This window comes from Oncorhynchus mykiss, chromosome 30, assembly GCF_013265735.2.
Source record: "Oncorhynchus mykiss isolate Arlee chromosome 30, USDA_OmykA_1.1, whole genome shotgun sequence".
NCBI classification, from domain to species: Eukaryota; Metazoa; Chordata; class Actinopteri; order Salmoniformes; family Salmonidae; genus Oncorhynchus; species Oncorhynchus mykiss.
Genome location: NC_050570.1, coordinates 14,557,623 through 14,629,711, shown reverse-complemented (window position 1 = coordinate 14,629,711; position 72,089 = coordinate 14,557,623). Strand labels below are relative to the sequence as shown.

At 43.3% G+C, this 72,089-nt stretch overlaps 1 protein-coding gene across 3 annotated transcripts; it reads left to right on the top strand.

Moving 5' to 3' along the window:
- Positions 1–12,200: 12,200 nt before the first annotated feature.
- Positions 12,201–67,815, top strand: LOC110517476 (protein Wnt-7b). 3 transcript variants are annotated; one of them, XM_036969229.1, is made up of 5 exons: positions 12,201–12,644; positions 12,757–12,858; positions 21,403–21,629; positions 55,486–55,757; positions 66,104–67,815. In XM_036969229.1, exons 2-5 carry the CDS (start codon positions 12,782–12,784, stop codon positions 66,581–66,583), a joined length of 1,056 nt encoding a protein of 351 aa, XP_036825124.1. In that variant the 5' UTR covers positions 12,201–12,644; positions 12,757–12,781; the 3' UTR covers positions 66,584–67,815. The 3 variants fall into 3 exon arrangements, with proteins under 3 accessions (XP_036825124.1, XP_036825123.1, XP_036825122.1); XM_036969228.1 differs by having other exon boundaries at positions 12,201–12,858; XM_036969227.1 differs by lacking the exons at positions 12,201–12,644; positions 12,757–12,858 and adding an exon at positions 14,353–14,852.
- Positions 67,816–72,089: the final 4,274 nt, after the last annotated feature.

Sequence of the window (72,089 nt, the reverse complement as noted above, 5' to 3'; positions counted from 1 at the left end):
TTACTGGGATTACGATTGATTTCACAATTAATTCATGCTCTTGTTTTTCAAGTGACTGTGCTTTGAGACCTCTCTCTCTCTCGCTCTCTCTGCGGTATTTGTTCGTAACAAAAGATAGGCTTTGAGTGTGGTAGAATGAGCTGGGGATGGATGGGGATGGACACATTGCCTGCCTGTTTCAAGCACAGGGTCATTGTGTGAGCAAGAGGAGTGGAAAATGGGTGACCCACTCACACAGCAAACACACCCAGCTGTTCAGAGGAAGAATAGCGTAGTGTGTGTGTGTGTGTGTGTGTGTGTGTGTGTGTGTGTGTGTGTGTGTGTGTGTGTGTGTGTGTGTGTGTGTGTAGATGGGTCTGTCCGTAACTGCGGTCTGGTACAAACGAGTCAAAGCAGTCTGTTAAGTTTTTACAGGTATGCAAACTCACGTGAACTCCCATTAATTTGCTGTTTCCGTAGCATTTGCCCAAGGAATGTTAGTACTGTGACCTACCTGGCAATATCCTCTGAAATAAATCAATAACAATTAAGCAATGCAGTAATATTCAAAACATAATACTAATATGCCACTTGGATGACAGTAGGTTTGTTGCATTAACATTACTTTACTGGAAAGCTTTATGACTTGCAATGGTGACACAACTACGCCAAAAAGCACAATCTATACTACGCCAAAAAGCACAATCTATACTACGCCAATAAGCACAATCTATACTACGTCAAAAAACACAATCTATACTACGTCAAAAAGCACAATCTATACTACGTCAAAAATCACAATCTATACTACGTCAAAAAGCACAATCTATACTACGCCAAAAAGCACAATCTATACTACACCAAAAAGCACAATCTATACTACACCAAAAAGCACAATCTATACTACACCAAAAAGCACAATCTATACTACACAAAAAAACACAATCTATACTATGTCAAAAAGCACAATCTATACTACGCCAAAAAGCACAATCTATACTACGTCAAAAAACACAATCTATACTACGTCAAAAAGCACAATCTATACTACGCCAAAAAGCACAATCTATACTACGCCAAAAAGCACAATCTATACTACACCAAAAAGCACAATCTATACTACACCAAAAAGCACAATCTATACTACACCAAAAAGCACAATCTATACTACACAAAAAAACACAATCTATACTATGTCAAAAAGCACAATCTATACTACGCCAAAAAGCACAATCTATACTACGCCAAAAAGCACAATCTATACTACGCCAAAAAACACAATCTATACTACGTCAAAAAACACAATCTATACTACGTCAAAAAACACAACCTATACTACGCCAAAAAACACAACCTATACTACGCCAAAAAGCACAATCTATACTACGTCAAAAAACACAATCTATACTACGCCAAAAAACACAATCTATACTAAGTCAAAAAACACAATCTATACTACGTCAAAAAACACAATCTATACTACGTCAAAAAACACAACCTATACTACGCCAAAAAACACAACCTATACTACGCCAAAAAGCACAACCTATACTACGTCAAAAAACACAATCTATACTACGCCAAAAAACACAACCTATACTACGCCAAAAAACACAACCTATACTACGTCAAAAAGCACAATCGGTACTACGCCAATAAGCACAATCTATACTACGCCAAAAAACACAATCTATACTACGCCAAAAAGCACAATCTATACTACGCCAAAAAGCACAACCTATACTACGCCAAAAAGCACAATCTATACTATGTCAAAAAACACAATCTATACTACGTCAAAAAACACAATCTATACTACGCCAAAAAACACAATCTATACTACGCCAAAAAACACAACCTATACTACGTCAAAAAGCACAATCGGTACTACGCCAATAAGCACAATCTATACTACGTCAAAAAACACAATCTATACTACGTCAAAAAACACAATCTATACTACGCCAAAAAGTACAATCTATACTACGCCAAAAAACACAACCTATACTACGCCAAAAAACACAATCTATACTACGCCAAAAAGCACAATCTATACTACGTCAAAAAACACAATCTATACTACGCCAAAAAACACAATCTATACTACGCCAAAAAACACAACCTATACTACGTCAAAAAGCACAATCGGTACTACGCCAATAAGCACAATCTATACTACGCCAAAAAACACAATCTATACTACGCCAAAAAGCACAACCTATACTACGCCAAAAAGCACAACCTATACTACGCCAAAAAGCACAATCTATACTACGTCAAAAAACACAATCTATACTACGTCAAAAAACACAATCTATACTACGCCAAAAAACACAATCTATACTACGCCAAAAAACACAACCTATACTACGCCAATAAGCACAATCTATACTACGTCAAAAAACACAATCTATACTACGTCAAAAAACACAATCTATACTACGCCAAAAAGTACAATCTATACTACGCCAAAAAACACAATCTATACTACGTCAAAAAACACAATCTATACTACGCCAAAAAACACAATCTATACTACGTCAAAAAGCACAATCTATACTACGCCAATAAGCACAATCTATACTACGTCAAAAAACACAATCTATACTACGTCAAAAAACACAATCTATACTACGCCAATAAGCACAACCTAATAAATGGAGGCTATTATTGTCTATCTCTATCATGCCGTCTATTTGAAAACAAAACTAAAATGTACTAGAGGACTAGTTTCCTCTGGATGTAAAGACAACTTTTATAATGCTAATATTACAGAAAAAATCATGTCCAAAAACTAACTTAGATTTCTTAGTCTGTTCTAAAAGTTTTTCTCATATCGTATGGTTTATTAACATAGAACAAACTGTCATTGGTCGGGCCATATACAAGCAATATGTCTGTCTGATTTTATTATCAATGCAAATCCTTCAGTTCCATTTGCAGACCAGAATGTTTTTATGTTTTTGGGGGTAACTACAATCATTTTTTCTTTTGTTTTTGAATGGTGAACTCAAATATGACTGTCTGCTAGTAGATTAACTGGACCCGGTCCTTGTCTGCTAGTAGATGAACTGGACCCGGTCCTTGTCTGCTAGTAGATGAACTGGACCCGGTCCTTGTCTGCTAGTAGATGAACTGGACCCGGTCCTTGTCTGCTAGTAGATGAACTGGACCCGGTCCTTGTCCGCTAGTAGATGAACTGGACCCGGTCCTTGTCTGCTAGTAGATGAACTGGACCCGGTCCTTGTCTGCTAGTAGATGAACTGGACCCGGTCCTTGTCTGCTAGTAGATGAACTGGACCCGGTCCTTGTCTGCTAGTAGATGAACTGGACCCGGTCCTTGTAACTAGTAGATGAACTGGACCCGGTCCTTGTCCGCTAGTAGATGAACTGGACCCGGTCCTTGTCCGCTAGTAGATGAACTGGACCCGGTCCTTGTCCGCTAGTAGATGAACTGGACCCGGTCCTTGTAACTAGTAGATGAACTGGACCCGGTCCTTGTCTGCTAGTAGATGAACTGGACCCGGTCCTTGTAACTAGTAGATGAACTGGACCCGGTCCTTGTCTGCTAGTAGATGAACTGGACCCGGTCCTTGTCTGCTAGTAGATGAACTGGACCCGGTCCTTGTCTGCTAGTAGATGAACTGGACCCGGTCCTTGTCTGCTAGTAGATGAACTGGACCCGGTCCTTGTCTGCTAGTAGATGAACTGGATCTTGTCTACAGACAGCATGTGAAAACACTAAAGCTTACTTCTCTAACTATTGCAACAGGTAACTACAATCATTTTTTCTTTTGTTTTTGAATGGTGAACTCAAATATGACTGTCTGCTAGTAGATTAACTGGACCCGGTCCTTGTCTGCTAGTAGATGAACTGGACCCGGTCCTTGTCTGCTAGTAGATGAACTGGACCCGGTCCTTGTCTGCTAGTAGATGAACTGGACCCGGTCCTTGTCTGCTAGTAGATGAACTGGACCCGGTCCTTGTCCGCTAGTAGATGAACTGGACCCGGTCCTTGTCTGCTAGTAGATGAACTGGACCCGGTCCTTGTCTGCTAGTAGATGAACTGGACCCGGTCCTTGTCTGCTAGTAGATGAACTGGACCCGGTCCTTGTCTGCTAGTAGATGAACTGGACCCGGTCCTTGTAACTAGTAGATGAACTGGACCCGGTCCTTGTCCGCTAGTAGATGAACTGGACCCGGTCCTTGTCCGCTAGTAGATGAACTGGACCCGGTCCTTGTCCGCTAGTAGATGAACTGGACCCGGTCCTTGTAACTAGTAGATGAACTGGACCCGGTCCTTGTCTGCTAGTAGATGAACTGGACCCGGTCCTTGTAACTAGTAGATGAACTGGACCCGGTCCTTGTCTGCTAGTAGATGAACTGGACCCGGTCCTTGTCTGCTAGTAGATGAACTGGACCCGGTCCTTGTCTGCTAGTAGATGAACTGGACCCGGTCCTTGTCTGCTAGTAGATGAACTGGACCCGGTCCTTGTCTGCTAGTAGATGAACTGGATCTTGTCTACAGACAGCATGTGAAAACACTAAAGCTTACTTCTCTAACTATTGCAACAGGCCTTCTATCTCTGGAATGAATTGGAGAGAGTATTGATACATAATGACGGGATCTAAGGGGCTTAGGAGAGGCATACTGTGTCCGGATGCGGCGGGCCCTCACATATTCGGCATTGGCCAGGAGACAATGATTAAGTGGAGGTCTGGTATGCTACAGTACTCTGCAGGGGAGTGGGATTCACTCAATATTACACATGGCCAAAATGTTTGTTGAGTCTATTGTCTCAGGGCTTTGGGGAGGACACGTCACACAATGAAGTCCCAGATGGGATCATAAGTCATCAACAGACTGTTGTCCCCTGTAATCACCATGACAGCTCAGTGTAATGTGGGATGTGATCAGTGCATCATTATAGAGTCGCCACTCTACATATGTGGCCTTCAGTTAATCATGGCATCATTCTGTTTAACAGGCTGTGTGTTGATTTGGGATACATTTCAGTTGGTGTACAATAGACAAATAAAGTGATCTTAAGCGGTTTAACAGAGTTGAGAAATCACTGGTCGCTCACGTCTGCAGATGGACTCTTCACTTGATTGGTGTATTCTGCTAATAAGGTAATTTGTGTGTGGAATTTGTTGTGGAAAAACTTCTGACCCTTACTCAAAACACACAGCTCACCATGACCCAGACAGAGTAGTGGCAGCACATCCTAATCTCTTCTCAGACAGAGGAAGCTCCTCTCCTGTTAGAAACTGAATGATTTTCTCTCTCTAAGCCACTAGACAATTTAGAAATGTACTCTTGACAAAAAGGGCTATAGCTTTGAGTCCAAAACTGTCAGATCTGGGTAAATCGATCTGGGGACTCTCTGCAATGTCTGAGTGATCAGACTGATCAGAAAACACACTTGACAGGTTGGCAAGAGGCCCAAGTGAGAAGTGCACTCTATTTAAAATAGCAACCTCGCAAATTAGCATTTGAAGGTTTAACATTAGCAAAACCCCCGCTCACTTTTGAGTTTTTTTATTAAATCTTTATTCAAGCAACCCTGATGTGGCATTTGGCTCTGGCAAGCAACAGTGAACCTCAGAAAACCTGCTTTCCATCTAGAGGGCATGGTGGAGCATTTCAGCTTGCTCTAATCAGCCAGTGGAGCGAGCCGGGCCACATGTGGACACAGTCTGGTGTATCTACACACACCCAGTCAAGCCTCTCCTCTCAGGCCCCAATATCAGTGGGCATGTTGGGGAATTAATCAGGCCTTGGTCCACTCCACACCCCCGTATGGTTATCCACAGCTGTGCCCGACCAGAAAATGAGGAGTTCAGTCGCATCCATCAGGTTAGGAAGTAGACGTTTTTTTTTATACCTTTAAATGGTTAGAATAACTAATTGTGTGATGTTTTCTGCACTGGTCATACAGGTCACGCCGTCTCTCTCTCTTTCAGCCTCTCTGTCCCTTTCTAATGCTCTCTTTCCTTCTCTCTCTCTTTCCCTCTCTCTCTCTACCTCTCTCTCTTACCCTTTCTCTTTTTCCCTCTCTCTCTCTTTCCCTCTCTCTCTCTTTCCCTCTCTCTCCCTCTCTCTCTTTCCCTCTCTCTCTTTCCCTCTCTCTCTCTCTCCCTCTCTTTCCCTCTCTCTCTTTCAGCCTCTCTCCCTCTATTTCCCTCTCTCTCTTTCAGTCTCTCTGTCCCTTTCTAACGCTCTCTTTCCCCATCTCTCTCTCTTTCCTCCTCTCTCTCTTTCCCTCTCTCTCTTTCAGCCTCTCTCCCTCTATTTCCCTCTCTCTCTTTCAGTCTCTCTGTCCCTTTCTAACGCTCTCTTTCCCCATCTCTCTCTCTTTCCTCCTCTCTCTCTTTCCATCTCTCTCTCTTTCCCTCTCTCTCTTACCTCCTCTCTCTCTTTCCCTCTCTCGCTTTCCCTCCCTCTCTCTTTCCCTCTCTCTCTCTTTCCCTCTCTCTCTCTTTCCCTCTCTCTCTCTTTCCCTCTCTCTCTCTCTTTCCCTCTCTCTCCCTCTCTCTCTTTCCCTCTCTTTCCCTCTCTCTTTCCCTCTCTCTCCCTCTCTCTTTCCCTCTCTCTCCCTCTCTCTTTCCCTCTCTCTCCCTCTCTCTCTTTCCCTCTCTCTCTCTTTCCCTCTCTCTCTCTCTTTCCCTCTCTCTCCCTATCTCTTTCCCTCTCTCACCCTCTCTCCCTCTCTCTCTTTCCCGCTCTCTCTTTCCCTCTCTGCTGTGATCCATATCCTGGTCTCAGTCTTTTCTCTCTCAGACAGACCGTGAGCTGGGGCCCCCTTTCAGGAATAGGAAGTCCTCTTTCATCCACACCATCTCCGTGCCAACCTAAATCTTCCCTGGGCTAATTGAGGGAAGTGTTAAAATCTGGAGAGAGAGTGTGGAGCTGATGGAGCCGGAGACACCAGGGAGCAGCATAACGCCCGGTTGGTTCCCCCTCTGAGCTGCATATGCCTGGGGCCTTGGTTTGGCATGCTGCTGCATTTATCCCTTTCACTGCACTGCTGCAGCCGCTTTCCAGCTGACAGAACTCCCACACAAACACATGGATGTCCGGTGGGTTTTCTTGGGTTTTCTTGTTTAGTTGTTGGTCAAGAGTACTTAATAATATTCAAGAAGACAGTACAACATATCATCTGACTTCTGCCAAAACACAGGCCGATCTTTTTTCAACTTTCCTTCTTCGCTCCTGCAGTTTGAAAAGATCACAAATGAAAAGCAGATACAATTGTGCAATCTTCCCCAAAAAAATCACTGACCGTTACAGAGGAGCATACTGTAGAGATCTCAGAAACTTTTAAGGGGACACTTTGAACTTTCGTAACACAATGTAAATGGGACAAAACTGCCAATACAATTTAGTGTAAGATTATAATACAGGTATTATATGTGTAACATAATGTTTATAATTGGGTCAAATAGTGACGGATCTAGCTACAGGAAATACAAAGTGATAATAGACCAAACTAAATAAAAACGTTTGGTCCAGGAGTTTTCCTGATCATGTCGTTGGGGCCCAAGGTTTTCAATCTCAAAAAAACATTTTTTCCCTATACAGCGCCTTCAGAGAGTATTCACATCCCTTGACTTTTTCCAAGTTTTGTTGCGTTACAGTCTGAATTTAAAATGGCATGAATTCCAATTTTTTGTCAATGGCCTACACACAATACCCCATAATATCAAAGTGGAATTATGTTTTTAGAAATGTTTACAAATTAATTAAAAATTAAAAGCTGAAATGTCTTGAGTCAATAAGAATTCAACCACTTTGTTATGGCAAGCCTAAATAAGTTCAGGAGTAAAATAGTTACATAATAAGTTGCATGGACTCATTCTGTGTGCAACAATAGTGTTTAACATGACTTTTTTAATGACTACTTCATATCTGTACACCACACATACAATTACAGTGGGGCAAAAAAGTATTTAGTCAGCCACCAATTGTGCAAGTTCTCCCACTTAAAAAGATGAGAGAGGCCTGTAATTATCATCATAGGTACACTTCAACTATGACAGACAAAATGAGAAAAGAAATCCAGAAAATCCCATTGTAGGATTTTTAATTAATTTATTTGCAAATTATGGTGGAAAATAAGTATTTGGTCAATAACAAAAGTTTATCTCAATATTTTGTTATATACCCTTTGTTGGCAATGACAGAGGTCAAACGTTTTCTGTAAGTCTTCACAAGGTTTTCACACACTGTTGCTGGTATTTTGGCCCATTCCTCCATGCAGATCTCCTCTAGGGCAGTGATGTTTTGGGGCTGTTGCTGGGCTACACGGACTTTCAACTCCCTCCAAAGATTTTCTATGGGGTTGAGATCTGGAGACTGGCTAGGCCACTCCAGGATCTTGGAATGCTTCTTATGAAGCCACTCCTTCGTTGCCCGGGCGGTGAGTTTGGGATCATTGTGATGCTGAAAGACCCAGCCACATTTAATCTTCAATGCCCTTGCTGATGGAAGGAGGTTTTCACTCAAAATCTCACGATACATGGCCCCATTCATACTTTCCTTTACACGGATCAGTCGTCCTGGTCCCTTTGCAGAAAAACAGCCCCAAAGCATGATGTTTCCACCCCCATGCTTCACAGTAGGTATGGTGTTCTTTGGATGCAACTCAGCATTCTTTGTCCTCCAAACACGACGAGTTGAGTTTTTACCAAAAAGTTATATTATGGTTTCATCTGACCATATGACATTCTTCCAATCTTCTTCTGGATCATCCAAATGCTCTCTAGCAAACTTCAGACGGGCCTGGACATGTACTGGCTTAAGCTCACCGTTCTTGTGATCATTTTGACCCCACAGGGTGAGATCTTGCGTGGAGCCCCAGATCGAGAGAGATTATTAGTGGTCTTGTATGTCTTCCATTTCCTTAATAATTGCTCCCACAGTTGATTTCTTCAAACCAAGCTGCTTACCTATTGCAGATTCAGTCTTCCCAGCCTGGTGCAGGTCTACAATTTTGTTTCTGGTGTCCTTTGACAGCTCTTTGGTCTTGGCCATAGTGGAGTTTGGAGTGTGACTTTTTGAGGTTGTGGACAGGTGTCTTTTATACTGATAACAAGTTCAAACAGGTGCCATTTATACAGTACATTAATACATCCTCCAATGAGTGGAGGATAGAGGAGCCTCTTAAAGAAGAAGTTACAGGTCTGTGAGAGACAGAAATCTTGGTTGTTTGTAGGTGACCAAATACTTATTTTCCACCATAATTTGCAAATAAATTCATTAAAAATCCTACAATGTGATTTTCTGGATTTTCTTTCTCATTTTGTCTGTCATAGTTGAAGTGTATCTATGATGACAATTACAGGCCTCTCTCATCTTTGTAAGTGGGAGAACTTGCACAATTGGTGGCTGACTAAATACTTTTTTGCCCCACTGTATCTGTAAGGTCTCTCAGTCGAGCAGGGAATTCCAAACACAGATTCAACCACAAAGACAAGAGAGGTTTTCCAATGCCTCGCAGAGAAGGGCAACTATTGGTAGATGGGTAAAAAAAAGCAGAAATTGAATATCCCTTTGAGCATGGTGAAGTTATTAGTTACACTTTGGATGCTGTATCAATACACCCAATCACTACAAAGATACAGCCATCCTTCTTACCTCAGTTGCCGGAGAGGAAGGAAACTGCTCAGGGATTTCACCATGAGGCCAATGGTGACTTTAAAACAGTTACAGGTGGCTGTGATAGGAGAAAACTGTGGATCAACAACTTTGTAGTTACTCCACAATAGTAACCTAAATAACAGAGTGTAAAGAAGGAAGCTTGTATGGAATAAAAAATAAAAAAAATAAAAAAACGCAGAGGGTCGCCCGAACAAGAATAATGTGCAAATATTGTACAATCCAGGTGTGCAAAGCTCTTAGAGAGAGACAACAACATGTGGAATAAGTAAAGGGGTATGACATCTTTCTGAAGGCACTGTATATGCTATTGTAACAGGATGTTTTCACTTGCCTTTGCAGAAATATGTAGTATAATGTTTATGTATTCCTATTGGCTGGTTGAATTTACATATTAATAAGGTGTTATGCCATTGGTCATGCTTGCAGATAGGGGATGATGGCGAATGTCAATTCTTCCCAGTCTACAATTACAAGCAAGTATTAGGTTACATTCTAAAGCATTCTCTAAACAGGGTGGTTCGAGCCCTGAATGCTGATTGGCTGAAAGCCAAGGTATATTAGACCGTATACCACGGGTATGTGAAAACATTTATTTTTACTGTTCTAATTAGGTTAGTAACCAGTTTATAATAGCAACATGGCACCTCAGGGTTTGTGGTATATGGCCAATATACTGTGGCTAAGGGCTGTATACAGGCACTCCGCGTTGCGTGATGCTTAAGAACAGCCCTTAGCATGGTATATCGGCCATATACCACAAACCCCCCCGGGCCTAATTGCTTTAGTAGTCTATTTATGTTATTTACTATTTCTACAAGTTATTTATGTACACTATGCACATTAAATATGTAACTAATTTGAACATCATCAATATCTAAATATTCTTCACTGTCTGCAACTGTCTTGACTGTCTTAATTAATCATCTAATTAATTACAATCACATGAGTATCACTAGAGTTTTCTGCTTGAAACAACTGACTGCATTGTGTGCTGTGGCATAGGACTTGGCTTGATTGATGAGTCCTCCCTGTCCCTAATGCTCTCATCTCTGCTCCTGTTCCCTAAGCTCTTTAAAGTAGAATAAACACTATAAACACTATGTCATAAGATGTTCCACATGCCAGCCACCACAGTGTCATGAGTGTGTGTGTGTGTGTGCGTGCGTGCGTGCGTGTGCGTGCGTGTGTGTGTGTGTGTGCGTGCGTGCGTGTGTGTGTAGGCCTATGTGTGTGACATGTCTGTCTGCAATGACAGTGGCGGGTGACAAATAGCGCTGACGTATTTTGTCCCTGGTCTTTGAGGATCGGGCCTAATAAAACATGGGAGCTCCTTTGAACGTTTTAATTAAACTAAACAGGACCATCCCCATCCAGCCTCTACCAAGAGTTATGTTTGAAGAGAGAGAAACAAATCCATCTTTTACAGGGACACATCAAATACGTGTATTTTTATGTCGCCCTGGGCCTTTATGTTGACGTTCATTATTTCAAAAAATCCATCTGGAATTTTGATGGACATGTTTTGAAGGAAAATGCCTGGAAACCACAAAGCAAGGATGTCTTGAAACAAAGGTTTCTGGTGTTTTGTCTGTTTCTCGTGGTTAACAATAACTCTCAGCAGCACAGAGATGGGTCATGTCTGTCATTTTTGTTTAAACTGTAATTATTATTCCAGTTTAGATGTTTTATTCAAATATGGTATGACTTACAGTTTATGTGCTGTTTTAACAAAGAGCATTAATGATTCATAAAATCTTATGGAATCTTGAATAATGGATTACATTTCTTTGTCATTTAAACAATTCAAATGCAACAAAAAAATACAGAAATGAACAAAACTCAATTTAAATACATTTGCATATTGATGGTGATTTACACTTTCTAATGAATACTCAGGCACACATCATATTAAAATATACATGAAATGAGCCACCAAACTGTCTGTAATGTCAAGTGTGATGGCATCTTGATGTGAAAAGTGTAGTGATATACCTAGAAGACCTAGCTTGACCCACAGTCAGAAGAAACACATTCAGAGGCACACCCACTCACATCATATAGGACAGTACAGTAACACAGAAGACTTCTGGCAGTAAGACAGCAGTTGTCTCCTTTAGCCACCAGGGGGAGTATTATACAGCAGGAAGGGACCCCAGGGGACAGACATTCAAGGAGGCATTTTTATGAATTGTTCTAAAACGCATTCATCATAGTAGGAAAATCTGTCGCGTATGTATTGAAAACGAGCCCTATGATTTGATCTATCGAAACAAAAAGAAATACATTTCCCTAATGAGCTTTACATATTGTCTATAATTCACAAAATGTGCCATAAAAGTTGTTTTTGTTGCTATACGAATTAAATGCAGAATACTCTTCTACTCACTAGTCACAATGTAAACTGGTGGACTAATCGCTACCATTGATTGGCTACTTGATGAGGAAAGTCTATCTCCTGGTGGGCAATACCCAAGGTTGCAACCTCAACTAGCCTACAGTATATAAGGCCGTTTCGGTTCGGCTATCTGTGTGTTACTGTACAACAACTGCACGTGTTCAGCTCAACCCCGAAGCCCGTCCCATGCCCTGCATATCCATACCAGTTCAAAGGAGGAGGCGTGGATAGAACTTTTCTTACCTGTATTAGAGTACCTGCAGCTACATGGAAAGAATTTAAGATGTCGTCAAGGGAGAGGAACTGCAACCGATGTGTCACGGCTTCAATTCAGACGAGATTCTATTGAAAAAGAGGACATTGCACCGGGTGTAAATGTACCTGGCGCTAGCAAGAACAAGTGAGAATACATAACTTGCCCTACTTTGATACAAAGGACGAAATATAAGAACGCTTCACTCGAGAACTCATCTTTCTCCTCGACCCCTCTCTCTCACTCTCATAAGTGTTTCGTTTTTTAACACGCACGTTTTGGATCAACATCACTCTGCGACTCTCACCTGTGACGCGTTGACAATGGATTTCAGACGGCTAAATATTTCAAAGGTGTTTAGATTTTACATTTTGGAAAACAGAAGTTACAGGCCTATCTGCATCTGGAAAGGTTAGGTATTGTAGTGTTGCCAATGTGAACATAAGCGTGACCATTTCATTCTAGTGAATGGCCAGTCCCAGAAGCGGTTATGATCGTGCACAGACCCCTCCGAAGGTGGAGTTTTTACGTCTTCTTGTGTTTTGGCATCATCTACTTAAGGCTTGGGTAAGTGTAAATGTACTTATTGCAACTGTCAATATGTTTATGTTGCTTTGTTGTGTGTATTATTATTTTAAATATAGCCTACAACACGCTGTACCACATACGGCTATGGATATTCTGAATGTATACAAATGCAGTGTAATTCGGGCAGTAATTCGACCCACCTGCCCTTTTGACCTAAATGACATATAACAAACTAACTAAAAAAACTCAGTGTGTTCCGTCCATGTCAGTGTTCAAATAAACCTGACACCCATAGCCATCAGGGACAACTGCTGGACGCGTGCGTAAAAGCTGTCCAATTATTTAGCGGTTTTCAAAACCCCCCAAAGAAGATGAATCCATATTCAATTTGAGTTTTTGTTCCTCTGCTCAGAGTCTGGTTGGTCTGACGCTCTATAGGGAGATAATTTGACCCGCTGTCTGTCTCCACCGCTCCGGCTCACTGCTGCATACCTTCATTAATAGCGGCAGCCTGGTTGAGTTGTATTTCCACATTCCACAGCCTAGACTGAGTTTTTACCTGTTTTGCAATAGCTCACCTTGATGCATAAAGAGAGATGATTTATACATGTTCTGTGTTTGCAAAAACAAGAAGAGATGCCATACCCCATAGAGAATAATTATATGCAACCAGTTCATAAAAAATAGTAATAAAACACATATATTTCAACAGAGGTAAGACTTTCAGACTAGTGTTGCTCCTCATACAAGAATCCATAGCCATGTCACAGTTATCAAAACAACAGGTGTCATTCCCCAGCTCGTTCCATTGCTGTGATCCTTGAGTGAAATTGGCCTAACGGATAACCTCCACAGGTATTCATATCTAAACAGTTCAAATAGGGAAAAATCACTCCAAGTGAAGCGTCACCAGATATCTCATGGTTTCATCAAGCCAAACCAGTTAGCTCATTCCCGCGCCTACTACTCCCTCCATCAGCCTGGGAAAGTCTTTCACGATGACCTCTTCACACACAATAAGTGGAGTCTGCAGGTGACGAGTGAAATCACGTTGGGCTGAAGCGATTGTGTAGACGGAGCCTTTCATTCACCGGGTTCAACGCAAAGATGCACCTTGCGGATCCTGAGTATTAAAACGTCTAATTCTGCAGTGAGACTGTGAGAGCTTGTTGGTATTAACACCTTAACCTGCAGTACTCTTTTATAGATAGACTGAAGCCATTAATAACACATCATATCAATTGATAATTTATATACAGTTAGTTATTAGGCTTTTCACAATGTATGTCTATTAATTAAATAACGATATGATTACATAAACTTTTTTAACAAGCTTTGGATAAAATGTTTGCAATACAATTTAATATATTTGCTTTACGCCATTACGCACGGCCGTTTTTTTTTCAAACTGATGATGTGTGTGTGAATCAGTAGGCCTAAAGATGAAACCGTCAGTGAGTGCGCCAGTGTTTGTTTACTTTGGAGTTTGATTTGATGAATGAAATACAGCTTTCCAGGGTTGCAGCGGATCACTATCACCCTATGGTCCTGTTGTGGCGCAGAAGTGGGCGGATAGCAGTGTCTCTCTGCCCAATGGCAGCCACGACTCTCATGAGAGTGAAGAAAGGCACTTTTCTGCCATCCAAAATCCCTAAAACCATCATCATTCCGACTCGGAAACCACACTCTGTAACAGCCTCTACCGCTGAGAGATGACAGAGCCAATCTCCGCGCCCGCTGCACACTCACGGCCCTGGAACTGGGAGCTAGGAGCTGCATAGCACCGCCACTCAAGCGAGCACCGCAAACGCTTCGCAGCAAACGGGGAGTCAGCTGTTTGATTTTGGAGCAAAGGGGAACTAAAACGAGCGACATCAAGGAATTAAAAAGGAGTTTATCACATTATTTCGTTTCACTCCATCAGAAAGCGGACATTTGTTCAATGTCATCATGATCATATTCTCGTCGCGCAGTGTACTGCTATCAGTCTACTATCCACAGATCTTCCTCATCCTTACGAGTGGGAGCTACCTGTAAGTTGACCCAATCAACGGGCCCCTTAGTTAGCTCACTTGTGTGCTTTTGTGTTCAAAGACATACTGAGTAGGCCTATATGAATTTAATTTTCGAGATACTTGTTGGATAATTCTGTTGTTAAATCTCTCTCTGAAAGATTGGCGCAGGTTGTTGGTTAAGGTATGGTTGTTTGCTTCCACAGTGTACGTCCTTACTAAAAACGGGTTGAACATAGAACATACAACATCGTTGAATATAGGACAACTAGGGTATATCAAAATGAAGATTCCAACATTATTTCGATGTCAGCGCTTTTCTGCTTGGGTGTGCATTTTACGCACCGACTTTGATTGAATATTGGGTATTTCCAGACATTCGATTGTGTTCTAAAGACGTTACCGTTTAAAATGACAAAATTATACTCAAAATCTATTCGTTATCAAAGCATACAAGTATGTTTCAGGTAGCTGGGGAATCCCTCCGGTCCACGTGGTAAATAACGGATCGAGTTTTACGTCGATGTCAATTACCCGAAGTCCTATTTTATGGGCAGGTTGTAACACAGGACTTGCTTCTGATGAGGTAATATAAATACTTTTTTTGTTAGGTCTATTTATTCTTCTTAAAGACCCAAATCCTCCTTACAACATTGTAATGACGGTTGGACACGGTTTCATTTGGCCACAGAGTGGCAGAGATGTTCAAGACAATTAAATGGAGAGAGAACATTATTTCATTTTTCCCCCAATGTTAGCAAACCCCGAAGGTATGAATAGCTTTTACGCATGCATTGGATTATTACCTGTCACAGATGTGGATATGGATTCGGATTTATGCATTACATCACCCATGGTTTTATGCAGATCTACCAAGGTATAATTTAAAGCCACATCTGGAAAAGTGGCTGTAAAACATCGGTCTCTGACATGTAAGCACGTGATTGACACTAGTCATAATACTTGCGTCATTGAATCAGTTGCTCTCGCAAGATAACGTTTTATTTACGGTTTAAAAATAATTACTGAACCATACTTTGAATCCATCCTGGAGACCCCAAACTTGATGTTAAAATATATGTGGTTCATGGTTGCAGTTAAAAGTGGCTATGCCTATGTTTAGTATGGATTTGCACATTATAAACTACATACCATTGTTTGAATTTATAATTTAAACATGCTTAATTACAGTACAGAAAATGAAATAGGTTTTAGGGATGAGGATGTTTTTAAAGTGGAAAAAGAAAAGAGAGGATTGTGATCCCCATCCTCCAAGGTACTCCTTTCTCTCTCGTTACATGTGCAAATAATGTTTATATGTGTTAAACTCACATTGACATTTGGTGAACTGCATGGGTGACAAATAAATCATCCACACACAGAGGGATTAGTCAGAGTACGCTATAATTCAATTAAATAATATTCAATTAAGGTCAATCACACATTTAAAGTTGCCTTTATTGCACCACGTCACCAAATAGGAACAGTATGTCGTTTTTAAAACGGGGAACTTTAGAACTACGTTTTTACCTTATTAAACCCTAATAAAATCAACGTGGAATAAGACATGAAAACGAGCTCCTTTGCTGTTCTACTTATTTATCTTGCCTTCAAATAGGCCTACATATATTACACAAGTTTTAAAAGCTTTTCATTAGAGAACTATTTGTTTTTACTTAAGGTAAATATTATTCATTTGATATCGTACATTTCCACAAAACAGGTTAATTTCGTTTCACAATTGATATTCCAGCAATTTGCCACTGGAGCACTTTGTGTCTGACATCTTAGTTCTCAGTAAGACATACCTGTGAGCTTAATGCTGTGTCATATCAAAGGCATTCTCTCTGAATAGGTGTGTGTGTGTTGGTGTGTGTGTAGCCCCATCCAACCCACCAGGTTGTGGGAAGGTTATTTTGCCTGGACAATAATACACTGTGGGAATCACTGGATTTGCTATAGTTAACATCCCTACATAGCCTACTGTACATTTCTGGTAGCAGAATTGTTTCTATAATGAGCAAAAATATGAACGCAACATGCAACAATTTCAACAATTTTACTGAGTTACAGTTCATATAAATAAATCAGTCAATTTAAATAAATGCATTAGGCCCTAATCTATGGATTTCACATGACAGGACATAGGCCCACCCACTAGGGAGCCAGGCCCAGCCAATCAGAAATAGTTTTTTTTGCCACAAAAGGGCTTTATTACATAAATACTCTTCAGTTTCATCAGCTGTCCGGGTGGCTGATCTCAGATGATGCAGAGGTCCAGGGGCGGCGTGGTTACACGTGGTCTGAGGTTGTGAGGCCGGTTGGACGTGCTGTAAATAATGATCTAAAATGACGTTGGATGTGCTTATGGTAAAGAAATTAACTTTAAATTCTCTGGCAACAGCTCTGGTGGACATTCCTGCAGTCAGCATGGCAATTTTTGAGTGGCCTTTTATTGTCCCCATGCAGCACAAGGTGCACCTGTGTAATTATCCTGCTGTTTAATCATCGTCTTGACATACCACACCTGTCAGCTGGATAGATTATCTTGGCAAAGGAAAAATGCTCACTAACAGGGATGTAAACAAATTTGTACACAAAATGTGAGACTAATAAGCTTTTGTGCTTTTGAAAAATTTCAGAGATCTTTTTTTCACTCATTAAACACGGGGCCAACACTTTACATGTTGCGTTTATACAGCATTTTTGTTTAGTATATATTGTAGATCTTTTTTTTTCTTTAAAAACATTTACCAAAAGTACTTACACTTTCAACATGAAGACCGGATAACACATTTTTGGTTAACACATTCTTTGGTTAACACATATTCACAATATCTAATTTGAGCAGGCAATGGGGCTCCTAGCTGTGTCTATTGCAGTGCTCCCTGTCGCAAACTGCTACTGTGCACACAGAGTTGTCACTAAGCAAACAGAATCGCATTTGTGCACTTTGATGATGCAGGGATTTAACAGCTTAACTGAGGAACGCTCTGTTTTGCATTGTCTGCTGCTTTTGCAAGCCCATGTTAGACAGTGATACTGGGAATTGGCAGCTGGAAATGGCAAGGATACTATTACCCAGGAGAATAATAGCAATATCATTAAGCTCCTCATAATCACTTTAATAGTCAGTGAGGTGCACAGTGACTCGTTGCTGACCGAGACGCGACACACAGGTATTACTGTTGTTATTGTTGTTATAGGATATTTGGGATCTATGTCTGCCAAACTCTTTTGTTCTCCTGACTGTGTCACGTGATGTAATCCAGAGCATCGGTTTACCTTGCTAGAGCTTCAGTTACAGTGCACCTGACCTCATAAACATTAGCATAATGCAGTATATGATTCCAGCATACATTTAAACCACAAACTCCATGGGGGTTGTTTTACAGTAGAGAAGGTTGGTGGAGCATTTGGATGGTTTTGTTTGGTAGACATCAAGGAACAACAGGTTTGAGAGGTATGCAGAGTTATTTTAGTGCTCTGTGCTTCACAAATTATTTGCATATATCTCAATTTCAGTATTGTATGGATATGAAGCTGAGATTTTGAATGACATTTGAGAGATTTCTAATGGCATTTGCCAGACTTTGATTATGCACCTGATTTCGTTACGCCTGCATGGTGATTATGTTATCTTTGCAAAGATCAAAGCATGGGTGAGGTTAATTTATCATATGGTTTTGGATATGAAAAACAGAGAGGTATATGTTGCTTAGGATGCACAGCAGTTTTGAAGCAAGCAGGGATGTCTGAATCATCTCTTTTGCACTAATGAAATCCTTTGCAGTTCATTTGAGTTCACTGGGCTTAAATGTTTGAATCTTTAAGAATTTTAAACAACTTTTGCAACTGAAGCTTACCCACAACACATCCATAGTACATCCTCTAGTGCAGATGAAGTACCAACGATCCTGAATTAGACAGAAGTATTTCTTGTTTCCAGAGATGACTGGTTGCCGTTCTGGTTTAATTTCAACATGTCATGTGGTTTTACATTCAAGGTTTATTTTTTATCTGGAGAGAGCCAAACAATTAAGATGAACATGGTTGGCCATAACCAATTTACAATCAATATTCTTTCACTCTTTGGGTTGTTTGAGTCAGAGGGGCAGTATGGTTTTGTTCCATAATCGTTTTGAAGGGGAATCCACAAAATGCAGTCGACCCCGCTCTCTCTTCTCTCCCTCTTTTCTTTGTCACACTCCCTTCTCCCCCACTCTCCTCTCCTCCCCTTTCTCTCTTCTCTCCCTCTCTCCTCTCTCTCCCGTTTCTCTCTTCTCCCCCTCTCTCTCCCCCTTTCTCTCTTCTCTCCCTCTCTCCTCTCTCCCCTTTCTCTCTTCTCTCTCCCCCCTTTCTCTCTTCTCTCCCTCTCTCCTCTCTCCCCTTTCTCTCTCCTCTCTCTCCCCTTTCTCTCTTCTCTCTCCCCCCTTTCTCTCTTCTCTCCCTCTCTCCTCTCTCCCCTTTCTCTCTCCTCTCTCTCCCCTTTCTCTCTTCTCTCTCCCCCCTTTCTCTCTTCTCTCCCTCTCTCCTCTCTCCCCTTTCTCTCTCTTCTCTCCCTCTTTTCTTTGTCACACTCCCTTCTCCCCCACTCTCCTCTCCTCCCCTTTCTCCCTTCTCCCCCACTCTCCTCTCCTCCCCTTTCTCCCTTCTCCCCCACTCTCCTCTCCTCCCCTTTCTCTCTTCTCTCCCTCTCTCCTCTCTCCCCTTTCTCTCTTCTCTCCCTCTCTCCTCTCTCCCCTTTCTCTCTCCTCTCTCTCCCCTTTCTCTCTTTTCTCTCCCCCCTTTCTCTCTTCTCTCCCTATCTCCTCTCCTCCCCTTTCTCTCTTCTCTCCCTCTCTCCTCTCTCTCCCCTTTCTCTCTTCTCCCCCTCTCTCTCCCCCTTTCTCTCTTCTCTCCCTCTCTCCTCTCTCCCCTTTCTCTCTTCTCTCTCCCCCCTTTCTCTCTTCTCTCCCTCTCTCCTCTCTCCCCTTTCTCTCTCCTCTCTCTCCCCTTTCTCTCTTTTCTCTCCCCCCTTTCTCTCTTCTCTCCCTATCTCCTCTCCTCCCCTTTCTCTCTTCTCTCCCTCTCTCCTCTCTCTCCCCTTTCTCTCTTCTCCCCCTCTCTCTCCCCCTTTCTCTCTTCTCTCCCTCTCTCCTCTCTCCCCTTTCTCTCTTCTCTCTCCCCCCTTTCTCTCTTCTCTCCCTCTCTCCTCTCTCCCCTTTCTCTCTCCTCTCTCTCCCCTTTCTCTCTTTTCTCTCCCCCCTTTCTCTCTTCTCTCCCTATCTCCTCTCTCCCCTTTCTCTCTTCTCTCCCTCTTTCCCCTTTCTCTCTTTTCTCTCCCCCCTTTCTCTCTTCTCTCCCTCTCTCCTCTCTCCCCTTTCTCTCTTCTCTCCCTCTCTCCCCTTTCTCTCTTCTCTCCCCCCTTTCTCTCTTCTCTCCCTCTCCTCTCTCTCCCCTTTCTCTCTTTACTCTCCCCCTTCTCTCTCCCCTTTCTCTCCCCCCCTCTCTCTCTCTACCCCTACTGTCGTTTTTCGCTGACACACAACTTGCCTGCATCAGCTTGCCCTGCTTGTGGTAAAGCCCTTGAAGGCCTACGTCAGACATCAAAGCTGGCATTCGTCTTCATGCTCTTTTACGGCTCCTACTGACATGTTTGAAAGGCATGTATCTGCAGGGTTTGGATGGCTATAAACACTCTGATTGAGAAATAACCCCATTTGTTAAGCCGTCTGTTTTCTGGTACATGACTGTTCCAAACCCATCCAACATGTGTCAGGAACAGGGATGATATTAAGTCCCAAGGCGGTGGTGATCAGAGGTGTTACAGAACAGCCTCTGAGGAGCAGAAGCTCCAAGGTGTCATGTCATGGGTTAAATGGCTGCTTGATCTAGGGTTAACCCTCCAGGACTTGCACCTCATTGGGCTTGCAGAGAGGCTGGTGTCGGAAACCTTGCTATTAGCCAGGCATACTGTAGCATAGCTATCAAAATGTGGATAAAGGAAAGAAATCTCACACAGGAAATATATTTATAGGCGATGCAGTACACTGCATGCATGCTTTAAACAGATCAATCTCAAATTCGTCGGGATAACATAGTTGTGTGTGACTTCTTGGTTGAGAAGCCCAGTTACAAATTGAAGGCACGGTTGTGCCGGTGCAAGGCTTGCCCAGCTCCCTCATCCCTGGAAACAATTCTAGCCATGTTACCTAAAAATTAACGCAAAACTCCCAACTCATTTCTCTACGATCAAGAGCCAAACCAATGCGGAGAGGCATTGTCAGTAAGAAAATAAACACAATGTCATTTTCTGCCTTGGATCTGTTTTACAATCCTATGCAGCGCCAGATATTGGTTTCAGATGCTCTCTTTGCTATCTCACCTCTAATCCATTAAAATTTAATATTTTTTGTAAAACAGCACTGTGTAATTAAGGAATGCTCATCAAGGCTTTGGTTTAATTTATTCCTGGTCTGGAGAGGCCTAAAGTCCATGTAATCTATCCTGCAGTAGCACTGACTGACTTTGTGTGTGTGTGTGTGTGTGTGTGTGTGTGTGTGTGTGTGTGTTACCTCCCGATCCATAGGGCCCTGTCTTCCGTGGTGGCATTGGGTGCCAACATCATCTGCAACAAGATCCCTGGGCTGGCTCCTCGCCAGAGGGCCATCTGCCAGAGCCGCCCGGATGCCATCATCGTGGTGGGGGAGGGCGCCCAGCTGGGCATCAATGAGTGTCAGTACCAGTTCCGCTATGGCCGCTGGAATTGCTCCGCCCTGGGGGAGAGGACTGTCTTTGGACAGGAGCTGCGAGTAGGTCAGTCTGGGCTTCTTGGGCCTGTCTCAAGGCTGGGGAGGATTTGGCTTTGGAGGGGGAGATCATTGTCTGCTGCACTAGGGTCTGACGCTGTAATTTCCTCAACTCAGAAAGACATGTATGCCAGATTTAGATTCAGAGTGTTTAATTGTCACATGGACAGGTTTGCAGGTGTGATTGCAGGGTACAGTGAAAATCTTAGGCTCCGAGCTCCAACATGCAGGACTGAGTGGAATGAAAGAATGAAAATGGTAATAAAAAACAACAACAATAGACACAGAAATCATAACTGTAGCAGTGATGAATAAATACATGTCCATTGGAGTTTGGGGGGGGGGGGGGGGGGGGTGACAAAAGGGGGAGCAGCATGACCATTGGGGGGGGGGGTGTGGGGACCATTTGAGATAAAAACAATACCAATTATAATAAAACAAAAATAAGTTTGCTACATTTGTGTGGAGGCATGAGGCTGACATTTTAAGAGTTACTTCAAATCTTATTTGCAGGGAGGACTGGATTGCAATCAGGGTGGGAAATTAACACCAGCCACCAGCCAAATGTTTGTAGATTTTGGCATTGGCTGGTAGAATGTCTATTCTTACCAGCCACATTGGAGGGTGGTCACACAGAGCATTTGGGAGTAGTTAAACAAAATGTCTCCAAAGCCCACATGGTAAAAAGCAACAACAACATGTGTGTGTGTCATCTCAATGCTACAGTGGTGAAAGCGGGATGGGGTACCGTTTTTTCTGTTATTTATCTGGTAAACAAATTGAGTGGCTGGTAAAATTAGGGCATCCACCAGTGACTGGTGGACCAAAGAGGACATTTCCCACCCTGATTGCAATGGTAGTCATCGGTCATTGAAGCTGTGATTGAAAACATTTTAATGGTAGCCTTCTCTAAATGGTAGCCTTCTCTAGATGGTAGCCTTCTCTAGATGTTAGCCTTCTCTAAATGGTAGCCTTCTCTAAATGGTAGCCTTAGAGTGGAACTCAATAGACTACCAAGCCCCGACCCCTGTAGCCTTGTGAAAAATGGATCTTTGCAAGCCAAACCCAAGCTGTACACATCAGAGTCTAACTTTAACCAACTGAGCACAACTCTATTGTATAACCATGCATATTGTCAATGGTTGCTCAAGACGTCTTCATTATGTTACCATTCCAACATATTCCAGTCCGGTGTATCCTCATCTCAATTAACACTGTTACTTTTCTGCAGCATGGCTTGGTTTCTGTTGATGTAAGATTTGCATTGAACTTCTGGTTAAAAGTATGCCGTACATTGCTGGCTGTACCAAAGTTATGGAAAGGTTACCAGAAGCACTAAAGTCTAATGGGGAAAAAGTATGGTGGAAAAATGATATAGCAAATGAGGAGACAACCAATGGTATTATTGTAGAGAACGTTGTTGAACCAAAATACTGTAGATGGCCACATCTGTTGTTCATCTTAGGAAACTGGTTGTGTCCATTGCTTGGTTCGTGTGTGTGTGTGTGTGTGTGTGTGTGTGTGTGTGTGTGTGTGTGTGCGTGTGTGTGTGTGTGTGTGTGTGTGTGTGTGTGTGTGTACATACAGTCAGAACAAGCTACAAACAGACAAACATTTACATTTACATTTACGGTGTTTTCGTTGGAAATGGCATTCTGCAGAGCTCTTCTGCGTGCCTTTTTTTTTACAAGGACTTTTATACATTTCCTTTCATTTAGAAATGTTTTGTTGCTGTTAAAGTGCGGTTTGACTATGCATTTAATCCAATAGCTCTGTTAACAATCACTGCTATTTAAGAGCGGCTGACTTAGCTCCAACCTCTCTAAAAGCATTTTTCTTTGTTGTAATTCTGGCGCTTTGGTAATGGATCTCGTCTCATTTTCTTCTGTTTTCAGCATCTCTTCTTTTTCATCTTTTCTTTTTTACAAAGCTTCAGAGAGACGTGAAGTGAACAGCACCGCAGGGTACGCCTGGCTTATCACTGAGAACATGATCAGGCTACTGCATGTCTCTGATTACTGGATCTTCTTTTCTTTAGTCCCTGAACAACTGTGCTGCTTATGTTTTTAGACAATTTGTATGACTTTTTCTTCTTATTTTACTCATGATCCCGGCCACATCTATGGTCAAAGCCTTAACTCAGTCAGGCATGTACTTTAACTTTAGAGGGATGTTTCCCTCTCTCCTATACGCTGAGAGAGAGGGAGAGAGAAAGGGAGAGAGAGAGAGAGAGAGAGATAGAGTCCTTGTTCTCTACAGTACTGCCATACTGTCCTCTATGATAATCTGTGGCAGTGAAACCAGGGATGTTGCACTACACTCTCTCAGAACTGGAGCCAGACCATGGGTACTGGTACTGTACAGTATGACTCACACTGGTCAGTGTTTGGCTGCTACCAGGGTCTCCATGGGAGAATTACCTGTGAGGTCACCTGCTCCAGTACTGTAGGTAGAAAGGTCATTGGATGGCCATTCAGTCAGTATTCAGTTTAGGGTTTTCATGTCCCTTACTAGGTCATCATGGGACACCACATCAACCAGCACTGCTGCATGTCAACTTCCACTTCTAAAAGTGGCCCTATTTAGTGGTTTCCGTAAACACCTTATTGTCAATCTGCCATTGGGTTTTTCAATGCTGCTTGTTTTTGATTCTAATTTGATATTTACAATTAGTGAACATTGAGAGTAGCCGTGCTCTCTAATTCTGTTGTATTTATGACAGTACTGTTGTTCAGTGTGGGATATGAAGTCATGGAATACACCTCCTTAGTAGACAAACATTCCAATCCTTTTCCTTCTCCTCCCACATAATCAACTCCTAGGAAAAGATCCCTGTTCTGCTCCTGCTGAAGTTTTTCATTCAAATCCCCAAATTATGAACACTAAACCTTTCCTCTTCTCAATGATCCAGTCTTCATTTTGGATCAGGGGAGATGCCGTCGTTTTCTGAAGAGTTAAAGATCAGGGAACCACAAGCCTAATGCTTTCTCTCTGCGCTGCTTGCACTGGGATGGAGTCGGTCAGTTTGGCCGGGTTCCGTGGTATTACATTCGCCTTCCAAAAAAGCACACATTAATAGCTGGGTTATTGAGAATTACAGAACCCCAAATATCTTGATTCAAGGAAAGATTCTGTTTCAGAAAAGGCCAGTAATTTGATATTTATTTCTGTGTTATACTGTAAATATAGATCCTTTCGAGAAAAAGGGTGCTGTTGGCTAACGCCGCGCTCCTCAACACTGGCAGTTCTGTTCCATGGGACTTTAAAGGATGGATGGAAACATGCTCATTATGGCCATGTCCTTCAACAGTTCCTCTATTGTGCGAAGAGTCGTTGGCTCTCCTGTTATGTTCTAAATGACACGTGGGAGAACAAGGCCATAAACACTGAAACCTGGGTATTAAAATATGTTTGTGTTTCCTCCAATGGACACAGAAGATTTAGCAATCTCACTCACTCACGTTGTAGTATGCCACAGCACAATGACATTGGCAAGACTCTGACAGTTGAGCCAATAAAATATGGAGTGAATTATCCTGTGCTAACAGAAGTGGGTGTCATTGAACGGCATATTTCCCTCAGTTAATAACGCAATTGAAGTCAGATCCATCATCAAGGCAGGGAGGGGCTATGGATAGTCAAAGCAAATTGACGCAGTAGGGTTGGACAGAGACATGGAAAAAGCCAGGATAAATGGCAAGAGAGTGATACTCAGCAGCAATTTTCTGATACAGTAAGAATAGTAGGGATGAATGGTGGGTTGTTTCCTGTGGGAAGTCAACACCTTGTCAGTTTTAACACTGCTGTCTACTTTGGCCTGTTGCTGGTCAGTTAAGATTATATATATATTTTATTTAATTTTTTATTTTACCCCTTTTTCTCCCCAATTTCATGGTATCCAATTGTTTTTAGTAGCTACTATCTTGTCTCATCGCTACAACTCCCGTACGGGTTCGGGAGAGACGAAGGTTGAAAGTCATGCGCCCTCCGATACATAACCCAACCAAGCCGCACTGCTTATTAACAGAGCGCGCATCCAACCTGGAAGCCAGCCGCACCAATGTGTCGGAGGAAACACCGTGCACCTGGCAACCTTGGTTAGTGCGCACTGCGCCCGGCACGCCACAGGAGTCGCTGGTGCGCGATGAGACAAGGATATCCCTACCAACCCTTCCTAACCCGGACGACGCTAGGCCAATTGTGCACCGGTTCCAACTTGCTCAATGTGACTACAAAATATCTCAAAAGTTACCTGCAAACTTTGCCAAAACAATTCAAACTACTTTTGTCATACAACTTTGGGTATTTTTTAACGTAAATAATCAATCAAATTGAAGACGGGATGATCTGTGTTCAATACAGGAAGAAAACAAACTGAAGCATGCTTTCTGGTCACGCGCCTGTATCTAACAGTACACTTCAAGTGACCCTCGTTCAAGATGGCCGTACTTCTTCATTACACAAAGGAACAACCTCAACCAATTTCTAAAGTGTTGACATCCAGTGGAAGCGATAGGAACTGCAAGAAGGTCCCTTAGAAATCTGGATTCCCAATGAAAAGTTATTGAAAAGAGAGTGACCTCAAAACAAAACAAAATCTGAATGGTTTGTCCTCGGGGTTTCACCTGCTAAATAAGTTCTGCTATACTCACAGACATGATTCAAACCGTTTTAGAAACTTCAGAGTGTTTTCTGTCCAAATCCACTAATAATATGCATATCTTATCTTCCGGGGATGAGTAGCAGGCAGTTGAATTTGGGCATGCATTTCATCCGGACGTGAAATTACTGCCCCCTGTCACCAATAAGTTAAAAGAACCCTGTCGTTATTTTATGTGAAATTGTAGATTGTAAGGAGCACCAGGGAAGTCCTAAGCCCCTGAGCCTGAGCACCTTCAGATTGAACAACCTCAGCCTGAACAGAAGAGCAGAGCGCTTGATGTTAGCGATTATAGTATGAAAGCAGACACCTTTCAACGGCTACACTCAGCATCAAAGGCAGAGGTAGGCTCCGTCATCTAACTGCCCTGCCCTGGTTACTTTCTATTTAACATTCCAACCAGTTTGTCACCATAGGGATTCATGCTTTTCATCTCAAAGAGGTTCATGTTGTGCTCAATGATGAAATATTGCAAAAGTTAAATCACTTCAGCCCCTGGCTCAGTCAGTCCTCCCCCTGGCTCAATCACTCTGACCCCTGGCTCAATCACTCTGTCCCCTGGCTCAATCACTCTGTCCCCTGGCTCATCACTCTGACCCCTGTCTCAATCACTCTGTCTCCTGGCTCAATCACTCTGTCCCCTGGCTCAATCACTCTGTCCCCTGGCTCAATCACTCTGTCCCCTGGCTCAATCACTCTGTCCCCTGGCTCAATCACTCTGTCCCCTGGCTCAATCACTCTGTCCCCTGGCTCAATCACTCTGTCCCCTGGCTCAATCACTATGTCCCCTGGCTCAATCAGTCAGTCCCCTGGCTAAATCACTCTGTCCCCTGGCTCAATCACTCTGTCTCCTGGCTCAATCACTCTGTCCCCTGGCTCAATCAGTCTGGCCCCTGGCTCAATCACTCTGTCCCCTGGCTCAATCAGTCTGGCCCCTGGCTCAATCACTCTGACCCCTGGCTCAATCACTCTGTCCCCTGGCTCAATCACTCTGTCCCCTGGCTCAATCAGTCTGGCCCCTGGCTCAATCACTCTGTCCCCTGGCTCAATCAGTCTGGCCCCTGGCTCAATCACTCTGTCCCCTGGCTCAATCACTCTGTCCCCTGGCTCAATCACTCTGTCCCCTGGCTCAATCAGTCTGGCCCCTGGCTCAATCACTCTGTCCCCTGGCTCAATCACTCTGTCCCCTGGCTCAATCAGTCTGGCCCCTGGCTCAATCACTCTGTCCCCTGGCTCATTGCACAATAATGGAGAATGGATGCAGCAAAGGGGTTGGTGAACCTCAGTGTAGAATAAAGGAATGCTGCTATTATTTCATACCAACACTAAAAGCCTGGGTTGGGCTTGGGAATCCACTTTATAGAATCTATTAGAGACTGGAGACCTCAACCCACAGGCTTTGATTCAATGACAAAGCAATACAGTAGATGTCTATCCCTTAGTTTTTTGACCAATTATCAGAGAGGAGAAGCTGTCAGACTAACAGGCAGTTCTCACAGGCTGTGAGTTGAGTTATAGCGCTGAGCCTGACATTGCGTTGCACCAGACAGACAGGCAGGCAGGCAGGCAGGCAGGCAGGCAGGCAGGCAGGCAGGCAGGCAGGCAGGCAGGCAGGCAGGCATGCTGTGAGTTGAGTTATAGAGCTGAGCCTGACTCCATGAGTACAGCTCTGGAGAGAGGCACTCCAAGGCACGACCAGGTAGGGGGCGAACGGACTGCAAGAGAAATGCCGACCAGCTCCAACTGCCTGGTTACCAAGCAAACGAGAGGTCCGGTGCTTTAGGAAGAGGCGAAAACAAACAGGGGTGGAATGTGGGAGCTGGTGGGGGGTGGTTCCATCTCTATTTCCTCTCCCCTTGGCCCATAGCAAACAGTATCATCTCCCCAAGGAAGCTCTGTCTCACTCCCACACAGCACGGGGGGTGGGCTGAGAGGTGTAGACGGGGTGGGCTGAGAGGTGTAGACAGGGTGGGCTGAGAGGTGTAGACGGGGTGGGCTGAGAGGTGCAGACGGGGTGGGCTGAGAGGTGTAGACGGGGTGGGCTGAGAGGTGTACAGTAGACAGGGTGGACTGAGAGGTGTAGACAGGGTGGGATGAGAGGTGTTTACAGGGTGGGCTGAGAGGTGTAGACAGGGTGGACTGAGAGGTGTAGACAGGGTGGGATGAGAGGTGTAGACGGGGTGGGCTGAGAGGTGTTTACAGGGTGGGCTGAGAGGTGTAGACGGTGTGGGCTGAGTGGTGCAGACGGGGTGGGTTGAGAGGTGTAGACGGGGTGGGCTGAGAGGTGTACAGTAGACAGGGTGGGCTGAGAGGTGTACAGTAGACGGGGTGGGCTGAGAGGTGTAGACGGTGTGGGCTGAGTGGTGCAGACGGGGTGGGTTGAGAGGTGTAGACGGGGTGGGCTGAGAGGTGTACAGTAGACAGGGTGGGCTGAGAGGTGTACAGTAGACGGGGTGGGCTGAGAGGTGTAGACGGTGTGGGCTGAGTGGTGCAGACGGGGTGGGTTGAGAGGTGTAGACGGGGTGGGCTGAGAGGTGTACAGTAGACAGGGTGGGCTGAGAGGTGTAGACAGGGTGGGCTGAGAGGTGTAGACGGGGTGGGCTGAGAGGTGTACAGTAGACAGGGTGGGCTGAGAGGTGTACAGTAGACAGGGTGGATTGAGAGGTGTAGACAGGGTGGGATGAGAGGTGTAGACGGGGTGGGCTGAGAGGTGTAGACGGGGTGGGCTGAGAGGTGTAGACGGGGTGGGCTGAGAGGTGTAGACAGGGTGGGCTGAGAGGTGTAGATGGGGTGGGCTGAGAGGTGTAGACAGGGTGGGCTGAGAGGCGTACAGTAGACAGGGTGGGCGGAGAGGTGTAGACAGGGTGGGCTGAGAGGTGTAGACGGGGTGGGCTGAGAGGTGTACAGTAGACGGAGTGCGCTGAGAGGTATAGATGGGGAGGGGTTCAGAAGGGGAGGATAGGGGTGCAGGGTTGCCGGGGTAGGCCGAGCCAAACAGACGTCTAGCCAGATAAATGATGAGCAAGTCAGCAGGTTCATTGAAAGCCACTTGAGTGGAACATTCTAGATCAGTAGCTGAAGATGGAAACTACTATGCCCCTAAACAGACCAGCTCCCCCACCCCGACCCGGATCAGACAAGGTCACTGTCAATAGATCACATCGCTCCATAAGTCACGGTGATTAGAGTGTGTTTTTATCTCTGTTTAGAAGTGGGCTGCACAGAGGAAGGTGAATCATGTTTTGGCATTGTATTGGAGGAGAGTTTGACATATACAGGTCACTCCAAAGTAATATCTGTGATTTATAGTGCTGAGGGATTCATCAAAATTCTGGTTATTTTTTATTTATTTTTAACAATGAATTGACCCAAGTTAGTTCCATTAATTGAATTCCATTCAATAAGCAACATTCCTCAGATTCTCTAGAGATACAGCGGGGAGAACAAGTATTTGATTCACTGCCGATTTTGCAGGTTTTCCTACTTACAAAGCATGTAGAGGTCTGTAATTTTTATCATAGGTACACTTCAACTGTGAGAGACGGAATCTAAAACAAAAATCTGGAAAATCACATTGTAAGATTTTTAAGTAATTAATAAGCAGTAATGGACAGTCACTACCATCACGGGACTTTATTTAATTATTTTATTCTGTGTTGTTACAGCATTCAACCAACATCATGCATCGTGCATTTAATGTATAAAAATAATAATATCAAAACCAAAGTAGAAACCATGATTATTTTTTAATAATCGAACCAAAAACAAACCAACCTCAAAAGCACTAATTGCTCAGCAGTCGTGAATTGGATATATTTTGTGTTTATGTTTTTGTATTAATAACTATTTTTGGGACAGGGAACAGCATTTTCACTTTAGGATGAATAGCCTACCCAGAGCGAACTGCCTCCTACTCTGTCCCAGGTGTTAATATATGCATATTATTAGTAGTATTGGATAGAAAACACTCTGGAGTTTCTAAAACTGTTTGAATGATGTCTATGAGTATAACAGAACTCATATGGCAGGCGAAAACCTGAGAAAAATCCAACCAGGAAGTGGGACATCTGAGGTTTGTAGTTTTTCAAAGCTTGGCCTACACATTGAGATATGGATAAAGTTGCACTTCCTACGGCTTCCACTAGATGTCAACCGTCTTTAGAAACTTGAATGAGGATTCTACTATAAAGGAGGGGCTCACGAGACCTCTTTGAGTCAGTGGTCTGGCAGAGTGCCTTGGTCTCATGACGCGCGCTCCCAACAGAGTTACCTCTCGTTCCAGTGCTTTTCTTCAGACAAAGGAATTCTCCGGTTGGAACATTATTGATGTTTTATGTTAAAAACATCCTAAAGATTGATTCCATACATCGTTTGACATGTTTCTAAGGGACTGTAACGGGACTTTTGTAGTTTTTGTCTGGACGAAGTGCCTGCGCCTCATGAAGATGGATTACTGGGCTGAACACGCTAACAACAAGTGGCTATTTGGACCTAAATTATGGACTTTATGGAACATTATGGAACAAATCAGTCATTTATTGTCGAACTGGGATTCCTGGGAGGGCCTTCTGATGAAGATCATCAAAGGTAAGTGAATATTTATGGTATTGTTTCTAACTTCTGTTGACTCCAAAATGGCAGATATTCCTATGGCTGTTTTGGGTTCTGAGCGCCGTTCTCAGATTATGCTTTTTCCGTAACGTTTTTTTGAAATCTGACACAGCGGTTGCATTAAGGAGAAGTCTATCTTTAATTCTGTGAATGACAGTTGTATCTTTTATCAATGTTTATAATGAGTATTTCTGCAAAATCACCGGATGTTTTGGAATCAAAACATTACTGCACGTAACGCGCCAATGTAAACTGAGATTTTTGGATATAAATATGCACATTATCGAACAAAGCATACATGTATTGTGTAACAAGATGTCCTGATGTGTCATCTGATGAAGATCGTCAAAGGTTAGTGATTAATTTTGTCTATATTTCTGCTTTTTGTGACTCCTCTCTTTGGCTGGAAAAATGGCTGTGTTTTTTTTACTTGGATATGACCTAACAGTCATATGTTGTGCATTCGCTGTAAAGCATTTTTGAAATCGGACACGATGGGTACATTAACAAGATGTTTATCTTTCATTTGCTGTATTGGATTTGTTAATGTGTGAAAGTTACATATTTCAAAAAATATACTTTTGAATTTCGCACGTTGCCTTTTCAGCGGAATGTTGTGGAGGGGTTCCGCTAGTGGAACGCCTGCCCTAGAAAGGTGGCTCTGGTCAGATAAAGTATGAGGTGCACTAGATTGCGGTTGGAGCAAAAACCTACAGGAAGGTAGCGCTCCAGAAACAGGGTATGAGAGCCCTGTGCTAGGTTCATAGGTGTTCAAATAAATCAGGGTTTCCCAAAGTCGGTCCTGGGACCCCCCTGGGTGCACATTTTGTTTTTTGTCCTAGCACTACACAGCTGATTCAAATAATCAAAGCTTGATGATAAGTTGCAAGTGATAGTGTAAATTATTCATTAGCGGTTTGAGCGCAAACAAAGAAAGTATAGCTCTGTCTCATGGACTGTAATATAGCCAAAGCTCACAATTGGAGGACAACTAATACTCCATTCCAATTATACATTAATTGGTCAGAGTTACTTCCCTTTCTCAGAATCAATTGATGGTCATTTGATGTGAAAGAGCGCAAATGCCGATGGTATCTACATACAGTTGAAGTTGGAAATGTACGTACACCTTAGCTAAATATATTTAAACTCAGTTTTTCACAATTCCTGACATTTAATCCAAATAAAAATTCCCTGTCTTAGCTCAGTCAGGATCACCACTTTATTTTAATAATGTGAAATGTCAGAATAATAGTAGAGAGAATTATTTCATCACATTCCCAGTGGGTCAGAAGTTTACACTCAATTAGTATTTGGTAGCATTGCCTTTAAATTGTTTAACTTGGGTCAAAAGTTTTGGGTAGCCTTCCAGAAGCTTCCCACAATCAGTTGGGTGAATTTTGGCCCATTCCTCCTGACAGAGCTGGTGTAACTGAATCAGGTTTGTAGGCCTCCTTGCTCACACACTCTTTTTCAGTTCTGCCCACAAATCTTCTATAGGTTTGAGGTCAGGACTTTGTGATGGCCACTCCAATACCTTGACTTTGTTGTCCTTGAGCCATTTTGCCACAACTTTGGAAGTATGCTTGGGGTAATTGTCACGCTCTGACCTTTAATATCTCTGTTTTCTTTATATTTTGGTTAGGTCAGGGTGTGACGAGGGTGGGTATGCTAGTTTTTGTATTGTCTAGGGTTTTGGTATGTCTAGGGGTTTTGTAGGTCTAGGTATTTATGTCTATGGTGGCCTGATACGGTTCCCAATCAGAGGCAGCTGTTTATTGTTGTCTCTGATTGGGGATTATATTGAGGTGGCCATTTTCCCTTTTGTGTTTGTGGGTTCCTGTTCTATGTTTAGTTGCCTGTCTGCACTACTCATATTAGCTTCACGATTCGTTTTGTTATTTTGTTCTATTGTTCAGTGTTCATTCTTAAATAAAGAAGAATGTACGCATACCACGCTGCACCTTGGTCTGATTCATACGACGAATGTAACAGTAATTGTCCATTTGGAAGACCCATTTGCGACCAAGCTTTAACTTCCTGACTGATGTCTTGAGATGTTGCTTCAATATATCCACATAATCTTCCTCCCTCATGATGCCATCTAGTTTGTGAAGTGCACCAGTCCCTCCTGCAGCAAAGCACCCCCACAACATGATGCTGCCACCCCCGTACTTCACGGTTGGGGTAGTGTTCTTCGGCTTGCAAGTCTCCCCCTTTTCCCTCCAAACATAACAGTTATATTTTTGTTTCATCAGACCAGAGGACATTTCTCCAAAAAGTACGATCATTGTGCAGTTGCAAACCGTAGTCTGGCTTTTTTATGGTGGTTTTGGAGCAGTGACTTCTTCCTTGCTGAGCAAGGATGTCAGGTGATGTCGATATAGGACTCGTTTTACTGTGGATATAGATACTTTTGTAACGGTTTCCTCTAGCGTCTTCACAAGGTCCTTTGTTGTTGTTCTGGGATTGATTTGCACTTTTCGCACCAAGGTACGTTCATGTCTAGGAGACAGAACACATCTCCTTCCTGAGCGGGATGACGGCTGCGTGGTCCAATGGTGTTTACACGTAGGTACTATTGTTTGTACAGATGAACGTGGTACCAACCAATCCTTGTTTATTGTGGAGAGATTTTTTTAAGAATAATTTTTTGGAAGAGCACTATAAGTTGATGCTTTGACACTCTCCCAAAATATCATTATTCACCTTTGTATAATACAGCTACTGAGCTATTCCTTTCAGCATCACTGTTTCTCCTCTTCCTGTTGGCTATGTTATTCTCAAGTAAATTATTGTAATAAAATCTGATAATTATGCTATCATACTATCTACAGCATTATTATGGATAGATATAGTATCTATTGATTTAATGTGCAACAACATAATGTCCATGAAGCTCTCAGAAAATGGAGTCACCCATAGCCAAGTAATTGATATCATGTGGATAACCCTATGCAAGTGATGCATACACTGTGCTATGCTAGAGTGGCAGCAAATCACATACCTATGTTTGGAGCCATCATCATGTGGGTAGGCGTAATCCACTGGCCTCCTCCCTGTCAAGTCGCTGAGGCCAGGGGAAACAGAGTGGGATGAGGGACTCCTAATGGAAACATGCAGGATGTATATCACCATCTGTAGGCTTTATCAGGATCATTAGAGTTTATCAGGTACTGTACTGTTGTCTGGCTGTGGGTTCCACTACAGTGTGGGCAGTATCTTTAGGCTTTATCAGGTACAGTAGTCTGGCTGTGAGTCGACCTACAGAGAGTGGGTTGTTATTACCCAAGGCAGGGCAAAGGTCAGTTCTTTTTCCCCTTAGACAGTGTGCAGTGTTTTCCCTAATGCGTTTGTTGGCTAGGTGGGGCCCAACACCTACGTCAGGGAAACAGTGATGTCTGATCCCCATGGCTGGTCTCTCTTCCTCTCTCTCTCCCCCTCTTTCTCGCTCTCTCTTTCTATCTCTCGTTCTGTATACCCACCCACTCTCTCTCTCTCTGTTTCTCTCTCTCTATATATATATATATATACAGTGCATTTGGAAAGTGTTCAGACCCCTTGACTTTGTACACATTTTGCTACATTACAGCCTCATTATGAAATTGATTAAATAGTTCTCCCCCATCAATCTACACACAATACCCCATGATGACAAAGTCTCTTTTTTTATTTATTTAGCAAACAGAAATATTACATTAACGTAAATATTCAGACCCTTTAATCAGTACTTTGTTGAAGCACCTTTGACAGAGATTATAGCCTCGAGTCTTCTTGGGTCTGACGCTACAAGCTTGGCACACTTGTATTTGGGGAATTTCTCCCATTCTTCTCTGCAGATCCTCTCAAGCTATGTCAGGTTTGATGGGGAGCGTCTCTGCACAGCTATTTTCAGTTCTCCCCAGAGATGTTCGATCGTGTTCAAGTCTGCCTGGGCCACTCAAGGACATTCAGAGACTTGTCCCGAAGCTACTCCTGCATTGTCTTGGCTGTGTGCTTAGTGTCGTTGTCCTGTTGGAAGGTGAACATTCACCCCAGTCTGAAGTCCTGAGTGCTCGGGAGCAGGTTTTCATCAAGGATCTCTCTGTACTTTGCTGCGTTCATCTTTCCTTCGATACTGACTAGTATCCCAGTCCCTGCCGCTGAAAAACATCCACACAGCATGATGCTGCCACCACCTTGCTTCACCGTAGGGATGGTGCCAGGTTTCCTCCAGACATGACGATTGGCATTCAGACCAAAGAGTTCAATCTTGGTTTCATCAGACCAGAGAATCTTGTTTCTCATGGTCTGAGAGTCTGCTTTTTGGCATGCGTCAAGCGGGCTGTCATTTGCCTTTTACACAGGAGTGGATTCCGTCTGGCTACTCTACCAGAAAAGGGCTGATTGGTGGAGAGATGCAGAGATGGTTGTACTTCTGGAAGTTTCTCCTATCTCCACGGAGGAACTCTTGAGCTCTGTCAGAGTGACCATCGGGTTCTTGGTCACCTCCCTGACCAAGGCCCTTCTCTACCGTTTTCTCAGTTTAGCCGGGCGGCCAGCTCTAGGAAGAGTCTTGGTGCTTTCAAACTTCTCGACCTGGGCGCGAACCAGGGACGCTCTGCACACGTCAACAGTCACCCTCGAAGCATCGTTACCCATCGCTCCACGAAAGCCGCGGCCCTTGCAGAGCAAGGGGAACCACTACTTCAAGGACTCAGAGCAAGTGACGTCACCAATTGAAACGCCACTAGCGCTAACTAGCTAGCCATTTCACATCCGCTACACTCACCCTCCTTTTGACCTCCTCCTCTTTCCGCAGCAACCAGTGATCCGGGACAACAGCATCAATGTAACAGTATAGACTTTACATCCGTCCCATCGCCCGGACCTGGGCGCGAACCAGGGACGCTCTGCACACATCAACAGTCACCCTCGAAGCATCGTTACCCATCACTCCACAAAAGCCGCAGCCCTTGTAGAGCAAGGAGAACCACTACTTCAAGGTCTCAGAGCAAGTGACGTCTCCGATTGAAACGCCACTAGCGCTAACTAGCTAGCCATTTCACATCGGCTACACAGACACTTTTTGGTACCCTTCCCCAGATCTGTGCCTCGACACAATACTGTCTCGGCGCTCTGCGGACAATTCTCTTGACCTCATGGCTTGTTTTTTTCTCTGGCATGCACTGTCAACTGTGGGACCTTAAATATACAGGTGTGTGCCTTTCCAAGTCATGCCCAATCAATTTAATTTACTCCAAACAATTTGTTGAAACATCTCAAGGATGATCAATGGAAACAGGATGGACCTGAGCTTAATTTCGAGTCTCATAGCAAAGGGTCTGAATATTTATGTAAATAAGGTATTTCTGTTTTTTATTTTTAATACATTTGCAAACATTTCTAAAAACATATTGTCATTATGGAGTATTGTGTGTAAATTGACGAGGGAAAAAAAATATAACTTTTTTTCCCCTCATACAATACCGTTGTTTCTTGGCAATTTCTCACATGGAATAGCTTTCATTTCTCAGAACAAGAATAGACTGACGAGTTTCAGAAGAAAGATATTTGCTTCTGGCCATTTCGAGCCTGTAATCGAACCCACAACTGCTGATGCTCCAGATACTTAACTAGTCTAAAGAAGGCAAGTTTTATTGCTTCTTTAATCAGAACAACAGTTTTCAGCTGTGCTTACATAATTGCTAAAGGGTTTTCTAATGATCAATTAGCCTTTTAAAATAATAAACTTGGATTAGCTAACACAACGTGCCATTAGAACACATGAGTGATGGTTGTTGATAATGGGCCTCTGTATTTAGATATTCCATTAAAAATCAGCTGTTTCCAACTACAATCGTAATTTACAACATTAACAATGTCTACACTGTATTTCCTGATCAATTTGATGTTATTGTAATGGACAAAAAATGTGCTTTTCTTTCTTAAACAAGGTCTTTTGAACAGGAGCCAGTCCAGTCAAAAGTTTGGACACCTACTCATTCCAGGATTTTTCTTTATTTTACATTGTAGAATAATAGTGAAGACATCACAACTATGAAATAACACATATGGAATCATGTAGTAACCAAAAAGTGTTAAACAAATCAAAACATATTTTATTTTTGAGATTCTTCGAAGTAGCCACCCTTTGCCTTGATGACAGCTTTGCATACTGCTAGCATTCTCTCAACCAGCTTCATGAGGTGGTCACCTGTAATGCATTTCAATTAATAGTTGTGCCTTGATAAAAGTTAATTTGTGGAATTTCTTTCTTAATGTGTTTGAGCCAGTCAGTTGTGTTGTGACAAGGTAGTGGGGGTATACAGAAGATAGCCCTGTTTGGTAAAATACCAAGTACATATTTTGGCAAGAACAGCTCAAATAAGCAAATAGAAACGACAGTCCATCATTACTTTAAGACATGAAGGTCAGTCAATGCGGATAATTTCAAGGAACTTTGAATAACCATCAAGTGCTATGATGAATGATGAAACTGGCTCTAATAAGGACCGCCACAGGAATGAAAGACCCAGAGTTGCCTCTGTTGCAGAGGATAAGTTCCTTGGATTTGGCAGCCTCATAAATTGCAGCCCAAATAAATGCTTCACAGAGTTCAATTAACAGACACATCTCAACATCAACTGTTCAGAGGAGACTGTGTGAATCAGGCCTTCATGGTCGAATTACTGCAAAGAAACCACTACTAAATGACACTAATAAGAAGAAGAAGACACTTGTTTGGGCCAAGAAACACAAGCAATGGACACTAGACCGGTGGAAATCTGTCCATTGATCAGATGAGTCCAAATTTGACATTTTTGGTTCCAACCACCGTGTCTTTGTGAGATGCAGAGTAGATGAACGGATGATCTCCTCATGTGTGGTTCCCTCCATGAAGCATGGAAGAGGAGGTGTGATGGTGTGGGGGTGCTTTGCTGGTGATCCAGTCAGTGATCTATTTAGAATTCAATGCACACTTAACCAGCTTGGTTACTAAAGCATTCTGCAGTGATACACCATACCATCTGGTGCACTTAGTGGGACTATCATTTGTTTTTCAACAGGACAATGACCAAACACACCTGCAGGCTGTGTAAGGGCTATTTGACCAAGAAGGAAAGTGATGGAGTGCTACGTCAGATGACCTGACCTTCATAATCACCTATTCTCAGCCCAATTGAGATGGTTTGGGATTAGTTGGACCGCAGAGTGAAGGAAAAGCAGCCAACAAGTGCTCAGCATATGTGGAAATTTAAGAATCTTAAAATATGTTTAACACTTTATTGGTTACTACATGATTCCATATGTGCTATTTCATAGTTGTGATGTCTTCCCTATTATTCTACAATGTACAACAGTGTAGAACTCTTGACTGGTACTCTGGTCTCTCTCTCTCTCAACTCAATTTCAATGTAAGGGCTTTATTGGCATGGGAAACACATGTTTAAATTGCCAAAGCAAGTGAAATAGATAATAAGCAAAAGTGAAATAAACCATAAAACATTTACACATTGCACTCCCAAAAGTTAATATCTCTCTATGTCTCTCCACCTACCCCTTGCTCTCTGACAGCATGGGGTTCCCCCCTCCCTCCCTCCCTCCCTCCCTCCCTCCCTCCCTCCCTCCCTCCCTCCCTCCCTCCCTCCCTCCCTCCCTCCCTCCCACTACAGATTATATTGTCTGCTGACAGGGGCTGGGTTTCCCGGCCTGCCCCACCCCTTTGCCCCCTGGGGGCCTGATGCCGTGGGCCGGGGTGGGTGGATAACCCACGTGGCGTTATCGTCCGCTGGGATCTGTGTCCGTCTATGTCTGCCTGGCCGCTAGACGCGGGGGAACAGGATGTGAGAGGATCAACTGTAATCTCAAAGTGTGCTTTGTTCCACACAATCCCAGCACTAACTGTGTTCACTACCGCAGGGCAGCAGAGCACATTTACATGTGCCAACAATCACAGTACTATTGGCCATTAAAGAGAGTTGAGAGACAGATACAGAGAGGTTAGGATGAGGAACTGTTAAAGAGGCTTTAACCCCTTATTGAGAGGAGGATATGAGAATGGAAGGCTTTGCATATTGTTAATGTTGGGACGATCAGATATCCTCTGAGACTTGAATGAGTGGTTGAGTTACAGTTCAACCAGTACTTTGGATATCTAGACAGCATACTACTGTATACTACTGTATGAATCGAATCCAAGATGGCGTAGCAGTAGGACGTGTTGTCGTGTTCCTTGTATATATCGTTTGTTTTCGTTTCGTTTTCGTTTTTTTCTTCACATATCTTTAAAACTTTTTGCTGAACCTCAACTTCTTCTAAATACTCTCCTGCAACCCGCCTCACCCAACGTAGCTTTTTTCCTAAAGTATTTATATTTACTTCGGATCTGGAACCCCTCAACCCGAAGCTAGCCAACTAGCCAACTAACTACCAGCTTCAGCAAAACATTGCTAGCGGTCTTCAGCTAACCGGTCAGCTAACCGGTCATCAGCTAACCTTTAGCTCGGAAAGCTCTCGCCAGTTCGAACAACGCGACTCTAACCAGAGCATAACGGACCTATCTTTTATTTTATTTTTCACCCCCGGATTCCCATCGCAAACGGAACATTTTGAGCTCCTGGGCTACAATATCCAGACCCACGACCGGTCCATTGATGTCACCGCATGAAGAGGAATAAACAGACTCCCCCCATCGCGACGTCCCCAAAGGCTAACTCTCTAGCCCTTGCTATCTCCTTGCTTGCAAATTCGGCCTGCTAACTGCTAGCTTGTTTAGCCCGGTCCGCTAACTGCTACCGTGTTTAGCACCGTCTACTAACTGTTAGCTTGTTAGCACAGGCCTGCTAACCATCTGAATCGCCGCGTCCCAAACACTCACTGAACCCATATTTACTTTCTATCCCTTTTCGATTTTTAATTTGTTTATACCTTCCGGTAACCTGCCTCACCCAATGTGATACGGAACCGCTATTATCTTTACATTTTTAGAACACACTCAAGAACCTTCAGAAGCTAACCAGCTAACTGGCTACAAGCTATTTAGTCATTGTTAGTTTTCTAACCTGGATAACACTCGCCAGTCCAGCTTCCCTGCCCCATCCACCGCTGCCCCTTGGACACTGATCACTTGGCTACATAGCTGATGCAGGCTGGACTGTCCATTAATTCACGGTAATCCATTCTGCTTGTTTATGTTTTATCTGTCGGCCCCAGCCGCACTTAGGCTCTGTGTGTAGTTAATCCGACCCTCTCTGCCTAATCTATCGCCATTCTACCTGCTGTTGTTGTGCTAGCTGATTAGCTGTTGTTGTCTCACCTACTGTTTTAGCTAGCTCTCCCAATTCAACACCTGTGATTACTGTATGCCTTGCTGTATGTCTCTCTCAAATGTCAATATGCCTTGTATACTGTTGTGCAGGTTAGTTATCATTGTTTTAGTTTACAATGGAGCCCCTAGTTCCACTCTTTATACCCCTGATACCTCCTTTGTCCCACCACCCACACATGCGGTGACCTCACCCATTACAACCAGCATGTCCAGAGATACAACCTCTCTCATCATCACCCAGTGCCTGGGCTTACCTCCGCTGTACCCGCACCTCACCATACCCCTGTTTGCGCATTATGCCCTGAATATATTCTACCATGCCCAGAAACCTGCTCCTCTTATTCTCTGTCCCCAACGCCCTAGGCGACCAGTTTTGATAGCCTTCAGCCGCACCCTCATACTACTCCTTCTCTGTTCCGCGGGTGATGTGGAGGTAAACCCAGGCCCTGCATGTCCCCAGGCACCCTCATTTGTTGACTTCTGTGATCGAAAAAGCCCTGGTTTCATGCATGTCAACATCAGAAGCCTCCTCCCTAAGTGTGTCTTACTCACTGCTCTAGCACACTCTGCTAACCCTGATGTCCTTGCCGTGTCTGAATCCTGGCTCAGGAAGGCCACCAAAAATTCTGAGATTTCCATACCCAACTATAACATCTTCCGTCAAGATAGAACTGCCAAAGGGGGAGGAGTTGCAGTCTACTGCAGAGATAGCCTGCAAAGTAATGTCATACTCTCCAGGTCCATACCCAAACAGTTCGAACTACTAATTTTGAAAATTACTCTCTCCAGAAATAAGTCTCTCACTGTTGCCGCCTGCTACCGACCCCCCTCAGCTCCCAGCTGTGCCCTGGACACCATTTGTGAATTGATCGCCCCCCATCTAGCTTCAGAGTTTGTTCTGTTAGGTGACCTAAACTGGGATATGCTTAACACCCCGGCAGTCCTACAATCTAAGCTAGATGCCCTCAATCTCACTCAAATCATCAAGGAACCCACCAGGTACAACCCTAACTCTGTAAACAAGGGCACCCTCATTGACGTCATCCTGACCAACTGGCCCTCCAAATACACCTCCGCTGTCTACAACCAGGATCTCAGCGATCACTGCCTCATTGCCTGTATCCGCTACGGAGCCGCAGTCAAACGACCACCCCTCATCACTGTCAAACGCTCCCTAAAACACTTCTGTGAGCAGGCCTTTCTAATCGACCTGGCCCGGGTATCCTGGAAGGACATTGACCTCATCCCGTCAGTTGAGGATGCCTGGTCTTTCTTTAAAAGTAACTTCCTCACCATTTCAGATAAGCATGCTCCGTTCAAAAAATGCAGAACTAAGAACAGATATAGCCCCTGGTTCACTCCAGACCTGACTGCCCTCGACCAGCACAAAAACATCCTGTGGCGGACTGCGCTAACATCGAATAGTCCCCGCGATATGCAACTGTTCAGGGAAGTCAGGAACCAATACACACAGTCAGTCAGGAAAGCTAAAGCCAACTTCTTCAGGCAGAAGTTTGCATCCTGTAGCTCCAACTCCAAAAAGTTCTGGGACACTGTGAAGTCCATGGAGAACAAGAGCACCTCCTCCCAGCTGCCCACTGCACTGAGACTAGGTAACATGGTCACCACCGATAAATCCATGATTATCGAAAACTTCAACAAGCATTTCTCAACGGCTGGCCATGCCTTCCGCCTGGCTACTCCAACCTCGGACAACAGCTCCCCCCCCCCCGCAGCTACTCGCCCAAGCCTCTCCAGGTTCTCCTTTACCCAAATCCAGATAGCAGATGTCCTGAAAGAGCTGCAAAACCTGGACCCGTACAAATCAGCTGGGCTGGACAATCTGGACCCTCTATTCCTGAAACTATCCGCCGCCATTGTCGCAACCCCTATTACCAGCCTGTTCAACCTCTCTTTCATATCGTCTGAGATCCCCAAGGATTGGAAAGCTGCCGCAGTCATCCCCCTCTTCAAAGGGGGCGACACCCTGGACCCAAACTGTTACAGACCTATATCCATCCTGCCCTGCCTATCTAAGGTCTTCGAAAGCCAAGTCAACAAACAGGTCACTGACCATCTTGAATCCCACCGTACCTTCTCCGCTGTGCAATCTGGTTTCCGAGCCGGTCACGGGTGTACCTCAGCCACGCTCAAGGTACTAAACGATATCATAACCGCCATCGATAAAAGACAGTACTGTGCAGCCGTCTTCATAGACCTTGCCAAGGCTTTCGACTCTGTCAATCACCGTATTCTTATCGGCAGACTCAGTAGCCTCGGTTTTTCGGATGACTGCCTTGCCTGGTTCACCAATTACTTTGCAGACAGAGTTCAGTGTGTCAAATCGGAGGGCATGCTGTCCGGTCCTCTGGCAGTCTCTATGGGGGTGCCACAGGGTTCAATTCTCGGGCCGACTCTTTTCTCTGTATATATCAATGATGTTTCTCATGCTGCGGGCGATTCCCTGATCCACCTCTACGCAGACGACACCATTCTATATACTTCCGGCCCGTCCTTGGACACTGTGCTATCTAACCTCCAAACGAGCTTCAATGCCATACAGCACTCCTTCCGTGGCCTCCAACTGCTCTTAAACGCTAGTAAAACCAAATGCATGCTTTTCAACCGTTCGCTGCCTGCACCCGCACGCCTGACCAGCATCACCACCCTGGATGGTTCCGACCTTGAATATGTGGACATCTATAAGTACCTAGGTGTCTGGCTAGACTCTAAACTCTCCTTCCAGACCCATATCAAACATCTCCAATCGAAAATCAAATCAAGAGTCGGCTTTCTATTCCGCAACAAAGCCTCCTTCACTCACGCCGCCAAACTTACCCTAGTAAAACTGACTATCCTACCGATCCTCGACTTCGGCGACGTCATCTACAAAATTGCTTCCAACACTCTACTCAGCAAACTGGATGCAGTTTATCACAGTGCCATCCGTTTTGTCACTAAAGCACCTTATACCACCCACCACTGCGACTTGTATGCTCTAGTCGGCTGGCCCTCGCTACATATTCGTCGCCAGACCCACTGGCTCCAGGTCATCTACAAGTCCATGCTAGGTAAAGCTCCGCCTTATCTCAGTTCACTGGTTACGATGGCAACACCCATCCGTAGCACGCGCTCCAGCAGGTGTATCTCACTGATCATCCCTAAAGCCAACACCTCATTTGGCCGCCTTTCGTTCCAGTTCTCTGCTGCCTGTGACTGGAACGAATTGCAAAAATCGCTGAAGTTGGAGACTTTTATCTCCCTCACCAACTTCAAACATCTGCTATCCGAGCAGCTAACCGATCGCTGCAGCTGTACATAGTCTATTGGTAAATAGCCCACCCATTTTCACCTACCTCATCCCCATACTGTTTTTATTTATTTATTTTTATTTTTCTGCTCTTTTGCACACCAATCTCTACCTGTACATAACCATCTGATCATTTATCACTCCAGTGTTAATCTGCATAATTGTAATTATTTGCCTACCTTCTCATGCCTTTTGCACACAATGTATATATAGACTCCCCTTTTTTCTACTGTGTTATTGACTTGTTAATTGTTTACTCCATGTGTAACTCTGTGTTGTCTGTTCACACTGCTATGCCTTATCTTGGCCAGGTCGCAGTTGCAAATGAGAACTTGTTCTCAACTAGCCTACCTGGTTAAATAAAGGTGAAATAAAAAAATAAAAAAAATAAACTGTTCCATATCAAACAAGATGTCAATAAACAAGATGTCACAAACAATCATTCTAACAATGACCTCAAATTAACTTCTTTCTAAGTTGCACAGTTAGATGAGGTCTTGAACTGTACTGACTCATTATAGGATTTTCCATTAAAGGAGTTTGATGGATTCTGGCTCGTTTTTTGACAGTGTCATCATTGTGTCGAAATCTTTATCCTCACCTGGGGGAAGACAGATGGGAGAAGTGTAGGCAAGGCACATGAACAGTGTTCAAACTGTAAGTCTTATGTCCATGTCTTGGAGGCAGATTGGTTGGCTTCCCAGCATTTAAAACCATTGAACCCAAATGACCCCATATTGTTGTTCAGTTCTAATTACAACTTAACTCTTTCTCTCCTCATCATCACTCTATGGAACAGAGGTTAAGACTTATTATTTTTTTCGACTGCCGAAGTGTGTTACAATGTGAGTACATCCAGTATGTAGTTCTGGTAAAAAAAAAGAAGATTTTATTGTAAAGGAACATGGCTGCGCTAATTCCTCTAGCTGCAAACCTCACGGACCACAACATTGTCTACAATTTTCTCTGAGCATAGGTTCATAGCAACTGTACATAAAGCTGAACGGAAAACAGTAGTACAGGGTATATTAGTCGGAGGGGGGGGGGGGGGGGGAGTGGTTGGTATACAAAGCAGGGGTTTTCCTTTAAAGAATCGTGAACCATACTGTTCAACTGCAGCACCTCGTGACAACCAGCAGGTGCCACTTTTTTCTTTGTTCCAAATTAATGATTACAGTTGTGCTGTACATTATGGGCTCTCTCTGTGCCTAAAGCTGCAATATGTAACTTTTTGGGCAATTAATCGAAATTCACATAGAAATGTGAGTTATAGATCTGTCATTCTCATTGAAATTAAAGTCTAAGAAGTTCTATGTACGCTATTTCTATGCTTCCTGTTCTTAAGTTTTGGTTTTGTGTTTTTTACTTTCAGTTTTGTACACCAGCTTCAAACAGCTGAAAATACAATATTTTTGGTTTTGGAAAATATATTTCAGTGAGATTTAGATGGTAAAATTATTCTCTACACTATACTTGCCTGTTTTGTCACATAAACTGAAATTAGGTGAACTATAAAAAAATGTGCAACCAGGAAATGGGGGAGAAATTTCTGCATAGTGTACCTTTTAATGGATGACTACAACGATATAACTGTTCTATAGCTGTAATGCGTCCATGCTATAAGCAACACACTCCTCCTCTCTCCTTCTTCCCCCTGTCTCCTCCCTCCCTCCTCCTCTCTTCTTCTCCTCCCTCTATCCTCCTCCTTTCTCCTTCTCTTCCCTCTCCTCCTCCTCCTCTCTCCTCCTCCCTTTCTCCTCCTCCACCTCCTCTCTCCTTTTCCTTATCTTCTCCCCCTGCCTCTCTCCTCTTCTTTCTCTCCTTTCTCTATCCTCCTCCACCTCCTCCTCCTCTCTGAGTGCATGTCAGAGACAGGGTCTTTAAAAATACTTTCCTCTTCAGAAGCCAAGGCTGTCCCCCTCTCTTTTACAGACGCTGGGCTTGTGTGTAGAGGCCACTGGTCTACTCTGCTGGGCTCAGTGTGTGTGTGTGTGTGTGTGTGTTTGTGTCTGTGTGTTCTGCCTCTGCTTTGCCTGGGTTCCCACCCTGATTCCGTCCGGGACCGCTTTCCTCTCCCCCTCTTCCCCGCTCCCCCCTACCCAGCTCTCTTTCCTTAACCCGCTCTCCTCTCCCCAACTCCCCCTCCTCTCCCCCTCTCCCCTGCTCCCTCTCCTCTCCCCCTCTTCCCCACTCCCCCCTACCCAGCTCTCTTTCTTTTCCCAGCTCTGCTCTCCACAGCTTCTCCTCCTCTCCCCCTCTACCCAGCTTCTCCTCCTCTACCCCTCTACCCAGCTTCTCCTTCTCTCCCCAGCTCCCCCTCCTCTCCTCTCCTCCTCTCCCCAGCTCCCCTCCTCTCCGCCTTTCCCCAGCTCCCCCTCTTCTCCCCTGCTCCCCTGCTCCCCATCCTCTCCCCCTCTCCCGGCGCTCCACCCCAGAGCAGTGATTAAGTCATCGCTGTGCTCTGTGACTTACTGGGAAGGCTGTCTGTCTGGTCCTCTGATCCTCTGTCCCCCATCACCTACTGAGATCCAAACACAGGATCTACAGAGACATCACACTACCAGACCAGAGGCATGGTTAGTTGTAGTGTTTCCACTCACTACCACTTCCAGGCAGTCCAGAGCAGAGGAATGGTTAGTTGTCGTGTTTCCACTCCCAGGCAGTCCAGTGTCAAGGCCAGGAGCTCACCAAAAAGACAGGCAAGGGGCTGGCTGTAACCTCAGTACGTATGAGCTGTCGTTTCTACGGTGACTCTTCCCAATGTGTCCTTTCTGTGTCCTTTTGTGCCCTCTTTTCCTCCCTGGTCAGCAACATCAACATAGGCCTGGCGTGGTGGGGACGCTGAGCCCAGAGGGGTCACAAGGAGAGTGTTGCTAGTGTAGCCTAGCACTGCCAGTATTCTCTCAGGTTGTAAATCTCCTTTGCTGTGTCATGTAAACATTTTTAGTGGTGCGCTCGCCTCCGCTTTAAACACAGATTGTCGTAAAAGCGGGCGGCCACCACATCCAGAAATGTTTGGGTCCATTTGGGACGTATGAAGGACGCGCGGAGACCAGGCAGTGGTCAGCTGATGTGAAGGCCATACTCTCACACCCACTCTCTCCATACAGGGTGTATTCCTCCGTACAGGGTGTATTCCTCCGTACAGGGTGTATTCCTCTGTACAGGGTGTATTCCTCTGTACAGGGTGTATTCCTCTGTACAGGGTGTATTCCTCTGTACAGGGTGTATTCCTCCGTACAGGGTGTATTCCTCCGTACAGGTTGTATTCCTCCCTACAGGGTGTATTCCTCCCTACAGGGTGTATTCCTCCCTACAGGGTGTATTCCTCCCTACAGGGTGTATTCCTCCGTACAGGGTGTATTCCTCCGTACAGGGTGTATTCCTCCGTACAGGGTGTATTCCTCCGTACAGGGTGTATTCCTCCGTACAGGGTGTATTCTTCCGTACAGGGTGTATTCCTCCATACAGGGTGTATTCCTCCGTACAGGGTGTATCAGCGTGTATTCCTCCGTACAGGGTGTATTCCTCCGTACAGGGTGTATTCCTCCAAACAGGGTGTATTCCTCTGTACAGGGTGTATTCCTCCCTACAGGGTGTATTCCTCCGTACAGGGTGTATTCCTCCGTACAGGTTGTATTCCTCCCTACAGGGTGTATTCCTCCCTACAGGTTGTATTCCTCCCTACAGGGTGTATTCCTCCCTACAGGGTGTATTCCTCCGTACAGGGTGTATTCCTCCGTACAGGGTGTATTCCTCCGTACAGGGTGTATTCCTCCGTACAGGGTGTATTCCTCCGTACAGGGTGTATCAGGGTGTACTCCTCCGTACAGGGTGTATTCCTCCGTACAGGGTGTATTCCTCTGTACAGGGTGTATTCCTCCGTACAGGGTGTATTCCTCCGTAAAGGGTGTATTCCTCCGTAAAGGGTGTATTCTTCCGTACAGGGTGTATTCCTCTGTACAGGGTGTATTCCTCCGTACAGGGTGTATTCCTCCGTACAGGGTGTATTCCTCCATACAGGGTGTATTCCTCTGTACAGGGTGTATTCCTCTGTACAGGGTGTATTCCTCCGTACAGGGTGTATTCCTCCGTACAGGTTGTATTCCTCCCTACAGGGTGTATTCCTCCGTACAGGGTGTATTCCTCCATAAAGGGTGTATTCTTCCGTACAGGGTGTATTCCTCTGTACAGGGTGTATTCCTCCGTACAGGGTGTATTTCTCTGTACAGGGTGTATTCCTCCGTAAAGGGTGTATTCCTCCGTAAAGGGTGTATTCCTCCGTAAAGGGTGTATTCTTCCGTACAGGGTGTATTCCTCTGTACAGGGTGTATTCCTCTGTACAGGGTGTATTCTTCCGTACAGGGTGTATTCCTCTGTAAAGGGTGTATTCCTCTGTACAGGGTGTATTCCTCCGTAAAGGGTGTATTCCTCCGTACAGGGTGTATTCCTCTGTACAGGGTGTATTCCTCCGTATAGGGTGTATTCCTCCGTACAGGGTGTATTCCTCCGTACAGGGTGTATTCTTCCGTAAAGGGTGTATTCTTCCGTACAGGGTGTATTCCTCCGTACAGGGTGTATTCTTCCGTACAGGGTGTATTCCTCCGTACAGGGTGTAGTGAGCGATCCTGTATGGCCACAGGATGTTGACTGATAACTGCTCTCAGGGAAGAGCTTGAGCCTTCCTTCCTTCTCCTTCTGTCCATATTGGACACTGTCACAGACACTTGCTACTAAACTCCATTAGACAGAAGGTTTAATATTTCTCTATTCTTCTCCCCAGACCATTCCAAGTTCATTGAGGTTTTTATGGTTAGTCCAATTTTCCACTGGCAGCCTACAAGGCTACCCCAGGGTGGTTCCTCCTGGAATCCTGTCTCTTTCATAAACCACATGCCTGTTCAACAAGTAGGAGCTCCCCAAGGGCATGGGAGTACAGTACACAACTCCCAATCATAGAGTAGATGTACTGGAGCATCATGTCCAACACAGCATGAAACATCTGTCTTCTCAATACACAATCAACCACCTCACGGGTCAATGATGAAACTACTCATTAAACTACATCAAACCTTTCACTCACTGAGACGCAGAGGCTCAAACACAGAAATGGAGCATCAGAAATCTCACAGTTGTAGCATCGAACATCTCCTCCATGGAAGCAGTATTAAAGTTTCTCACTGCTTGCTAGTCCAAGCATCAAGCAACTCCCTCACTCACTCACACAGCATAAAACACAACCTTTAAAACCCTGGGGTTGGGTCTTGCGTCTGTCGTAAAACAGATTCATGAGGACGTAAACCAGTTGTAGAGTTAGAAACGTGTATTAAAGTGGCACTCCACAATTATACAAATGAAATCACATTTCTTTGTCACGTGCGCCGAATACAACAGGTGTAGACTTTACTGTGAAATGCTTACTTAAGAGGCCTTTCCAACAAAGCAGAGTTAAAAATTAAGAAATTGTGCTAATAAAAATACAAGAACTGACAATAAAAAATACAGATTTTAGAAATCACATTGTGGAACACTCAAATTTCATTTTGAGACTCTTAAAGCAGTCAAAGTCAAAACATGATACAACAAAAGTAGTCCAGCAGTAGTAAATGTTGATATCATTATCTAATAGATAATGCAGCTTCCCAGTTGATATCATTATCTAATGTATAATGCAGATTCCCAGTTGATATCATTATCTAATGGATAATGCAGGTTCCCAGTTGATATCATTGTCTAATGGATAATGCAGCTTCCCAGTTAATATCATTGTCTAATGTATAATGCAGATTCCCAGTTGATATCATTGTCTAGTGGATAATGCAGATTCCCAGTTGATATCATTATCTAATGGATAATGCAGGCTCCCAGTTGATATCATTGTCTAATGGATAATGCAGCTTCCCAGTTAATATCATTGTCTAATGGATAATGCAGGCTCCCAGTTGATATCATTGTCTAATGGATAATGCAAATTCCCAGTTGATATCATTGTCTAATGTATAATGCAGATTCCCAGTTGATATCATTGTCTAATGGATAATGCAGCTTCCCAGTTAATATCATTGTCTAAAGTATAATGCAGATTCCCAGTTGATATCATTGTCTAATGGATAATGCAGTCTCCCAGTTAATATTATTGGCTAATGGATAATGCAGGCTCCCAGTTGATATCATTATCTAATGGATAATGCAGATTCCCAGTTGATATAATTGTCTAATGGATAATGCAGATTCCCAGTTAATATCATTGTCTAATGGATAATGCAGACTCCCAGTTGATATCATTATCTAATGGATAATGCAGATTCCCAGTTAATATCATTGTCTAATGTATAATGCAGATTCCCAGTTGATATCATTGTCTAATGGATAATGCAGGCTCCCAGTTGATATCATTGTCCAATGGATAATGCAGATTCCCAGTTGATATCATTGTCTAATGTATAATGCAGATTCCCAGTTAATATCATTGTCTAATGTATAATGCAGATTCCCAGTTGATATCATTGTCTAGTGGATAATGCAGATTCCCAGTTCATATCATTGTCTGGTGGATAATGTAGATTCCCAGTTGATATCATTGTCTAGTGGATAATGCAGTTTACCACTAACATAGCTCTCCATTGTGCTTAGGATCACTGCAGGATAATATTTTTATATAAATGTTTTATTTAACCTTTATTTGACCTTTATTTAACAATGAGGGTACTGCTCTCCTACCATTACTAGGTTCAGCCCTCTTAAGGCATCCACATGCCTCACAGCCAAAACAGTTTGGAACAGATCTTGCAAGTATTATGATGACATTTTGTGACGTTTTTGTTCAATTTGGATTACAACAAGGGTTTTTTGGGCCGATCGGGCACACAACATTTTTTCTTGAGGCAAGCTGAAGTCAGTAGCGGAAGTCTACGCCCCCTCATTGGTGATTGGTCTACAGTAGAGATGCCTGTTGTCATTCAGGCTGTATCACATCCGGCCGTGATTGGGAGTCCCATAGGGCGGCACACAATTGGCCCAGTGTCATCAGGAGAGGCCGTCATTGTAAATAAGAATTTGCTCTTAACTGACATGCCTAGTTAAATAAAGGTTAAATATAAATACTACACCAAACATCCTAGTTAGAAGCAAAATTGTGCGACTAAGATTCCCTTGGCAAAAACGTCAAAATTAATGACAGATTTCTAGAGTTATACTATTTTGAGTACGTGTATACTGGCTACGGCATCTCAAAATGGACAAACAGTACTACAGCCGCTTTTTTCTTTTAGGCAACTGAGGAGTCAATGTGTAAGACTGACCAAAAAGGCTAAATGTGATTATTATGTAACCACTCTTTATGATTGCAAGGGAAACTCAGCTAAAATCTGGAAAACTGTCAAATCTCTAAAGGGTTGCACTTCCTCCTCTCTGCCCCAAACAATTAATTCAGACTGGTAGTCAGGTTTGGGAACCACTGATCTAAGTGACAGAACTCAGGCCATCGTGGTTGATGGGGTGAAGTCCGCATTTCGTGAAGTACATGTAGTTGTTCGGCAGTGGTCGATTCAAGGACCTGGTCTTTTCACTATGTATATACATGCTTGGTCAATGATACTACAATGTATGCAATTGCTCCAACTGCTGACCTGGCTGTGACAAGGCTATAGTCCAATATTGCAGCAGTGCAGAAAGCCCTAATTAAACTAGTGCTTAATACAGGAAAAACTAAATACATGTTGTTTTCAAGTTCTCGTAAGATTGTCTCAGATGGATTAGGTCTTCAGTTGTCGGCTGGTTCTATAATTGAACTAGTCTGTCATACAAATACCTTGGTATTTGGATTGACAATGATTTAAAAAACATACGAATGAGCTTGTTAAGAAACTAAGATTTAAAGTAGCCTTTTACAAAAACAGATATTTTCTCTCTAGTCAGCAGGAAGCAGATTGTGCTGTCAAACTTTCTATCAGTTCTTGCTTATGGTGATACTATTTATTAAAGTACAGCTGCCTCTTCTCTTAAACTCCTGGATGCCATTTGTCATCTTTTTAACACAGGAGACAGATTTATTACTCATCACTGTATTCTTTACCAAAAGGTTGGCTGAACCTCTTTGAAGTCACTTAGATCACATCATTACGCTCTTTTTGTTCACAAAGCCCTGCTCCACAAGCTTCCGACTTACTTAACTTCACTATTAAGATTTAAAAGTATGTTCACAGGGTTGGTTAACTCTGGGGACTCCTTTGGTGTCTTCAGAGTTAGGTAAATTGGCCTTTTAGTTTTTATGCCCCATATGTTTTGAATAATCTCCAAAAAGCAGTACACATAGAGGTAGTGTCCCTGGGGCTGTTTAGAGAGATGCCTTAGTGTCCCTGGGGCAGTTTAGAGAGATGCCTTAGTGTCCCTAGGGCTGTTTAGAGAGATGCCTTAGTGTCCCTGGGGCAGTTTAGAGAGATGCCTTAGTGTCCCTGGGGCTGTTTAGAGAGATGCCTTAGTGTCCGTGGGGCTGTTTAGAGAGATGTCTTAGTGTCCCTGGGGCTGTTTAGAGAGATGCCTTAGTGTCCCTGGGGCAGTTTAGAGAGATGCCTTAGTGTCCCTGGGGCAGTTTAGAGAGATGCCTTAGTGTCCCTGGGGCAGTTTAGAGAGATGCCTTAGTGTCCCTGGGGCTGTTTAGAGAGATGCCTTAGTGTCCCTGGGGCAGTTTAGAGAGATGCCTTAGTGTCCCTGGGGCTGTTTAGAGAGATGCCTTAGTGTCCCTGGGGCAGTTTAGAGAGATGCCTTAGTGTCCCTGGGGCAGTTTAGAGAGATGTCTTAGTGTCCCTGGGGCTGTTTAGAGAGATGTCTTAGTGTCCCTGGGGCTGTTTAGAGAGATGCCTTAGTGTCCCTGGGGCAGTTTAGAGAGATGCCTTAGTGTCCCTGGGGCTGTTTAGAGAGATGTCTTAGTGTCCCTGGGGCTGTTTAGAGAGATGTCTTAGTGTCCCTGGGGCTGTTTAGAGAGATGCCTTAGTGTCCCTGGGGCAGTTTAGAGAGATGTCTTAGTGTCCCTGGGGCTGTTTAGAGAGATGTCTTAGTGTCCCTGGGGCTGTTTAGAGAGATGCCTTAGTGTCCCTGGGGCAGTTTAGAGAGATGTCTTAGTGTCCCTGGGGCTGTTTAGAGAGATGTCTTAGTGTCCCTGGGGCAGTTTCGAGAGATGCCTTAGTGTCCCTGGGGCAGTTTCGAGAGATGCCTTAGTGTCCCTGGGGCAGTTAAGAAAGTGAAAAGAGGAATGTTATAATGAACAATGTGTCTGTTTTAGTTGATTGTCTTTTGTGTATTTATGCTTGTCTGTATTTGACTTGTTTTATATTGTATTAGATGAATATGAATATTGTATATGCAGGGCTCCTTGAAAAAGAGACACTCTTCTCAATGGTGACTCCCTGCTAAAATAAAGGTCAAATTAAAGGAAATGTTTTCAAGTGAATGTCCTTTAAGGGAGTATGCGAGCACACTTGTTTGGTTCTCCTAGCCGAGCTCGGCTAGGCACCAGCCGAACTGAAGCATGTTGACGCCATTAGCGTTGGTTGACAGTTCCAGACCCAACAGGGGGTGTCAACCAATACCATTTCCCCCATGAGATGTGTTATTGCAGGCTGAATGGGCCCAGAAACAAGCCTGCATCTATGGCACAGGGAACCAACCTTCTTACCCTGGAAACTTCATACTCCATTCTGTTTTTACCATCATACTGCCCCGCCATGTGTGTGTGTTCGTTGTGTGTGTGTGTGTGTGTGTGTCTGTGTGCATGTGTCTGTATGCGATTCTGTGTGTGTGTGTCTGTATGTGTGAGATGAAGGTGGCTGAGAGTGACCATAAGCTGGCAGGGCATAACTCTGTTGGTAACCAGTAAGGCTGGTGTTTGTGAGTCAGTCCCCATACAGTACATACAGCAGGCAGTGGGCAGGCAGGCAGGGCATTAGCAGCAGTCATGGCCGGGCTCATCTCCAGCAGCACAGACTAGCAGCCTTAGCCCCTTAGCCTCCACTGGATGTGACCACAGTGTTTGGGGCTGTAAAATAAGGTAAAATAAGCAGTGATTTTGCATCTAGCAAGTTTCTAAATTGTTAAATATTTATTTGCTTAGCCAAATAACGTATAACTTTTCACATTTGAGATTTTCATGTTTTTTCTGTAATTTGGCTGTATTGCAATATGCAGTGGTCAATATCATTTTCCCTTCCCTCATGCTGGTAGCCTGGTACAGTAGGCCTGGACCAGACAGCAGAAAGTACATGTCGGTCTGATGATCATAAAATCTCCTGGATATCTGAAATACTTGATTAATATTGTTTACATGATATGGAACACACATTTGAGTAAGAAGAAAACACAGCCATGAATTCTACAGAGTGATGTTACACGCAAAGTATGTTACGTAAAGAAACAGAAACATCCATGTAAAAAATATATATCCCCTTTAAGGCCCAATAAACCCACTGGTTTGTCACTAGTAGCATTTGTTCTCCTTCCACCCGCTACCCTTTCTCTCTGAGGCCCAGAGCCCCTCTACCCTCTCTCTCTGAGGCCCAGAGCCCCTCTACCCTCCCTCTGAGGCCCAGAGCCCCTCTACCCTCTCTCTCTGAGGCCCAGAGCCCCTCTACCCTCTCTCTGAGGCCCAGAGCCCCTCTACCCTCTCTCTTTGAGGCCCAGAGCCCCTCTACTCTCTCTCCTCCTGAGGCCCAGAGCCCCTCTACCCTCTCTCTGAGGCCCAGAGCCCCTCTACCCTCTCTCTTTGAGGCCCAGAGCCCCTCTACTCTCTCTCCTCCTGAGGCCCAGAGCCCCTCTACCCTCTCTCTGAGGCCCAGAGCCCCTCTACCCTCTCTCTCTGAGGCCCAGAGCCCCTCTACCCTCTCTCTCTGAGGCCCAGAGCCCCTCTACCCTCTCTCTGAGGCCCAGAGCCCCTCTACCCTCTCTCTTTGAGGCCCAGAGCCCCTCTACTCTCTCTCCTCCTGAGGCCCAGAGCCCCTCTACCCTCTCTCCGAGGCCCAGAGCCCCTCTACCCTCTCTCTCTGAGGCCCAGAGCCCCTCTACCCTCTCTCTGAGGCCCAGAGCCCCTCTACCCTCTCTCTTTGAGGCCCAGAGCCCCTCTACTCTCTCTCCTCCTGAGGCCCAGAGCCCCTCTTCTCTCTCTGTGGCCCAGAGCCCCTTTTTCTCTCTCTGAGGCCCACACCCTCTCTCCCACATGAAGGACTGCTCAGGGGACACCTGGGTAACTCACTGTGACAGCACAAGCATCCACGGCCCCTTTTGGAGCACAGCAGCCTTTTAAAGACAATTGGACAGCACTGTCTGGGGGATGCATACTTGAAAACGGATGGTAGAAAAAAGCATTTGTATTATCAGTCTTGAACAGTTCCTCTCATTGGAGGAAATACTATGTCATACCGGCATCACTTTTGTCTGTTGACTGTCCTCTGTCTGAACTTGTGCATGTATACATGGCCTATACCAGTAATGCTGAAGTCCTAACCACTGCAAGTGTACTGTAGAGCGAGAGAACACCAGGCTCCTAGAGAGAGAGAGGGAGAAGGGAAGTAACTGCACCAGACAGCCAGACAGACCTGCAAATCACAGCTGTAGTAATGTGGGCATGCAGTACAAGGTGCTCGAGGAGAGGAATTCAGCACTGTGGACAGCACCTAGCTACAGTACTCTCCCCTCCCCACTCGGCCTAGAATCACAGCACTGCACACTTGGAGGCTGTCCTTGAGGACTTGTGGTCTGATGCTGTGACCATCTTCTTACCAAGTTGCAGGAGGGGCCGGAGGTAGGAGGGAGGGACGCCAGGGAGGTCTTGCCTGGACGATTGTACCTGATTTCTTTAACTAGAGATCATCAAGTCAAAATAGAGCAACAAGGTCATAGTACACAAGCTTCTATGACGTTCTGTTGTCATCGCTGTAATTCTACAATTATTTAACGTCCCTAACCTCTCTACCTCTTCTCAGGTAGCCGGGAAGCTGCGTTCACGTACGCCATCACGGCCGCCGGCGTAGCCCATGCCATCACGGCGGCGTGTAGCCAGGGAAACCTGAGCCAGTGTGGCTGTGACCGGGAGAAGCAGGGATACTATAACCAGGAAGAGGGCTGGAAGTGGGGAGGCTGCTCGGCAGACATCAAGTACGGCATTGAGTTCTCCAGGAGGTTCGTGGACGCCCGCGAGATCAAGAAGACCACGCGCCGGCTGATGAACCTCCACAACAATGAGGCAGGGAGAAAGGTAAACAACCACATAGAAGAAATACATATTTATCTTTTTAGATCAGTGTGTGTGTGTGTGTGTGTGTGTGTGTGTGTGTGTGTGTGTGTGTGTGTGTGTGTGTGTGTGTGTGTGTGTGTGTGTGTGTGTGTGCGCACGCTCGTTCACTCGTGCATTTGTGGTTTGTGTGTGTGCACGCGCATCCATGTGTAAACACCCCAGCCCAGATAGAGAATGGAACCTACAGAGTGGTGGCGGCAACCCCTAAATGGGGGTCGTGCTGATTGACAGTTAGCCTCTCAGTAGCCTGTTTTGCTTTAGCTCAATTACAGTTTTTTTTCCTACTATAATGTGGGGTGTTTTTCTCTTGGAGATCTGGCACACTTCTCCTGTGGCGGTGGTGGTGGTGGTGGTGGTGGTGTGGTCCTGGGCTATGTTTGTTTGTTATTAGTCATCCCAGAACAAAGAACAACATGAATCATAACAGAGAGACAGAGAGAGCAAGAAAGTCAGAGAAAGAGAGAGAGAGCAAGAGAGAGTAAGAGAGAGCATGCCTGCCTGGGCTTCTCTGGCGTTCTGGTGATAAATGGATCTAATGAATAAGCGGAGCGGAGCGAGGACGGTAGCCGGCTGCCAGATGGAGTTCTGCCATGGCCCTCCATCCAGCCCTTTCATGGAATTATGAAGTGTAAAGTCAGGAACAGGATATTATTGCAGGTCTCTCAGCCGTACCAAAAACACAGCACTGCCATTTCACTGCGCCCATTCAGTTTCTGAAAGCACAGCGACAATGGTGGAGTTAACGCAGGCAGACTGATATGAGGGGATCGTAGTCAGGTGACCTGTCTGAGTCTGAGTTAAGCCTGGCAGAGGTTTGGTATGGATGATGGGATTCAATCAAACACACGCTGTGGAAACGGGGCGTTGTGGGGGATCAGTACATTTTTAAGTGCAATCTGTTCACGAGACAATGGGGAAACTCAGCTAAACACATTTTTTTTGTTTGAAAGGATGCATTTTCACAGTACAGGAATAACGTGATTTTCTTCACAGTGTTTGTGGTTTGATTGATGCTGGCCCGAGACTACTACTCTACCACTACAAAGATCCCTCTGTATCTAGAACATTCCGACACAAACACTGTAGGCTCCAGTTATGTGAATCCCAAATAAATACAGACAAACCCATGGAATGATTTAGTCTCTCTGTATACTGGGATCCAGTGAGTTTGACAAATCTGGTCATATCTGACTAATTGGTAACAGACAAGGTTTTGATGGACACAGTGTAAAGTAAATGTTTTCAACCATTCAGTAATTCTGTTTCACACAGACATTCATTGTGGTTTATACCACCATATATTTTGGGAAATCCTCATTCTGAATCATCATCTGTAACGAGATTATCGGTTGACCCTCAAGTATTCTATGTACCTTCTCCCCACACTTTCAATCGAATATCTGCTAATGAGGGATTTCAAAACACATACAGTGTCAATGTAAGAATCAGGCAGCATTTATTGATCCATAACTCTGTGTACATTGTGTACATTGTGGAAATGTCTGACAGAAACGATGACTACTGCTGGCAAGGCGTCATGCCAGGAAAAAAACTGCTCTGGAAAAATGCCCTGCCAACAAAACTGAATATCTTATATAACGAATACATACTTGGTTCTTACAAGTAGAAAAACCCAGTTAGGTTGGAAGAGTCATGTTCATGAAGTGGACTTCATCCACTCTATTCTCCACAGAAAACAACATGTACTGTAGTCACAGAAAACAACACGTACTGTAGTCACAGAATACAACACGTACTGTAGTCACAGAAAACAACACGTACTGTAGTCACAGAAAACAACATGTACTGTAGTCACAGAATACAACACATACTGTAGTCACAGAATACAACACGTACTGTAGTCACAGAATACAACACGTACTATAGTCATAGAATACAACATGTACTGTAGTCACAGAATACAACACATATTGTAGTCACAGAATACAACACGTACTGTAGTCACAGAATACAACACGTACTGTAGTCACAGAATACAACATGTACTGTAGTCACAGAATACAACACATACTATAGTCATAGAATACAACATGTACTGTAGTCACAGAATACAACACATATTGTAGTCACAGAATACAACACGTACTGTAGTCACAGAATACAACACGTACTGTAGTCACAGAAAACAACACATACTGTAGTCACAGAATACAACACATACTGTAGTCACAGAATACAACACGTACTGTAGTCACAGAATACAACATGTACTGTAGTCACAGAATACAACACGTACTGTAGTCACAGAATACAACACGTACTATAGTCATAGAATACAACATGTACTGTAGTCACAGAATACAACACATATTGTAGTCACAGAATACAACACGTACTGTAGTCACAGAATACAACACGTACTGTAGTCACAGAAAACAACACATACTGTAGTCACAGAATACAACACATACTGTAGTCACAGAATACAACACGTACTGTAGTCACAGAATACAACATGTACTGTAGTCACAGAATACAACACATACTGTAGTCACAGAATACAGCACATACTGTAGTCACAGAATACAACACGTACTGTAGTCACAGAATACAACACGTACTGTAGTCACAGAATACAACACGTACTGTAGTCACAGAATACAACACGTACTGTAGTCACAGAAAACAACACGTACTGTAGTCACAGAATACAACACATACTGTAGTCACAGAATACAACACGTACTGTAGTCACAGAATACAACACATACTGTAGTCACAGAATACAACACGTACTGTAGTCACAGAATACAACACATACTGTAGTCACAGAATACAACACATACTGTAGTCACAGAATACAACACATACTGTAGTCACAGAAAACAACACATACTGTAGTCACAGAATACAACACGTACTGTAGTCACAGAATACAACACGTACTGTAGTCACAGAAAACAACACATACTGTAGTCACAGAATACAACACGTACTGTAGTCACAGAATACAACACGTACTGTAGTCACAGAATACAACATGTACTGTAGTCACAGAATACAACACATACTGTAGTCACAGAATACAACACATACTGTAGTCACAGAATACAACACGTACTGTAGTCACAGAATACAACACGTACTGTAGTCACAGAAAACAACACATACTGTAGTCACAGAATACAACACATACTGTAGTCACAGAATACAACACATACTGTAGTCACAGAATACAACACATACTGTAGTCACAGAATACAACACATACTGTAGTCACAGAATACAACACGTACTGTAGTCACAGAATACAACACGTACTGTAGTCACAGAATACAACACGTACTGTAGTCACAGAATACAACACGTACTGTAGTCACAGAATACAACACATACTGTAGTCACAGAATACAACACGTACTGTAGTCACAGAATACAACACATACTGTAGTCACAGAATACAACACGTACTGTAGTCACAGAATACAACACATACTGTAGTCACAGAATACCACACGTACTGTAGTCACAGAATACAACACGTACTGTAGTCACAGAGTACAACACGTACTGTAGTCACAGAAAACAACACGTACTGTAGTCACAGAATACAACACGTACTGTAGTCACAGAATACAACATGTACTGTAGTCACAGAATACAACACATACTGTAGTCACAGAATACAACACGTACTGTAGTCACAGAAAACAACACGTACTGTAGTCACAGAATACAACACGTACTGTAGTCACAGAATACAACATGTACTGTAGTGACAGAATGCAGATTTACAGTAGGTAAGTAGAGGCCTGTTGTTGAACAAGGATTGACTTGGTCCTGACACTAAACTGCTGAGGACAGCACACAATATTTCCCAGGTGCCCTAGGATTAGGCATTTAGAGGAGTTCTCTACTACACTGTGTGCCACATGTCAGAGATGAGCTTGGTAATGAACGGGTGGGTACCAGTGCATTTTGAAACGATTCCGTTTCTAAGATATATGACTGCTATCTGAACATGTAAGAGTGTTTTGATTTAAGATAAGAGGCCTTGAAGTGTTGATTTGCATGTTCTTTTATATTGTGAAATCCAGTATTAAATACTTATTTCATTCAAACGTCATGTTTCTTTCGTTAATTAACCAACCCATGATCCCAGCATTCACACTGATCCAGATGCAAACAGTTAATAAACATCTGTCGAGAATGTCGTATCTGCAACGCATTAAATAGCTGAATGATCCACATTTAACTCAAGCGTAATGGTGTATGGTTATATGAGATTTATATTTATTTTCCCTTGCTATTGATGTAGTCTTCAGGAAGGTAGGGATAATTATATGGTTGAATATTACCAGTAAGTGCATTTTCCCTTGTTTTTGACATATAGCTGGCATCAGTGTCCCTCTTAGAATGTCAGATATGCCTGGTTTGGTCTACTTCATAGGGAACAGTCACTCTACGCCAGATTGGGAATGTTTGACCCTCAGATGTAAATGGATGTGGCACAACGCACAAAACAAACAACCAGTGTGAATTCAGATCAAACACAACTCTCTATTCTATAACACAATGTACTCAAATACTTTAAAATCAAAACAACTGTCTTTGGAATGGCACGCATCTGTCATTGTGAACATCCGTTTCCACTTACAGGGACTCCTCCATACAAAGAGGGCATTCACCAACCGTCTGCTGAAAACTCTTTGTTATTCATTAATAAACACAATGTTGAACTCAAATAAATACGTCCTCTTCACTCAGAATGTTTCTTGGTCTCTCTCTAAATAATTTACACTGAGTGAACAAAACATTAGGAACACCTGCTCTTTCCATGAAATAGACTGACCAGGTGAATCCAGGTGAAAGTTATGATCCCTTATTGATGTCACTGTTAAATTAACTTCAATCAAATCAAAATGTTATTGGCCACACATATTTAGCAGATGTTATTGTGGTTGTAGCGAAATGCTTGTGTTCCTAGTTCCAACAGTGCAGTAGTGTCTAACAATTCACAACAATACACACAAATCTAAAAGTAAAAGAATGGAATAAAGAAATATATAAATATTAGTAGCATTGACTAAAATACAGTAGAATAGAATACAGTATATACATATGAGATGAGAAAAGCAGTATGTAAACATTATTTAAACATTGAAGTGACTAGTGTTCCATTATTAAAGTGACCAATGATTCCAAGTCTATGTATAAAGGGCAGCAGCCTCTAAGGTGCAGGGTTGCGTAACCGGGTGGAAGCCGGCTAGTGATGGCTATTTAACAGACTGATGTCCTTTGAGATAGATCTGTATAGATGAATGAGAGGAGACAAGTTAATGAAGGATTTTTAAGCTTTGAGACAACTGAGACATGGATTGTGTATGTGTGCCATTCAGAGGTCGAATGGGCAAGACAAAAGATTTAGTGCCTTTGAAGGGGGTATGGTAGTAGGTGCCAGGCGCACCGGTTTCAGTGTGTCAAGAACTGCAATGATGCTGGGTTTTTCACGCGCAACAGTTCCCCATGTGTATCAAGAATGGTCCACTACCCAAAGGACATTCAGCCAACTTGATACAACTGTGGGAAGAATTGGAGTCAACATGGGCCAGCATCCCTGTGGAACACTTTCGACACCTTGCTTATAGATTCCATGCCCCGACAAATTCAGGCTGTTCTGAGGGCAAAAGGGGGTGCAACTCAATATTAGGAAGGTGTTCCTAATGTATATGTAACACAGAACCCAAACCGGCTGCGCGTGTGCGCCATCGTGCGCCATCGTACATACATTTATTTTGTCCCCCTACACCAAACGCGACCACGACACGCAGGTTAAAATATCAAAACAAACTCTGAACCAATGACATTCATTTGGGGACAGGTCGAAAAGCATTAAACATGTATAGCAATTTAGCTAGTTAGCTTGCAGTTGCTAGTTAATTTGTCCTGGGATATAAACATTGAGTTGTTATTTTACCCGAAATGCACAAGGTCCTCTACTCCGACAATTAATCCACAGATAAAACGGCCAACCGAATCGTTTCTAGTCATCTCTCCTCCTTCCAGGCTTTTTCATCTTTGTACTTATATGGTGATCACATTTACACTTTCATAGTATTGCCACGACAACCGGCAAAACAGTTCGTCTTTCAATCACCCACGTGGGTATAACCAATGAGGAGATGGCACGTGGGTACCTGCTTCTATAAACCAATGAGGAGATGGAAGAGGCAGGACTTTCAGCTCGATCTGCGTCAGAAATAGAAAGGAGTTCTATTTTAGCCCTTGGCATCGCAGATGCTCGTTGGAGCCCGCGAGCAGTGTGAGTGCAATAATTGAATAACATGGATTTCTACATTTATTTTGCGAGGCTCGCGCACGCGAAGTGTCCGGTATGGTCAGCATGTAACACTGAAGAGAAAACAAAGCATTGGTGTGAACTGTGAAGCTGACGTTATATCAGAGAAATACCATCCATTGAGCAATGCCATCCAAATGTCTATTCAATCAATGAAATCGTCAGCAATTTCAACAAAAATAAATAAATATATTTCTATTTGACACGTTTTAAAAACAACAGCTGTACACTAACAGTGAAGTACTATATACGTATATATATATATATTTATAAACTGGGTGGTTCCAGCCCTGAATGCTGATTGGCTGACAGCCGTGGTATATGAGACCGTATACCATGGGTATGACAAAACATTTATTTTTACAGCTCTAATTACTTTAGTAACCAGTTTAGAATAGCAATAAGGCACCTCGGGGGGTTGTGGTATATGGCCAATATACCACGGCAAATGGCTGTATCCAGGCACTCCACGATGCGTAAGAACAGCCCTTAGCCGTGCTATGTTGGCAATATCCCATACCCCTCAGGCCTTGTTGCTTAAATATAATAATACACAGTTGAAGTCGGAAGTTTACATACACCTTAGGTAAATACATTTAAACTCAGTTTTTCACAATTCCTGACATTTAATCTTAGAAAACATTCCCTGTCTTATGTCAGTTAGGATCACCACATTATTTTAAGAATGCGAAATGTCAGAATAAAAGTAGAGAGAATTATTTGTTTCAGCTTTTAGTTCTTTCATCACAGTCCCAGTGGGTCAGAAGTTTACATACACTCAATTAGTTTTTGGTAGGATTGCCTTTAAATTGTTTATCATGGGTCAAACGTTTTGCGTAGCCTTCCACAAGCTTCCCACAATAAGTTGGGGGAATTTTGTCCCATTCCTCCTGACAGAGCTGGTGTAACTGAGTGAGGTTTGTAGGCCTCCTTGCTTGCACACGCTTTTTCAGTTCTGCCCACAAATTTTCAATAGGATTGAAGTCATGGCTTTGTGATGGCCACTCCAATACCTTGACTTTGTTGTCCTTAAGCCATTTTTTCACAACTTTGGAAGTATGCTTGGGGTCATTGTCCATTTGGTAGACCCATTTGCAACTAAGCTTTAACTTCCTGACTGATGACTTGAGATGTTGCTTCAATATATCCACATAATTTTCTTTCCTCATAATGCCATCTATTTTGTGAAGTGCACCAGTCCCTCCTGCAGCAAAGCACCCCCACAACATGATGCTGCTACCCCCGTTCTTCACGGTTGGGATGGTGTTCTTTCGCTTGCAAACCTCCCCCTTTTTCTTCCAAACATAACGATGGTCATTATGGCCAAACAGTTGTATTTTTGATTCATCAGATCAGAGGACATTTCTCAAAAAAGTACGAGCTTTGTCCCCATGTGCAGTTGCAAACTGTAGCTTGGCTTTTTTATGGCGGTTTTGGAGCAGTGGCTTCTTCCTTGCTGAGCGGCCTTTCAGGTTATGTCGATATAGGACTTGTTTTACTGTGGATATAGATACCTAAGTACCTGGTCCTTTGCTGTTGTTCTGGGATTAATTTGCACTTTTCGCACTAATGTACGTTCATCTATAGGAGACTGATAGCATCTCCTTCTTGAGCAGTATGATGGCTGCATGGTCACATGGTGTTTATACTTGCATACTATTGTTGTACAGGTGAATGTGGTACCTTCAGGCGTTTGGAAATTGCTCAGAAGGATGAACCAGACTTGAGGAGGACTACAATTTTTTCTTGAGGTCTTGGCTGATTTCTTTTGATTTTCCCATGATGTCAAGCAAAATAGAGAGTTTGAAGGTAGGCCTTGAAATACATCCACAGGTACACCTCCAATTGACTCAAATTATGTCAATTAACCTATCAGAAGCTTTTAAATCCATGACATCATTTTCTGGAATTTTCCAAGCTGTTTAAAGACACAGTCAACTTAGTGTATATAAACGGCTGATCCACTGGAATTCTGATACAGTGAATTATAAATGAAATAATCTGTCTGTAAACACTTGTTGGAAAATTACTTGTGTCATGCACAAAGTAGTTGTCCTAACCGACTTGCCAAAACTATACTTTGTTAACAAGCCATTTGTCGGGTGGTTGAAAAACGAGTTTTAATAACTCCAACCTAAGTGTATGTAAACTTCCGACTTCAACTGTATATACAGTACCAGTCAAATTAAAAATCCTACAATGTGATTTTCTGGATTTGTTTTTCTCATTTTGTCTGTCATAGTTGAAGTGTACCTATGATGAAAATGACAGGCCTCTCTCATCTTTTTAAGTGGGAGAACTTGCACAATTGGTGGCTAACTAAATACTTTTTTTGCCCCACTGTATGTGTTATTTCATAGTTTTAATAGCTTCACTATCATTCTATCATTCAAATAGTAAAAATAAAGAAAATCCCTTGAATGAGTAGGCGTGTCCAAACTTTTGACTGGTTCTGTTTATATATATATATATGCAATTTCTCGCATGGACTAGCCTTCATTTCTCAGAACAAGAATAGACTGCCGAGTTTCAGAAGAAAGGTCTTTGTTTCTGGACATTTTTAGCCTGTAATCGAACCCACCAATGCTGATGCTCCAGATACTCAACTAGGCTAAAGAAGGCTAGTTTTATTGCTTCTTTAATCAGAACAACAGTTTCCAGCTGTGCTAACATAATTGCAAAAGGGTTTTCTAAGGATCAATTAGCCTTTTTAAAATAATAAACTTGGATTAGCTAACACAACATGCCATTGGAACACAGAAGTGATGGTTGCTGATAATGGGCCTCTGTATGCCTATGTAGATATTCCATTAAAAATCAGCCGTTTCCAGCTACAAGTCAACATTAATAATGTCTACACTGTATTTCTGATCAATTTGATGTTATTTTAATGGACAAAAAATGTGCTTTTCTTTCAAAAACAGGGACATTTCTAAGTGACCCCAAACTTTTGAACGGTAGTCTATAGAGTGTCATTTTGCCACAGTGCCATGGTGTATACTGTACTTAGACATTAGCTAAAAGTGCTCCAAATACACCACAGACAACAGTTGTCTTTTGGTCCATGCAACAGTGTGGTATCGCTCCATGTTTTGACACATTTAATTAAAGAATATTAAGACGGTTAGAGACATTGAAACTTTATGCTTTCACGTATTCTCAGACTTGTCTTGTAAAAATTGGTTCCTGATTGTTATCTGAGTTTGTCCTTTTTAAAGTGTCAGGGAAGACTTTGGAGCAGTGTGATTCATTAGTATCATTAAATGTTCTCGTACTTTTTAAAAAGAAACAACATCAATGTTACCAAGCCCAATAGAGGATTGTTGGACAACATCATGTCACATTTTCACCTTGCATTTGGTTTAGGAGTTCAGTAGTTATTGCCAAACGCACTAAAATAATATCCCTTCAAAGGACAGTTGTTGGCTCAAGAGGTAATTCGTAGGGAGTTTTTAGAAAAGTGTGGTGGTTCACCAACGTTTGAGAACAGCTTGGTCTTGTCTAATGTTCTTTTATTATAGAAAAAACTGATATTATCCAAGGAACATCTTTTCTCACTGACCTTCTGTGGATTGTTTTTTACATCATTCAATTCAGCAGCAGAGCTAGCTAGCAACCTCTTCACCCTTTGGGTTTCTTTGGGTTTCTCTTTCCACCCAAGTCAGGTCATCTCTCTATTTCAACACTGGGCCTACCCCAGTAAAACATTGTCATGTATGACTCTCTCTCCCTGTTTGTCCATGTAATGTTCAGCAATGTAATCTAACACCATGTAACCACCTCTCCCCCTGTTTGTCCATGTAATGTCATGTAATGTAATCTAACACCATGTAACCTCCTCTATCCCTGTTTGTCCATGTAATGTTCAGCAATGTAATCTAACACCATGTAACCGCCTCTCCCCCTGTTTGTCCATGTAATGTAATGTAATGTTTAGTAATGTAATCTAACACCATGTAACCTCCTCTATCCCTGTTTGTCCATCCAGGTCCTGGAGGAGCGGATGAAGTTGGAGTGTAAGTGTCATGGCGTGTCAGGCTCCTGCACCACCAAAACCTGCTGGACGACCCTGCCCAAGTTCCGAGAGATCGGCTATGTCCTGAAAGACAAGTACAACCAGGCGGTCCACGTGGAGGTGGTCCGGGCCAGCCGACTACGCCAGCCCACCTTCCTCAAGGTGAAGAAGACCCAGGGCTACCGCAAGCCCATGGAGACCGACCTCGTCTACATCGAGAGGTCGCCCAACTACTGCGAGGAGGACGCAGCCACGGGGAGCGTTGGCACCCAGGGGAGGCTGTGTAACCGCACCTCGCCCCACACAGACGGCTGCGACCTCATGTGCTGTGGCCGGGGCTACAACACGCACCAGTACACCAAAGTGTGGCAGTGCAACTGTAAGTTCCAGTGGTGCTGCTTCGTCAAGTGCAACACATGCAGCGAGAGGACGGAGGTGTTTACCTGCAAATAAAGGGGCATGACATAATGGACCTACAGTACGGTACTATGATTGGAAGGGGCGTGGCAGGACTACCTGGATGACAAGGAAGACCCCAGAGAAAAGATAAAAGGACATGTCTTGGAACAGGAATAGTGAAAGATTTAAAAATAAAAAGGAATGGAATGTTCAATATCAGCTCTTCATGGCATCGTTTTGCACAGCAGAATCTATATGAGCTTTTTAAAAGAAAAGTGAGGGCTAAATATCAATAGATAATAATACTAAAATCTTTGACTGACTGAGACAGAATAATGTGTGATCATGTACTGATGTAAAAGTTATGACTACAGGAAGCAAATGGTGCCTGGATGGGAACTGTGCATTGCACTCTGGGATTTGTAGTTATTTTTTTCACAAAATGGCTTCTTCATGGAACAGAAAGACAGAGACAGACTCTGGAGATGTGGTAGAAAATGACAGTAACTGTTGAGGGATGAGACTGGCATGAGACTCTAAAAGTCTTTTAGTGAGAACTTTGAGTTTTACTTTCTTTTTCCACAGAGGGAGAGAGCAGAGGTGAATATTTGAGCCCCCAAACTGGAGGTGTTTTCTTTTTGGAGCTGTGTAGACATGAAGAACGCTGTGTAAGTGTGGTGCCTTTGGGGCGCATTGAAAGTGGAGAAGTCTCTATAGTAAGCCCTCTGCTGCCAACTGGAATACGGTGGAGTATGTTAGTTTTCCAGTCACACTGGAACTGTCTGTTTGAACACTGAAAATAAATTGTTTATTTATGTTATAGTATCTTAAAACAAAGCACTAACGGGTAGAAATGTCTTTTTTTGTACTAAGTGTAAAAATTACTTTTTAGAAAACTCTGACTGAAGATAATGCGTGTCTTTTAGAATATGGCCCTATCCCACTATCCCACTATCAATCCCCCTTTTTCTAAAATGGTTTCATTGCTACTGGTGTGTTGACTACATAAAACATCAACAATACAGGGTATTTCACATCACAATCAATCACATTGGTTCTATTTTGCTGGAGCATAGCTTTTGTTTGCAGTCATTTATGCAGCAGACGTTAGGCCTACATCCTGTCTGGGTTATTTAGCATAGACAGTAGCAAGAGAACTCATCTCTTAACCGCAAAGATCCTTCCTCAATTATTTAAACATGATATTGCTGGATGTATTGTAGAGTGGTGCACTGATATTATTTTCTATTCAGAAACGACCAAAATTAAAAAGAAATAATCTCCCATTTGACTGCTTTTTGAAATTTATTGCAAAGAAAAACAAGACTGAGAATCAAAGAAAAACAAGACTGATAGTCAGTGAGTGAAGTCTGCTGGTCGTGAGAGGAAATGTTAGGTTTTAGCCAACAGTTTCGATAATTCACTGCTTCCAAAGCTGTGTTGGCATTCTCATCTGTATTCATTGGTTGTGGTTAAACTATACCAAGTGTCAGGCTATGTAGAGTTCCATTGACGTAAACCATCAGTATACATCACTGATCAAAAACAGTCATTATTTTCAGCATCTTTTCGTCATGCTTAAAGCTAGAATATTTAGTTGCAACATCCATTTTTGGACTTATAAACGAATGGTATATACCCATTGATTTTTGAAGAATATAATTTGTAAATGCCTCATGAGCTTAGTTCAACTGTCTCATCCTATCAGAATCCCAAATATAAGCCTGTTTTACTCCAATGTCTGTAAATAACGTAAACAAACACTGTATAGCCTTAAAACATGATTGAAACTATAATTTTGATGTCTGGGATGGTCAGTCATTGCATCCATAGCTCTGTCTATGAATTTGAGAGTGGTTACATTTCTCCAGGCCCATCCCTCAACTTTTTCCCAAAAAGGAGGCGGGTGACCACTTTGGTATAGTTTCAACAGTGGATTTTAGCTTTAACCTTCATATGTTGATAAGAGAATATTTGCTTTCTGCTTATTTGAGATTATGATGACCGAAGGTTTACCTGTCAGATGGGCCAGTTTCTTTCTTGGCTAATTTATGTGTTCTAATTTTGATTAAAACCACCGCAGGCATGTTGCTATTTCTAGATACAGTATGAACTCAGCAACAAGGGGACAAAAGCGTGAAAATGATCCAAACCATCTCTCAAACAGTTTCTCATAATATTACTAATACACATTTAGCAACACCAAAACAAACAATATGAAAAACTCAACCTGAATCAGTTATTTCAAACCTCTTTGGCAGAAAACCATACAGTTGAAGTCAGAAGTTAACATACGCTTAGGTTGGAGTCATTAAAACTCATTTTTCAACCACCTCACGCATTTCTTGTTAACAAACTATAGTTTTAGCAAGTCGGTTAGGACATCTACTTCGTGCATGACACAAGTCATTTTTCCAACAATTGTTTACAGACAGATTATTTCACTTATAATTCACTGTATTACAATTCCAGTGAGTCAGAAGTTTACATACACTAAGTTGACTATGTCTTTAAACAGCTTGGAAAATTCCAGAAAATTATGTCATGGCTTTAGAAGGTTCTGATACATAATTTGAGTCAATTGGAGGTGTAGCTGTGGATGTATTTCAAGGTCTACCTTCAAACTCAGTGCCTCTTTGCTTGACATCATGGGAAAATCTAAAGAAATCAGCCAAGACCTCAAGAAAAAAGTGTATACCCCCACAAGTCTGGTTCATCCTTGGGAGCAATTTCCAAACGCCTGAAGGTACCACATTCATCGGTACAAACAATATTACGCAAGTATAAACACCATGCGACCACGCAGCCATCATACTGCTCAGGAAGGAGACGCGTTCTGTCTCCTAGAGATGAACGTACTTTGGTGCGAAAAGTGCAAATTAATCCCAGAACAACAGCAAAGGACCTTGTACAGATGCTGGAGGAAACAGGTACAAAAGTATCTATATCCACAGTAAAACGAGTCCTATATCAACAATCCTATATTGCCGCTCAGCAAGGAAGAAGCCACTGCTCCAAAACCGCCATAAAAAAGCCAGACAATGGTTTGCAACTGCACATGGGGTTGTACTTTTTGGAGAAGATTGTACTTTTTGGAGAAATGTCCTCTGGTCTGATGAAACAAAAATGGAACTCTTTGGCCATAATGACCATCGTTATGGTTGGAGGAAAAAGGGGGAGGCTTGCAAGCTGAAGAACACCCTCCCAACCGTGAAACACAGGGGTGGCAGCATCATATTGTGGGTGTGTTTTGCTGCAGGAGAGACTGGTGCACTTCACAAACTAGATGGCATCATGAGGGAAGAAAATTATGTGGATATATTGAAGAAACATCTCAAGATGTCAGTCAGGAAGTTAAAGCTTGGTCACAAATGGATCTTCCAAATGGACAATGACCCCAATCATACTTCCAAAGTTGTGGCAAAATGGCTTAAGGACATCAAAGTCAAGGTATTGGAGTGGCCATCACAAAGCCCTGACCTCAATCCCATAGAGAATTTGTGGGCAGAACTGAAAAAAGCGTGTGCGAGCAAAGGAGGCCTACAAACCTGACTCAGTTACACCAGTCCTGTCAGGAGGAATGGGCCAAAATTCACCCAACTTATTTGTGGGAAGCTTGTGGAAGGCTACCCGAAACGTTTGACCCAAGTTAAACAATTTAAAGGCAATGCTACCAAATACTAATTGAGTGTATGTAAACTTCTGACCCACTGGGAAACAAAAGCTGAAATAAATAATTCTCTCTACTATTATTCTGACATTTCACATTCTTAAAATAAAGTGGTTATCCCAACTGACCTAAAACAGGACATTTTTACTTGGATTAAATGTCAGGAATTGTGAAAAACTGAGTTTAAATATATTTGGCTAAGGTGTATGTAAACTTCCGACTTCAACTGAATATTGTTTGGGCCAAGTGCGTGTTAATCCACATAATGTCGGTGCTCATCTCAGTTGCCCATGTCAACTGTTCCACCAAATACCCAAAGCCCTTATTTGGCCACTGACTCCCTGAAATTCACCACATGCATTACATGTCTGGCCATTGTATGTAGAGGTTTGAGCCACCAACATGTATATAAAACATACCCCTTATTCAGAACTTCCAACCACCCTTAATATGGCTATTGGCGATATGAAGGAAGCATAAATCATTCAATATTGTTAATACATTATTTTGTACACATAGTGTACATAGTAATCTGTGCTTTGTTTGTCTTTATGGCACGCAGGGAACAAAAGTGAATTATCTCTCGAAGCCCATCTCCGAGTCAGTCAGTCACATGCGAGTCTGAGAGAGACTGATGAGGGGAGGATAATAGTAATAATAATAATAGTAATAATAATAATGTCTGGTATGGAGTGATTGGTATCAAACACATGGAAACCATGTGTTTGATACCATTCCATTCTTCCCTTTCCAGCCATTACAATGAGCATGTCCTCCCTAATTATGCTTCCACCAGCCACCTGTGGTCTTGGGGCTTTGTGAAGGTCTGGCTTGGATTGTCAGAGCTGCCTCTGAAGATAAACCTTCTCACGCTATCATCTGATTAATTGGTCTAACTCAGTCACCATGCATTGCCCAGGTTCCTGGATGTAGGCCTGCGGTACGTCAATATATCACCATTTGATATGAGATAACTTATTGACATCAATAAGTTATCTCTCAAGTGTTATGGCTGCCATTATATGTTGATAGAGTACCAGTACAGTGATTATCTTAACTCTCTGGACCCTCTCCATACTCTCTGTGTTGGCAGAATTGGCATCCAGTGTCACTGGGGAAGTGGAGCTCCATGCAAATGACCTGTGCTGAATAGGCAGTGCCTCAGTTTGCCTCTTGTTTCTGGACAAAAACGAGAGTTTCGTTCTTTTGAGTGTGTTTTCTAGATGGATGGGATGGCTGGATGGAACAAGGATGTGCATGTGCAGCCGGAAACAGCAAGTGAAAAGAATGGCTAGCAGAGAAAGGGGCTGGTGAAAATGGGTTGGGAGAGGGAGCGAACGTGTGGGGATACTGTTCAGGAGGTACAACCCTAGGATTAACCTATCAGGTCTGTGTGGCGGAGAGCAAATGGTGTGAATCACAAATGTTTGATTTGTGTTGCTGTGTTTTCCTCAACTGGGATGATGTGTTCTCTAATAGTCAATATTCAATAAGTTAAATAAAGGTTAAATAAATAAAAAATATTCACATTTTTTAAGATCAATTAAGATTAAGATCAGATCAAAAAAGTAAGAAGAAACCCATAGCCTAGTCATCTTTGAACCAATTCATGTGTTGGTTAGTTCCCTTGTTCATTGTGGATGGTTAAATCAACTTTTCTATGGATTCTCAAATGGACTCAGGAAAGTCAATGAGCAAGACTTGGGTTTGTTTACGTAGCCACAGCTTCAAATTAGCATTGTAGGAGCTAACAAGTTCATGTCATTTGCTAGATGGGTTTCTCAACTCAGTCGATAGGTTTTATTAAAAAGTCTGGGATTCCAGCAAACAAAGAAAGGTGCGCAGCTACAGGGGACAAACCTAGGTACACGGTAAGGGTTTAAGAGTTTA

What these genes read in the sequence shown, in the direction of transcription:
- LOC110517476 (XM_036969227.1), top strand. Translation starts at nt 14,770, where the DNA reads ATGATCATATTCTCGTCGCGCAGTGTACTGCTATCAGTCTACTATCCA. An exon ending in TGGACAGGAGCTGCGAGTAG is followed by an intron (nt 21,630 to 55,485) that starts GTCAGTCTGGGC and finishes ACCTCTTCTCAG; the next exon opens with GTAGCCGGGAAGCTGCGTTC. An exon ending in ACAATGAGGCAGGGAGAAAG is followed by an intron (nt 55,758 to 66,103) that starts GTAAACAACCAC and finishes TTGTCCATCCAG; the next exon opens with GTCCTGGAGGAGCGGATGAA.